Genomic DNA, 72,089 nt, shown 5'->3' with positions numbered 1-72,089 from the left:
TACATTAGTTTTTACGCTGAATTTCATCAGACTATCATTAATAACAAAATAGAACTGGCTGTTAACTTTGTATGCTTCCTAATTTCCAGGGCAAAGCGCATTTAACAATGTTCCAGCCGTGACCGAAGAAAATCCCTTTGGAACTCCAAATATGGCACCTGACATTAAAAGAACTGATTTGATAGGAAGAAAACAAAGGAGACGATTTTTGAAGAACCACGATGCAAGTGACCGCGAACAAGTAAAGAGAATGCAAAGAATATTCGAAGATGGAATGAGTGAGTTGAACTAGAAATATTAGATTTCTATACTGGTAGGGTTATATTTGTATAGAAAAATTTTGTTGCTTTTACGAATAATATATCTTATACAGTTTTTTATTTTATTTGAAATAAACTATCTTACGTTTAATAAAAAGTTAATCTTTTAGTGCCCTTTTTTAAAATTTAGATTATATGTTTACAGAATCAGATGAAGACTTTGAATAGCTTGAAGGTTTCTGAAACATCTATCTATACAATATACTGCAATAAAAAAATTAATATAAATCAACTTCAGTTGTTTTAATTTTATTACATCAATTAAAGATTAATGAAATTGTAAAACATATAGTACTTGTAAAAAGTTGTGATTAAATCAAAATTTAGTTGAATTTACACTAAACTATAAACTATGGTAGTTGTGTTAACCTAAGTTTCATGTTTGAAGTAGTTTAATGAAACAAAACAACAGATTTAATTTGATATTAGGTAATAAAAAAAAATTGTAGTATTGCTGAATCGTTCAAGCTACATGTTTGGTGTGCAGTGTGAGTTTTTATTACACCAACTATACAAGTCAATCATATGTTAACGTAAAAAAAGTATTTGATTTTTATAAATAGCAAAAATTTGTCTTAAAGCTACTCTTACCGTATTTTTTTATTTAGGTTTAATGTTTGGAAAGAATAAATTAGTTAAGAAAAGCAAGTTTACTTTAAACTTGTTCTTTAAAAACAAGTATAGTTTCAGTCATAAACTGTTTTAGATTTAACTGGAAATTTTAAGCAAAAGTCCGGATTTACCGTAAGTCACAGGCTACTCTCATAATAATGTTTTTTTCGGCACGAAATGTAAAGAAAAAGTCTTTTACGGATTGCATTTATATAAAATTAGTTGTTGTAGTCAATACTGTTTACTATTTTGAAATACTACTTTAAATAAATCTTACTTAGTCAGTATCAACTAATAGGATTGAGTCTAGGAGAAAGTTTACGTTGCGTTTTAAATGTACATATTTAGTTATTAAAGTCACAAAGAAAAATTTAAAACAAAAGCTATATTTAAACTTATTTGTAAGCAATTCGAATTATTTTTTATTTCCTAGAGTTTAACTGTATCTTTACAATTTTTTTAGCATTTGTTGCATAAAAACTTTTAAGTAGACTAAATACCTATTAAAATCTGTCATATAAATATTGTTATCATGTATTTGATACAACGGTCGGTTATTTTAACAAAGTATGATTTCTGAAAGTTTACTTTCCTATATATTAAACTAAAAGGCTATTAAAATCTTTAAGTTACTTTGCTGAGTAATCATTACTAATATATTTCAGTAAATACAATGATAACTTTATTTTATTTAGTTTATATTCAAAATATAACAATTTTTTAAGCTTATATCTAATACAGGTAGAATTAAATTCATGGTCAAAAATTGACTTTTAAGTAATTTTATTTGTCCTCGACTTATTCCAAATTGCGTTAATCAATTTTTTTAAGAAATAGGTTACTTATGAAATTTGGTAAAAAAATTACAAAAAAATAATATAACTTCAGTATACTTAGTACATTTATGATTTTGATTTTATTTCTCGTTTAGGACTTTTGTTTTTTCATTATAATTTAATACAAATAATAAAACAACATTCGCAGTATAAGTAAGAGAACTGGTTATAATAAATTTGATGCAATTTTTAGAACTAGAAGTTTTTGCAGTTTTTTTAAAGCAAGTGTTCACAAAACAATAAAACTTTGAAAACTATTAATAACATTAAAATTGAAAAATATGCAGGTTTATGTTTAGTTAAAATATCGATTTTAATATTACTCAAGCGATTAAATCAAAAGTTATTGTTTGAATTCTAAGAAAAGATACTAATAAATGTAACATTGATAAAGTTTTAATACTTTTTCTATTACCTACTGTATAAAAATGTTAACATTTTATTTTTTTTAAGAAACATTTTTACACTGTTGTAAATCTTGTTAAAATAGAGTTTTCTAGATTTAGAGATTCTAATACAATATCCTTCTTGGATTGGTTACTCTGTCAAATTTGTTTATATCTCAATGTCAATCAGTAGTATAAAAATCTTTACCTAACTAACGATAAATTTAGATATGTACTACAACCAAATACTTAGACATTTAATTTATTATATAATGATTTAATTTAATAAATAAAAAAAGTATTAAAGGATTTTTTAATCTTTCTTTTTGTTAGTGACAAATTATAAATCGTATCATTGTAAAATATACGCTTTAGAAAACCCTTTTTTGTCCATGAAAAAAAAAACTGTTTATGTTTTATAATTTTTTTTGGGGATTTACCTATAATGCAACATTTTCTTTGAAAAAAATTATTTAAGAAGAAAAGTGTTTATTATTTATATTTGAAATAATTTTTATTTTACTTTTGAGGTTTCTTTTATTTTTTAATTTAAGGTAGAAAAACATCAAAACTCTTTCTCTCCTCTGCAATGATAAATTTTTTCTGAAGGTTAAGTGAGTGAATTTGAGCTTATCATGCATTATTCTTCCTGCCCTATCTGTGAATTTGTAAAAAAAATCACCTTTTAATTGAAAATAAAAAGTAATATATCTATAAAATAAAATACAGAACGTTTTTATAACTAACCAAAGTAAAAAAAAAAACTAATCGTAACCCATAACAAAAAAAAACATTTTGACATGTTGTTTGGCAAACAACTTTAGGTTAAAATCTCAACATTAAAACCACATAGTGTTAAAAAATCCTGAAGCTCAAATTCCCAAGCAAAAGCTGCCAACAATGTGAATAAAAAATGAATAAAGACAATTTAATTATGATATCACTGCCACCAAAGTCAGTCCACAATTAGCTGTTGAAACTTTAAGTTGCAAATACCATTAAGCTGTAAAACTTATAAATCACAAAGCTTGATCATCATTTAAAGGCTTGACAAATGATTTCTCTCATAACAAAGTTTTATCAAAAAAAGTACATCTCAACATCTCAACAACACCTCAACAGAAACTATTCTTTATATAAAAAAATAAGGTAAATATCATAAAATTTTCAAACTTAAGTTTATACGAAATTCAAAATAGAAGCATTATATATACAATTAATCTATTTTATACACAAATGCTCAATAGTATGAATGACAATAAAACAATATACTCAGGCATATGATTAAAAGCACTCCAGTTTTACTTCTTGTAGCAAGTTAACAGAAAAATTGTACAACAGCATTTAAATTCATATTTTTTTTTAGTTTTTCAAACTTTTTGGGACACTAGACCAACACTTTGGACTCAAATACCTAAAGGAGTTTAAGCCAAGTCTTGTTCTAGGTCTTTAAGTTATGAAGTTTATTTTTTTGGAAAACCTTGTATTGTATTGTGTGAGTGAAGAGAACTACGAAGAGTAATATGTTTATGCTCAACACCAAATACAGTCATACTATTCTGCATTAATTTATAAATTTGCAATTTAAACACATCATTTAATTTCAGCAGACAAGTTTTCACAAACAAGACGGGTGTGTTGGGGTCAAAGCACGCACACAAAAACATACCTCACTATTCTTTTTTACATACAAAAAATGTGTTTTAAATAACATTGTGTAGCACTACCCCAACCAGTTTTGAAGATGCGGAAAAAACAAACTATAATACACCATTTTAAGTGTAATCGCATCCAAACAGTACCTTACTTTTGACAACACAAAACTACTTCTAGACAGTGAGGGCTGCCACAAGGTCAGAAAAGTCAGGAAAAACTAAAAAAAAGACAAAGGTCAGGAAAAAATAGGGGTTTTTGAAAAAACGTCAGGAAATTTGACAAAATTTGAGAAAAGATCAGATTTTGTCAGTTCAAAAATAGAAGGTTAAAATAAAAGGTCATTGAAAGGTTAAATTTTTATTTTTTTGATTTAGTATAATCTTTTATGGCTTGATTGTTTTTTCCATTTTTTTTATTGATTTCTTTTAGTGGCATTTATTGTTTATTTTGACTGTTAGTTTTTTTTCTGTTGTGCCACTATAAAACTAGTTATTGTCTGGAACTTTTTACATCAGTAATGTTTTTGTTGGTTAATAATGAATATAATGGTTGTTAATGACATGCTATCAATTGTGTTGCAGGGTAGCCAACAAATCTGGAATCCTGGAAAAACAAAAGTTTCAGAAATTTTGAAAAAACGTGGAAGAACCTAGAATTTCAAACAAAAATCATTAAAAAGCCTAAAAATAAACTGTAATTTTTATCAACTTTAAAAAATTAACTAGTAAAAGTTTTTATAGGACATAAAAATTCTGAAAAAATTAAAATTATAAACAAAAATCACTGAAAAACCTAGATTTTAAACAATTTTTATAGGTTAAGTAGTGAAAGTTTGATACAACACAAAAAATTTATCAAAAAGATAAACAAATTATTCCTCCATCAAAATTCTTTTTTAATAATAAACAGATTTAAAGGAGCCTTACAGTATTTTTTCAATGTTGTTATACTGATTAACACAGTTTTTACCTTAAATTTAATTTCAAACTAAAAGTAGATCTAATAACAAGTACTTTTAAAAACATGGAAAAAATCAGAAAACCTGAAAGAAATTTCCTATAAACATCTGGCTACCATAGTAATAGTAATAATGTATTTTTCAAGGACTTAAAATTTATCAAAAAGCACGTTTTTCAACTTAAGAGTAATTTACTACTAAAAATGGTTGAAAAAGGATGTACTTTTTAAAACCTTGTAAAATTTTGATAACCTCAAAAAAATTGTCAAAAATCAGTGGCCACCCCGTGTGTTGTATTATGAGTATTCTCCTGTAAATTATATGAAATTTAATAAATAATTTTTATGTGGTACTCCCTTCCCTTATATCATTTTTGCTGATACACAAGTGATCTACGTACTTAATTTGAGAAAAAACAATCTCTTTAAAAAAAAGTTTTAAGTCAATTTTGTCAACAAACAAATTAAAATAAATTTTTATGCTGATTATTAATTTTCTTCTCTTGATAGAGTTTATTATGCAATGGCTATTGTTAAACATCTTTATAAAAATTATTTTGATCCCACTGCTCATATAGTTTGCTTACTGTGTGACTAAATTTTTTTAAAACGTTGTATTTCATGACAAGCTTTATATTCTTGACTTTTTACAATTGTCATGTTGCTGAAAGTTAAAAAAAACAGAAAACTTGTTTCTGTAGAGTCTTGTTATTTTTGTAAATTTTAAAAAAGTTCATTTAATTTCCATATTGCTTAAAGTCACTTGCTTGTGTATTTTAAATGTAGTGTTTTGATTTTAAAGTACTCGGTTGCATTAATTAATTAGCTAATTTTTTTAACAATAAGTTATAAGTTTTAATGGTGTTGTAAACAGGCAATATAACTACTTAACTTTAAGTTTATGTTTAACTAGTGTAAAAGTTATTTTTTTTTTTGTTTATGCTTTAAACCGTTAATTTTAGAGTCTACTAATAACTATAGTGTCTACAAAGCTAAATTAAAATTTTAAATTAAAAAATACATTTCCACCGAACATAATATAGTTATTTCAATTTAAATAAACATTTAGTTAAACAAAAGGTAAAACAAGTTTAAAACGTTGTTGCATTTAAATTAAGTTTAGATTACAACTCAGATAAATTCATTATATTGATATATATATGTATATATATATACATATACTAATTGCAGTTTATTTGTGATGAACATACTATCTAACACATGCTATTTATTTGTTTGATAACTTAAGCAATATAAAATAAGTCAACCTAATATAATTTTTGATAACATGTGTACTTAGTTGCATACATAGTTCACCATATATGGTAATTTTTAATAAGCAGTTATGCATGATTGTAAGTACAAGATTCTTACCAAGTGTTTGAGCCTTGATTCAAGTAACAACTAATTTTAATTCTTTTATGTAACAGAAGTATCAACCTTACAGTCCAGAGAAGTATTAACCTGAACAATTAAGATTTATATATGTTGGGCAGCATGTTAACTTACTATTTGTTTTTGTTGTTTAATATTTAGTCGAATAATACTTTTTTCATAAATAGGTTTAATTCAAGTTCAAATACTTAAAAACTTTCTAAAATTATCAAGTTCTATAAATACTGTTTACTAAAATTCATCTAATAATATTCATCTATAATTCATCTTTGGGTTTTGTTTACAATCCAAAGAAGTTTCGAATTTAATGAGTATAGTTCTACAATGCATTGAGTGTATATTTTCTTTACAATAGAACGATTAAGATTAATTTTTTGGCCTAGTGTTTAAAAAATAACATTTAACAATTTACTAATCAATTTTTAGTTATACTCTGAATCCTTTATGATATTCACATAGCAGGTGTTACACATTCACAACTGAAATACTTTTGTCCAATTATTCTAAAAGTTTTATTAGCAGGTTTCTTTTATTAAAGTAAGTACTTTTTTGCTTTCTCTCCCTTTAATTACTTAGTAAAATAACACTTTTTAAAATATAATTTTGATATACAGAAAAAAAAACCTTTTGTTTACTTATTTAGATAAAAATTACAAATTAATAGTTGTTTAAATAAATTTACTTATAAATGGATAAGCTTGGAGATAGCAATGTGATAAATAAAAGTTAGTTTTTTTATATTATTGGTATAACATTTTCAGAGAGTTGCCATATATACTTAGTTTTATCACGTAACATAATTTTTTTACAGGCTACAAATGTTTGTTTTTTGTTTATTTTAAAAGACACTATCATTGATTCTTTGATGAATTTAAAAGCCTAATATATAAGTTATTAGATATATTTTGTACAAAAAACATCTTAATCAATTTTTGTTTAATTTAGTTTTCTCAAAGTTTACTTGTTCATGTAATAGAAATATAACTTTTCATAACCATTTTTCTTGAAAAACAAAAAAAAAGCATCAATCTCCTAGATTTTAGTCTTGAAATTTTTGAATATTAAAAAATTTAAATAAAAAGTTATATTTAAACTAAATAGATTAATAACAATAATTTTATCATTAAAACAGACATCTAGTGCATAGTGGTGTCCAACATTGTTTTATACAAAAATAACACTAGGTCTTATATGAAAGCTATAAGTACAAACTGCAAGCCATTTTTTATATAATTCAAAAAAATATATAACTTTTGAGATACTATATTTTTGATACAAGCATATGGACTGCAAATTACTGTGGTTAGTTTTCTCAAAAAATTAAAAAAATCTATCGATTTATCTTCTCCTTCATTTTATGAGGTAGAGACCTCAAACTTTCAGGATATGTTTCTTATATAGTTTGAAAACATTTAGCGTTGCAATTTTTAAAATATTAAAAAATAAAAATTTTAGACAAATAAACAAAATAAAAATGGTGTTTTTTTTTTGAATTTTTTTTTTATTCAAAAATTATAAAAGTCCTGCATAATTTTTTTTTATCTAGTAATGGACTTTCTGTAAAATTTGAAAAAAAAGTGGTTGAAGGAGAAGATAGATTTTTAATGAAATAGTCTTTTTTAATTTTTTAGTTTGCTCCTTTCATATGGAACCTATTGAGGTCACCAACTTGGATTGCTTATATCTGAAAACTTGAATTGAATTATTTTAAGCGGTTGAAAATGTCTGATAGCTCAGATAAAACTCTACAATATAAGATCAACCAGTAAAAATCAAGGTGGACCCCCCTATGCCCTAAACTTCATGTATGAAACTGCAAAGTTGAAATTGTTCTTTTACAATCATTTGAATGAAAATCATATAGTTTGCTAAAATCTTGTAGGATAACATAGATGTTTGAAAAAAAAAAATATGTTTCCCACTGTTTAAGTTTGCTCCTTCTCTAAGTTACCACCTCAACTTTGATTAGCTTAATCTTAAAAATTACTATAAGTTCATAAACAGAACACAAGCACTTTTTGAATTTTTTGAACAGTTAGACATTTTTTTAAAGACTTTGACTTAAACTAAGCTGGTTTCTTAATTTTAGGGTTAAAATTAATAGAAAATAATGGAAGTTTATAGCCAAAAATAGAGTTTCTAATTTCTTTTGATTATTACAATTAAAGAAAACAAAACTTGAGAAAAAAAACAAAACACTAAACTACACAATTTCTCTGGATTCTAGTTTTTATGCCAAGAGGTGGACCTACTTTTAATAAAAAATCAGTTGTTTATGATTACACTTATATATAAAATTGAGGCCAATTGTGGAGAAAAAAGTACAAGAAGTTTGGAAACAATCATTTGGATCTTTATATTATTGATAAGGTAGATCACTGAATTTTGTTTAGAAAAAAAGTTAGTAGACATATTTGAGTTGAGTTTTGAAACTTACACTAGATATAGATATTTTATAAAAATTTTGAAAGTTTGAGAGTTTTAAAAGATCCGACAAGACACTAATTTTAAGGGCATATGGGGCTTAGTCACCTTTTTACTATTTAGACTTGTTTTGAGTTTTAATTAAGCTACAAGTTGCTTTTTACTGATTTTTAGATTTTTGAGATCAATATGGTTAATGTCATATGTTCCCTATGGAAGGCGCAAGGCAAATACTTGGAAATCAAAAAGAAATCTATATCCTCCTACGTTTTTAAGATAACTAACTTAAACTTTCTCCTTGCAATATTTAGAAAATTCTGTCAAAAAAAAAATTGAAAATAATTATAAATGAAAAATTCTATGACAAAAAACCTAAAAATAACTTTTTTCTTATAAAATTTTTATTTTTCTAAAACTCTTCGGACAGAATTATCTAAATATAACAAGGAACATTTCCTAAAAGTTTGAGGTATTTATCCCAAAAAACGTTGGAGAAGATAGATTTTTAGTGAAGTAGTCTTTTTTTTTGCAGTTATAGTTTGCAACTCCCATTAGGAACCTATTGTTGCTTCTGACTTTGACCTGCTATATCTCCAAAATTATTTTGAATTTTAGAAACTGTAAAAAGCATCTTGTAGCTTAGTTAAAACTGAACAAAATTGAAAAAATTGTGAGAAATGATTTATTCCATATACACTTAATATAAGATTTGTATCTAATAGATTACTAGTTTTTATTAAAATACAGAATTCAAGGAAAATCAATGTTTAGTAAATTGTGGTCAGTAAAATGTTATTAGGAACATTTTACATAAACTATTATATGTCAAATGGTAGTTCAAAATTTTATGTGTTATTATTACTGACTTATGGTTTATACGTAAGCTTTTATTCTGAAGTCAATGTTAATTTTTATAAAAGGTTATTTTTAACCTCTTATGCTTGTTTAAAAGATAGAAAATACAAACTGATCGGACATACTTCATGGTTGATTTACAATGTATAATAAATTTTTAATTAATCCACAGTAGATTTTATTAAATTATGCACTGTTCATAAAAGAGAGAAAATATGTTATGATTCTCGAAATAACTATCTAAAAAGTTAAAAAAACAGTTATGCTTCATTCACAGTATATAAAAAAGCTTGATTTAGATAAACAAGTATATTTGTTTTATTCAATAAAAAGTCAATTTCTATTATTAATATAAGTAATTTACACAAGTGATAATGGTATTAATAATAAAAAATTCTAGTAACCCGCACAATTACACACAATTAATTTAAATATGAAACAGATAGCACAAGCGAACAAAAATCTGATGTTTTAGATGAAGATTTTGTGCAGCAAGCATTGCATTCAGATCAATTTTCTAGCTCTAATAAAGAAGGCAAGTTATTTTGTATGGTTTTGATAACAAAAAAATATATTTATCATTCTGAAAAATTGTACAAATTTACCATACTCAAAATTAGTAGTTATTTATTAACTTTTAAAATGGTAGTCTGTTTATGACTTTAATTTTGATAATATACTGCATATATGTAAGCTACAATGCAGTTTTACAATGCAGTTTTACAATTTTTATACATTTGTTTGATTAAGGTAACAGTAATATTGCTATGTAAATAATATTTTTTATTAAGGAAAATTTTGTAAATATTTTTAAATAGATAGGTCGGTAGTGTTTTATTTTTGAAAAAAAAATTCTTAAAAAATGTTGTTTTTAATATGTCAACAATAAACTTGGTTGATCTATCTTAAGTTAAAATATTAATGGTCATGGATTATAAATAATTGAAACCAGAGGAAAAAGTTGGTTTGATGATTCAAAAACTTTTAAAACAAGCTATTTTCAATATAATAACAAATAAATATTATATATTTTTAATTTGTTATAGTAATTAAGATAGGGACAAAAATAAAACTCCAATAATGATTGAGATTCCATTTAAACATTTTGAGAAGCTTAAACATTATCATGTTATTACTTTGAACAAGATATTTTGTAATGTTTGAACAATATTTTTTCAAATAGTCATATTTTGACAAGCACAAATAAAATTTTACTCAGTATCAGTTTGCTATTCAGTATCAAAAAAAAATTGTTTTGTTACGTTTTCAGGTGCTGCAAAAAGTGTAAGCGAAAATAAGTTTGAATGCTCGATATGTAATAATAAATTTCATTCTGAAAGACATTTACGCAGTCATATGAATACCCACAATAAATCACATCAGTGTGAAGTTTGCCTGAAGTGTTTTACGCGTAGTTCAGCACTTAATACTCACATGAGAACGCACACAGGAGAAAAACCCTTCGTGTGTTCTACCTGTGGTAAAAGGTTTGCTAATAAGTATACTTTAAAAATTCATCAGGCAACTCACAGTGATGAGAGAAAATTTAAGTGCATGATATGCCCAGATGACAGATACTTCAAAACTAGAAGTCAATTGAATAGTCACATGGTACTACATTATGAGCCAAAACATTCATGCACTGTTTGTGATAAGAAGTTTCACAGCAAATCAAACTTGAAAGAACACATGAAGTTACATTTCGAACAAACTTATTCGTGTGCAGAATGTGGTATGAAGTTTCATACAAAAGATTGTTTAAAAGAACATGAAAATAGTAATAAATGTTAGTTTATTTTTATTTAGCTTAATTTATACTTGCCAAACCGTCATATCTTTGAGCTATTATATTTAAAATTAATTTGAGTTTTTCCAAGAGGTGAAAAGTAACAAGTAGTTTAATTTTTTGTGTAAAAATTAAGGCTAAATTTAAAAAAAGGTTAACCCTCTTTTTTTTTAATGATCTTTAGAAGTTTTTAATTTTTGTTAACAGCATTACCAGCTTTGTCACTGGTTGATAGTATGAAGTCTTTTGTTATATATATACAAAATGGTGCTTATAAAAAATGCTACTTCTTGTATGGGTAGAAGTAGGTGTTTAAACAACAACCTGTTAAAATTTTTGTTGATTTGGAAAATCCAGCAACATAGCTAATTTTGACTGTGGAAAAGAACCCAAAGTAAAAATTTAAAACATTATAAATTGCTACATTACAGTTTTTAGCTGGAATTATTTTACATGTAGCAACTGTCACAAAAGTATGTAGAGCAGAATTTAAGACAATTTGAAGAAAGTTTCATGGAAACACACTTATGAATTAAAAAACTAAAAGCAACACTTCCTGAAATTTTCAGGTACTTATCTCAAAAAACGTAGGAGAGTATAGATTTTTAGTGAAATAATCTATTTTTGCTGTTTTAGTTTGCACTTCCCATAAGAAACCTATTTTTGCCTCCGACTTTGACGGCCTATATCTCAAAAGTTATTGAATTTTTAAAATTTGTTAAAAGCATCTTGTACCTTAGTAAAAAATATATAAAATAAGAACAAATTGTAAAATAAGTGTTTTACCCCCTCCTATGCCCTAAAAGGTAAAATATTAAGATAATTTTTGAGATAAAGCCGGTTTATGTTGAAGAGTACAATAAGTTCTTTATTGGACTCTCAAACAAAAAGGAAAACAAAAAACATTTTAACTAATAATCTGTCTCCTTATTCATTTTTGAGAAAGTTCCTCAACTTTCAGAAAAGTTCTTGCAATATTTAGAAAATTATGTTTCATCAAAAAAAAATTACAGTACTTAAACAAGAGAATGTTTTTTTTTATATAATTTTTGTTTTTAACATTTTATTTTTCTTTAATCTATTTATTTAAAATAACTTTTTCGTTTGCCTTGCTTTATTTTACATTGATAATGAGTTTATTTCATTTTTCCAGATCGATGTAATATTAAATTTCAACTTTAATTTATATTTTTTAAACAATAAATTTTAATTTTAAAGTTAAGCAATAAAATTACACTATGGATTATAAATTGTTAAAACAATAAGGTAATATATAACATGATTTTAAAAGCATTGCAAACTAGGTTCATTCTTAATAATAATCAAAGTTTATGGTTTTCTAAACGACCACAAATGATTGACATTTAAGAAGGAAAATTTGAAAAACTTATATATTATCATGTTGTTACTTTGAACAAGATATTTTGTAATGTTTGATAAACTTTTTTTTTTTAATAATCATATTTTGACAAGCACAAACAAAATTTTACTCAGTATCACTTTAATATTCAGTATCAAAAGAAAACTTTGTTTTGTTTTATTTGCAGGTGTGGCTAACAGTGAAAGCGAAAAAAAGTTTGAATGCTCTGTATGTAAGGATAAATTTCATTCTAAAAGACACTTACGCAGTCATATGAATACCCACAATAAATCACATCAGTGTGAAGTTTGCCTGAAATGTTTTCCGTATATCTCAGCACTTAACACTCACATGAGAACGCACACGGGAGAAAAACCCTTCGTGTGTTCTACTTGTGGTAAAAAGTTTGCGACTAAGTGTACTTTACAAAACCATCAGACAACTCACAGTGATAGGAGAAAGTTCAAGTGCGAAAAATGCCCGGACGACAGATACTTCAAAACTAAAAGTCAATTATGTAATCATATGCTACTTCATTATGAACCAAAACATTCGTGTTTGCATTGTGACAAGAAGTTTCATACTTCAGGAAGTTTGACAGAACACATGAAGTTTCATTTCAATCCAGCTTACCCGTGTGCAAAATGTGGTTTGAAGTTTCATACAAAAGGTCGCTTAAAAGAACATGAAAGCAGTAATAAATGTTAGTTTATTTATGTTTCACTTAATTTCGTGCGTATACTTGTCAAATAAGCTTAGTTTTTAGCAGGTCTGCTGAGTTTAATGCTCTATCTAAATATATATAATAGTAAAAAACAGAAAAACTTATTTATGTTTTTTACAAACGATGTATGATAATTGTGATATTTTTACTTTACTAAACTAGTTTTATAAAGTACGAAATTTTGGTAAAGGAGGTCTAACATTTTTATACTAAAATTAACATTGTCTTTCATTTCAAGTCGTTTTAAGTACAAAACATGTGATGTTTTTTTATGGGTAGCTGTCAAATTTTCACGAGCGTACAAAATTGCACAAGTGCACAAAATTACACGAAGACACTTTTGCATAAAGACACTTTTGCACGAGCAAACAATTATACACGGAGACATTTTTGCACAGTTGAATTATTATTTTTTTTTACTATAACTATTAACCCTTACCCTCGGTCAGTAACTTATTTTCTTTCTTTTATTATTTTTAAACTATTTTAAAGTTTTTTTTTTCTGTCTTTTTTTTCTCTGTATTTTTTACTCTTGTGCAAAATTGACCCTTGGTGGAAAATCGTTTAGTGCAATTTTGTTTCTCCGTGTAATTTTTTGCCTTTAGCTTTGTTCACTTGTGCAATTTTGTCTTCGCGAAATTTGGACCCGATCCCGTTTTTTATAGAAAAAAAAAACAACTAACTTTTGAGTTATCGCAAGTTTAAAGAAAAAAAAAATCATACAACTATATGGAATAAAAAGTTTTATAAGCTGTTTTTCTCAGAATTAAAAATAATTCCCTAAAAATTTGTCGCATCTTTTATTTTTAAAGCAATGTAATTTTAATATTTAAAAGTTGTAGGAAGTTGGTTATTAAAATTGGAGTTATAAAAAGTAAATGACTAAAATTAACAGAAAATAATTATTTTGTTTATTTTCTTCGAAAAAAAAGTATTTTACAAAAACTAAAAATCTGCTTATACAAGTTATTAGTAGTCTATTTTTGCCCTTTAAATTTGCGCCTGCCATAAATAACCTATTCAACGGTTTAACTTTGATTAATTACACTCAAAAATTACTTTAAGTTTTAACAAGCTGTAAAATGTAGCAAGTAGCTTTAATAAATATGTAAACATTAAGTCTAGAATAAAAAAAGAATGTTCAACACCTCTCTAAGACCTAAAGAAGATTTTAAATGCTTTTAAACTTCCTAACAACAATACAAGCTTTGTCACTGGTTTGTAGTGTACAGTCTTTTGTTATACATGGTTCTTATAAAAAATGCTACCTTTTGGTTCCAGCTAAAAAAGTTTTATATCAGATAATTGTTATATAAACACCTTGTGAAAAAGTTTTGTTTATTTCAAAAACCCAGCATTTTAGATAATTATGACTTTCTGAAAGAACCCTAATTTAAAATGTATAAAATTAAAAATTGCAGCATTAAAGTTTTAAGCTGGATTTTTTTTTTGTGACAACAATCACAAAAATATTTTGGGCAGAATTTAAGACATTTTGAAGAAAGTTTTATGGGGGCACACTTCTTAATAATAAAAAAAATTTAAGGGCATAGTGGTTGGGGTTAAATCACTTTTTTACAATTTGGTATTATTATACTTATTTTCGACTAAGCTAGAAGTTACTTTTACATATTTGAATAACTTTAAATAGTTTTTGAGAAATAGCCAGTGAAAATCTGAGAGTACAGTAGGTTCCATATGGGAGGCCCAAACCAAAAATACAAAAAAAAAGACAGTTTTACTAAAAATCTAATTCCTTCTACGCTTTTTGAGATGATTTCCCACAACATTCAGAAAATTCTCTTTGCCACATTTAAAAATTTCCGTTTCAACAAAAAAAACTAATTAAAATTTAGACAATAATAAACAAAAAACTATTTACTTATTTGTTTTTATATTATAAAACTTTTGTCTTTCATTTTTTTGATTTAAAACAACAATTATTATTTTTTGTTTGCTGTTGCTTTAGTTTCCATTGTTAATAAAATTGTTTAATTTTTCTAGGTTGATGTAATATTAAACTTTATTATAGATTTTTTTAAACAATGAACTTTTATATTAAGACTAAGCAAGTGTTTACTGCTACGAATCATTAAAACAATGAGACAAACCTAAATGACTTTAAAACACTAAAACCTAAGTGAATTTGTTGTAACTAAACCAAAGTATGTTTTTCTAAACGACCATATTTCGATTAACACAAGAAAAAACTTCAAACGATTTATAAAAAAAAAACCATTTTATTTGCAGGTGGCAACAGTAGAATCGAAAATAATTTCGAATGCCGCGTATGTGAGAGGAAATTTTCCAGTAAAAAAACTTTGAGTCATCATATGAACATTCACGATAAATCTCATCAGTGTGAGGTTTGCTTGAAATGTTTTAACAGTAAATCTGGTCTCACTGTTCACATGAGAACGCACACGGGAGAAAAACCCTACGTGTGTTCTACTTGTGATAAAAGATTTGCTCGTAAAAGTGATTTACAAAGCCATCAGGCAACTCACAGTGATGAGAAAAAGTTCAAGTGCGAGATATGCAAGGATAGCAGATACTTCAAGACTAAAGGTCAATTGTATAGCCACCTGCGTTATCATTATGAACCAAAGTATTCTTGTCTTAAGTGTGGGAAAAAGTTCTACACTTCTGTAATTTTGAACCAACATGTAATAAGAAATACGTGTGAGTCGTAGTTTTAATAAATAAGTTTTCACTTTAATTACTTGTAAACTAAGTAAATTAATATATACAAAGATGGAGCTTTTTTAATTTTTTCATGACTTTAAGTTATGATTTAAGACAAATTTAACTCGTCAAGAAATAAAGTTGAATTTCTATGCTTTGGAAACTTTGTAGTGAAAACTTAAAATATTTATTCCAATGTTTTATTCTCTGACGTTTTTAGATTTTTTTTTACAAAACGTTTAAGTTTTTGATGGCAGTATAGCTCTAATAATTTTTTGGTTGGGTAGTTTTATGATTCTTTTGAAGATATTAAAGTTTTCAATTTATACAAAAAAAAGAAATGTGGACTTCTTAATAAAATTGGGTTATATATTAGTTTATGTCGTGTAAATTTAAAAACACTTTTATTAGCTTTTTATATTATTGAATAAAAGTAGTTGAACTAATAATTTATTCAACCTATTTCATTCAAATAAATTAAGATTTCTCATTCTGAGTTGGTGTACTTTGCCGCAATAATAGCTGAAAATAATTAAAAAATATGCTATTTACAGATGCTTCTCTGTATAAATTATGTAATTAAATTTGTACTCTGTTATTTTTAAGTTTGAAACTAGATTACATACTAACTGCAAAAAAAAAAAAATATTTATGTTGACTTACTTTAAAAATTGTACGTACCGTATGTTTTATAACTATCATTTTAATTTAGAAAATAGTCATAGTTTTTATAACTTTTAGAAGGTAAAATTTACGTAAGTCCAAAAAAACTTTGGTATATATTCCAAAGTTTGATATACACATAGTGTTATAAAAAGTAATGTAATCTCACCTTACAGGTATTGAAAAAAATGAAGCTAAATCTAACGCAAATGATGTAGTCTTTGTCCGAAATTCTGAAGAAAATTACTTAGTAAATGAAATCGACTCAAATATTTTAGGTAATTGTTTTGAGAATATATACTACAAAACCTAATTGTTTTGTTTTTCTGATAAGTTTCAAAGTAATTCTATATACAGAAGTTGCAAAAGTCCTTTCGGAACACATCAATCCAAACTCAGACCAATATAAATTGTTTAATATTAAAAGTAAAGATACTTATATAAATTCCAATATTGCAATTTCTAACACGGCTGACAACAGCTCAATAGAATCTACTACAAAAAGTAAATATTTATTTTTATTTTTTTGGTCATGCAGTAATAAGTGTTTGTTTAAACAGAACTTATTTTTTTGAACATAAACTAAACTATGTACTTTTTCAAAATAACAACAATTTAGTCAAAAATTGTATTTAAAACCTGAATAACTATTAAAATTATTTATTAAAAATTAACAATTACAGTATGCTAGATTACTATCTGTTTACAGTAAAATAGACGATAAAAACAATTTAATTAGTCTTAATTTTAACTAAATTTATATGTAGTTAAAACAAAAATAAGACTTGCTATGTGGTTACTAACTACTCAGGCTAACTCAGAGTACTTTTAAGTTTTACAACTATTCAGACTTAATTTAATAAGAATGTTATGTAAATTTTATTCTTGCACTTGTGAATTTTAAGGGCATAGGAAGTCCAAAAATTTTTTGTTACAAAAAATTAACATTGACTTTTATATGAAAGCTTTAAGTACAAACTACAAGCTAGTTTTTTTAAAAATAAAAACAATTATTTAGTTTTTGATATATTGCAATTTTTGTACAAAGTTTCCGATACAAATGTATGGACTAAAAATTTTTAGAGTCAATTTTCTCGGAAATTTAAAAAGTCACTAAAAATCTATCTTCTTCTTTAATTTTGAGCTAGAGACATCAAAATTTTATGATTTTTTTTGAAGTTTTAAAGACTTTGAATGTTGCGATTTTAAAAATATTAAAAAAACAAATCTAAAAAAAAACAAAAATATAGGTAGTCATTTCAAAATAAATTCATTTTTCGAAATAAAAATAAATCATGCATTTAACCTTTTCAAATTTTAGTAATAGGCTTTCTGTGAAAATTAGAAGAAGATTGGTTTAAAATGAAGAAGAAGATAGATTTTTGATAAAATAGTCTTTTTTCGCGATTTTGGTTTGCTCCTGCCATTATGAACCTATTGAGGTCACCGAATTAGATAGCTAATATCTCAAAAACTACTTTGAATTTTTTTAAGCATTTAGAATGTCTGATAGCTCAGATAAAACTCTATAAAATAAGATAAACTTGTAAAAATCAAGGTGGACCCCCCTATGCCCAAATATAATATAATGCAAAAGTTATGACAACAGGCTAGGGAAATTACAATTACAATTTAAACGCATAACTAACTTTTTATTTTGCCATTGGAATATTTAAATTTTTAAACTGAAAAATTGTTTTATAAGTAGATGAGTTTTCGTCTCTGTCGTAAACTAAACGTCATACACAGGGTTGCCACTTTACCTGGAAACCTGGAAAAACCTGGAATTTGACAATTTAGGCTAAAATGGCATGGAAAAACCTGGAATTAGAGAAATTTTAACATTTTTAGTTGTAAAATTTTGTTTTGAGACAAAAAATCTATAATAAAATTAAGATTTTTTGTCATCTTCAAAAATTTTTTTTATCAAAAAACACATTTAAAGTAAATTTACAGTATCTTTTTAATATTTTAATACTATTTAACACAGTTTCTTAAATAGGAATTAACTTAAAACTAAAAACAGACCCGAAAATGTGTACTTTTAAAAACCTGGAAAAATTTGAAAACCTGGAAATAATTTGAAAAAACGAGTGGCAACCCTGCTTACAATAACTTAAGGAAATGATTTTTTTTTAGAAACTGTATGTTTTGCCCAATACATCGTTTAGTATTTTGATTAAAATGATGTTGTTTAGCATAGTCATATTTCTTTTAAAAAATATATATAAAACTACAAGTTTTTCTTTTAGTTTTCTGTTATATTCATTTTTAGTATATAACTTTTTAGTACTATATATGTTGTACAAAAATCTAAGACAATATTCATTCAAAAACATCTTTATTAAAGCAAACAACAAATAAAATCGATTTCGGCTAACACTTTTCAACTATTTTTGTTAGCAACTAATTTTAAGATTTAATTTTTGACTAAATAAATAGTTAGAGGTTACATCAGAAAAAATCAAGTAACACTAATTAGCATAATTCAGCAAAAATTAATTAGACATTCACAGTTCATAAAAACATATATAAAAAAGTTGATCAGTAATTTAAATAAGATAAGCAACCATAAAAATAAAAAAACAAATAATCGACAAAATTCAAAAAAATAAAAAATCTTTAAAATTTTCCTTTAATTTAATCTATAAAAACTTATAAAGATCAGATTTATAAACGTATTGTTGCTTACACAAATTAGGTTTGCATGTTTTTATAAATAAAGACTCTAAAACACTTAGGTGATAATCATTACGAGCTTTACTTATAATTGAAAAGCTACTATCACTATAGTTCTTTGCACACTCTGAATTGTTTAATAAGTGTTCGGCAATCGCTGATGATCTATTAGATAAATTTTTTAAACCAGTGTCCATCCATCTTCTGAGGGAATTAAAAACGTGTTGGTCCCTTCTTATATGGAATCTCTGGGACGTTCTGCCAATGTACACACTGTCACAGTGGCATTTGTACATATAAATTACTTTGCTTTTTTCGTGATCGGCAGTACAGTCATTATAAATACCATTTAGGGGCTTTCCTGTAGCATGACTGATTCTTAGTTGTACAGAATTAAAAGTAATAAATGTTATAATAATAATAATAATAATAATCATAATAATAATAATAATTAATTCCTTCAGAAGATGGATGGACACTGGTTTAAAAAAACCATCTAATAGATCATCAGCGATTGCCGAACACTTATTAAACAATTCAGATTGTGCAAAGAACTATAGTGATAGTAACTTCTCAATTATAAGTAAAGCTCGTTATGATTATCACCTAAGTGTTTTAGAGTCTTTATTTATAAAAACATGCAAACCTAATTTGTGTAAGCAACAATACGTTTATAAATCTAATTTTTATAAGTTGTTATAGATTAAATCAAAGGAAAACTTTAAACAATTTTTCATTTTTGAATTTTGTCGATTGTTTGTTTTTTTTTATTTATTTTATTTTTATTGTTGCTTATCTTAGTTAAATTACTGATCAACTTTTTTATATATGTTTTTATGAACTGTGAATGTCTAATAATTTTTGCTTAATTATGCTAATTAGTGTTAGTTGATTTTTTCTGATGTAACCTCTAACTATTTATTTACTCAAAATTTAAATCTTAAAATTAGTTGCTAACAAAAATAGTTGAAAAGTGTTAGCCGAAATCGATTTTATTTGTTGTTTGCTTTAATAAAGATGTTTTTGAATGAATATTGTCTACAATGTATGTAGTACTAAAAAGTTTTATACTAAAAATGAATATAACAGAACAGCATTTATTATCAAACTATTTTTAGAATAAATTAAATTGTTATAAATCTGATAATTTTTTACACTATTGAAAAACAAACATAAATTAAATTAAAAAACATAATAAACTTTCTAAAACTAAAAAATTCAATAAAAACCTTTTATTTTGGAACGAAATAGTTCAGTTATTCATTTCCTTGCAATATATTAAAAAAAATCAAGCATAACAAAGTTTTTAAAAGTTATAAAATAAAAAAATTTAATGAATAAAATACTTTTTTTTTTAGTTTTCAAAAAAAATACTTGAAACTGTTTCTAGGTTGGCCTCTAAACCTGGATTCTTGAAAAAAATCTGAAATATGACAGTTTTGGCTATAAAAAAATCCAGAAAAATCTAGATTTTAGGAAGTTTTGAAGAAAAATCTGAAATTTTGAAAAAGCATCAGCAAAAAAATTTAAATTTATATAATTTTTAGGAGTTTGGTAATGAAATTTTGATTTGACACAAAAACTTTGTCGTATGAATAAAAAGAAATTGCCATCATCAAAAAATTTTTTCATTAAAAACTACACTTAAACTAGCTTTACAATATATTTTCACTGTTGTTATACTATTTAACACAGTTTTTTTCTTGAAACTTAATTTTAAACTAAAATAGACCCAAAAACCTAAAAAAGAAATTCGGAAAACCTGGAAAAAATTTCTGATAAACCAGTGGCCACACTGTCTTTCTAAAACAGTTTATAAATCTACAAACATTAAACTGATAAATTTTTTAAAAGATAACAAAAAATTTGATTTAACAGATAGATTTTTATTGAATAGTTTATTTTTTATTCAGTTTTTGCATTCCTGAAGCTACATTTGAAACTGAAAAATTTTGCTGTCAAAAGCCATTGAAGTTTTAAAGAAGCTAACTCTTTAAAATAACAGTTAGCTTAGTTTCGTCTTAAAAAAGAAAGTTATTCACCTTTCTATTATGTTAAATCAATTAATTTTAAAAAAAGAGTGATTGTAATGTATCATTAAGATAATTAGTTGTTCTAAAAAGTTTTTTAAAGATACATTTAGACAATTTTTCTTAAGTATTGTATCAAATCTTATTTGTCATTGAAATTTATGACTAAAAATATATATCAAGCCATGGCGTAATCAATTTAGCTTAACTTGTTTGCTGCAAATTAGCAAAATGCATTGAAACCTTACACTACACATAATATGTTTGTTACATTTTTTGAAATTGATAAGTGAAAAATTAAAAAGAATTATTTTTAAGTGCAGTTTTACCCAGAAACTTGATCCAACATACAAACAAATGCGAAACATTATAAACAAAATTTGACAAGAATAAAAATTCTGAACTCTGATTCTTTAATACTTTAACTTTTATCCTTAATTTAATACTTATTTATATGATAGTTTAAAACAATTATAATGTATTATTCATATTACATATATTAGTGAGTTTGTTCTTATGGCAGAAATGACTGGAATTCATAAAATCTAAGCCTTTAGTGTACTATTGTTAAATAAAGTTTAGTGTAGAATTACTCTCTTATTTATACCATTAACTATTAACATTGTTATTCTTAAATTTAAAACTTAATCGAACTTAACATTAATGTTTTAATAAGTTTACTTTGATTTACGTTTGAATTAAGTTTAATAGTAACCAACAATTGTTTAAACATGTTAAACGTTTACAAATTTAATTAATATGTAGAAGTTTAAAAAAAGGTAAGTTGCTCAGTCAACGCGCTAGAGTTTGTATTTTGGTTTCAGATAATATTGAAGCACAGAAAAAGAAAGGAACAGTATTCAAATTTCATACATGTTAGGCGTTTCAAATATATTTAACAATATTATCTAAGAAAGACATAAGCTAAAATAAAATAGCTAGCCTATTTAGTTTATTAGTTTACTTTTTTATTATTTCTAATAATATTTGGTTTTATTATGTTTTAAATTTGTTAAATTTTCTAAACCGCTTTAGTTTAATTAATATTGTTTTGTGTTCTTAAAAAATAATCAAACTTAATATAGATGGTTTAAATTATATCTAATTAGAATTAACTTTAAATTAAAACAACTTATTTTTTTGTATAAAATGTGCTAGAAATTCACTCAATAAGTATTAAACTTTAGTTAACTAGATGTATCTACCTATTTTTTAAACATATTTTTCATAGATAATTCATTAATTAATACACAATTAGTTAAACTTTGAATAGATATAATTACAACAAAAAATTTACTAAATTTAATAAGTTTTTGTTTTTTCTGCTTAAATGTTTACCACAACTAAATAAACTTTACTTGTGATCATCGTGTAAGCTAGAAACATATTTTACGTAATAAACTGAGTAAGCTTTTGTTTTGATTATATCTATATAGTCTTTTGTTATATCTTATGTGCGTAGCGCTCTAGTAATTTATTTTCTAACTGTCTAAATAAACTTTGAGTATGTTTATTTGAAAAAAGGAAAGTGATTGTTATGTTTTTTGTTAATTTTTTAGATACTAATTAAATTAACAACGTAACTACTAATAGAAAATATTTGAAAAATATAACATATATTGACACTAAATTTAAGAATGTTGTACTTTAATTATTTATTTCTACTTTTATGAAAAACAGTTATAAAGTAATTAAAGTTAAAAAACTAAGTCTCGTTTTTTAAGTTAATAAGATAGCTTTAGTATATATATATATTCCTGTAAATAACTTATAATATGCAAAGTAGTTCCACTAAAACAACGAGTATTATTTCTTAAATTCTTATTATGTTGTAGATATTAGTCAAGTTAACAATGTAACCATCAATAAAGTTTCTAAGAAAAATGATACTGGTCAAAATATTGAGACTGATTTGCAAGGTACGTTATTATTTATTTATAAAATGTTCAGTAAAATTAAGCTTAATAGAACTTTGATACAAATTATTGAATTTACCAAACATCGAAAATTTATTCTATTTTCAAATATATCTTTATACTTAAGTTTTAACCTTTTAAAAAGCCTTATACAGCTAAACTATACTTAAAAAAAAATATTTTTTTTTGTTTTGTAATAAACATTGCCTAGTACCCATTAAATTTAAGCAATGTTTTTACTGTAGTATAAAAAATTTGATGTATTTTTATACTCTGTTATTAATATCATCTTGCAGTTAGTAATGATGCTTTAATTTATAAATCAATATAAAATATCTATCCCAATTTTATTAACTTTTATTTGTTTTTTAGTTCTAAACAATCTTGTATGAAATTTACTTTGATTTAAGTTTGATATAAACATATTGAAACCCAACTGTTTTTTAAACAAGTTATATGTAATACGAAATTTAATTAAAATGTAAAAAATAATAAAATAAGTAAGATGCCTAGTCACATGCTAAAATTTATATTTTATTTTCAGAGAATATAGTAGCACAGAAAAGAAAGAAAAAAGTATTTAAATTTCATACATGTAAGGCATTTTAAACATATTCAGTATTATCTAAAATTATTAGGCGTAAATTTTTTTTAGCTTTAATTTTTGGATTATTTATGATAAAATTTTGTTTTATTGAATTTAAATATTACGTGTAGGTATAGTTATATATGTTGTACTAAGTTTTTTTTCAAAATTTAACGAGTTTAATATTGATAGTTTATGTCTTTTGGAATTAATTTTAAAATAAAATAATCTTATATTTTTTAAAAATATAGTAAAAAATCACTCGATAAAACTTAACTTTTATTAACTAAATCTTACTTGTATAAGACGTTGAGTATTGATTGGTGCTATATTTATTTTTAAATGTAAATACATATTCTTAAAAGATTTTTTTACATTAATCAATCCATCTATGCGTGCAAAATTTGAAAATCTTGGAAAACTTTTAATTAAAATAAAAAATCAATTTTTTAAGTTTCTATTTTGTGTTATGTTTTGGTAATAGTTATTCTAACAATTACACTGTAACATTGAATAACAATAATGTTAACTAAAATATAGTATAATTTATTGGTATACGTTATTGTTATAAATTTTATCACGTTATACATGACTTATTCTTGTTATAAAGTTGTGGTGAAAAATTATTCAACAAGTATTATACATTTACCAACTAAGAAAACTGGTAAAGTAAGTTAAATTTTAACTTACTTTAACTTCATCCAAATATTGATTCTATTTATACTATTCTTAAACTTAATTAAATGCATACTTAATTGACTAATATAAATACAAACTTACGTTACATAAATAAATGCATTGTTAAGTACAAGAATTGGACAAACTCAAACCTATAAATTTTTTAGTTAATCACCGTTCTTTATATATAAGTTGATAAATGTTTCAGACAATACAGATCTGCAGAAAAAGGAGTGAAAAACTATTGGAATGTCCGACATGTAAGAAGATGTTTGCTACACAGAAAGGTTTAGGCATGCATATGAAAATCCACAATAAAACTCAATAGTGTGAAGTTTGCCTGAATTTTTTGGAAGCAAACCTTACTGTTCACTGTGCACACTGGAGAAACTGTTGTGTGTATTCTTCTTGTGATAAAAAGTTTACTTATAAGAAATCTTTTAAAAAAGCATCAGGTGACTCACAGTGATGGGAGAAAGTGGAAAGTACATGACTACTGTTTTAAATTTTTTTAGGTTATTAAGTTAGTGTTTTGTAATATAACTAACTGGAAATATTTAATAAACACGCTTTTAGAACAATTTTGTTTTAGAACTACTAAGAGTAAAAATAGTTGATTGTTTTTCAAAGATAAAGCAGCTTTGTCAACCATTACTGATTATGTTATTACACCCTATTTTAAAAACTTTTGGTAGTTTTACTTATAATTTTATAAAAGTTTGTGTTGCCATCTCCTTTCATTTTTATAATGTTTTGATTTGTCGCTTTTAGGTTAAATCAAGATTAAATGTTATAATTTATACTAAATAATTTTAACTTTTATTTTTTTTTTTTATTTTACAGTTTGAAAACTTGTTTTTTTTTTCAAAAAACTACAGAATAGATATAGTTATTACAAAATTTAACATAAAGAAATTTTTTAGTAGTCCAAGACAAAAGCTATTATTTTTCTATTTTTAATTAATTAAATTTTTGAAAAATAGAGTTCAGCTCTTTAAAATTATCTAAAGTTTTATTTTCTATTTGGTTTTTTTTACCAAATTATTAATTTAAAAATCCACTTTTTCTGAATAAAAATTTACATATTCAATCATACGTGATTTTATTTAAGAATAAAATTATATCATTAACAAACTCTTTTTATTGTAAATATTTACTTTAAATTACTTTCTAAATCTAATCACTAATGTCAAGTACTATAACATTAAATCTGGTGTTATTTATTTTATTCTAACTTTAATTTACGTTTTTTATCTGATAGACGTTTCTTGGTAATTTGATACCTAGTAGTAATGTACTTAGTTTGAACAAGCGTATTTGTTTATAAATTATTTTATAATATTTAATGTGGAAACTGCTCACTTCCAACCCGCGATCAGTTCCCATTCGCGTACAATTACAACCCCTCCAAATATTAAAACCGGTTACCGACAAAGGGTTAGGGGTAAGTGTGATAATAAAAAATAATTAATAAGTAAAACAGTAAACTTTTTTTTTTTTAATGGTGGGAATTGTGCGGTTGGTAATTGAACACGGGTGGGAGTTTTAAGTATACCAATTAATAAGTATCCTACATAAATGTTTTTGTAGCCAAAATTATTTACCATATAACAAATGTGCACACTTAAAATGAGTTTAATAATTAAAATTAACATACGTAGATATATTTACATGTTTATGTAAATTTTGATTAATGTAAACTTAAATATTTTCCTTGTTTCACTTTACAAGTGGAAAGCTAATAAACAAAATCGATCTAATATATTACCTCCCCGGTTTTAGTAAGTTAACACCATAGGTTCCGAATTAATTTTTTATTAATTTTTGAGTTATACTCCAATAAATAAAGTTTGCTTTGTTTGTCATAAATTGACATAGTTTAGTTTGCTTTGAAATCTGAATTAAATGATTTAAAATTAAGTGATAGTATTGTTATATCAACGAGGTACTTTCGTTAGGATCTGTAATAACAAAGTAGTAGCTAGTAATTTTAGAATATCAAAAAATAAAACTTTTTAACAACATTAATTCTTATTTATTCTAAATTTTTCAAAACTTAGATACATTTATAATTAAACAATTAAATCAAATATACTTCATAACTTTGTTTTTTATACAATAAAAGCAGTTTTAAAACGTTAGAAAAAACTCTTATAGTTTGAAAAATATTTGTTTATACACTAGGAATGCACCATAGTAGAAACATTTTTTCAAGCAGTTTCTATTCAATAGTTATTCAATGAAATTTATATTATCGAAGAGTAAAAATTTATTTTAAGGATTATGAGAATTTGTTACTAGTGATTTTAGTCAACGTTTAATAAAAGTATGTATTGTTAAATAAATATAAAGTTTAAATTTAATTTTTTATTTTATTAATGTGTTCAACTACGTTGCTAAAAACCTTAGAATCTTGGAATAACCTGAAATTTTACAGTTTAGGTGAAACAACCCGAAACTTGAACGTTTTTGACAAAAACTTAGAATTTCAAACAATGAACACAAAAGAATCTAAGGTTTATAAAAAAAATCATGTCTAACAACAAATTTTGGTTTTGCTTAACTTTATGTGCGCACACTTCGCCCTGCTTATTTACTTATACTATTGAATGTAATTTTAACTGGCAACTTTGGTATCTCTTCAACTTTTTGTAATTGTGTCATTTTAACAATGCGATTTTCAAACATTTTTCTATTCTTTTAGTACTATGGTTTATGCATGTTGCATATCGCTGTGAACTTGGTATAAAAATAAACTCGTTTATTAGGCTTCATTTAACTCTAACGATAGTGTCTGTTTATACTTGTTAAATGTAAAAGGCCGCTTTTCAAACTTAGTCAGAGATTATAATTTTTCCACAAAATTTCGTACATAATGATTTAACTGCACTACTAAAAGACCAATCTATTTAAAAAATATTTGTTTCTTATTGTACAAAAGTATTTAGGGACTTAAATTAATCTTATCTGTCTTGTGTTGTGTATTTTTTTAATATATAAGCTATGTAGAGGTTTGTTTATATGGATGCAAAGTTTTTTTTCTAATTAAAAATATTAAGACGAGGTTATATATGCGAAGAAGTATTAACTATTAAAAAACTTTATTAAAAAAAACACGTTATAAATAAACGTAAAGACTGCGTTTTACAATGACGCTGTAAATAAGTTTTTATTTGTGTAAAATTTAGTTATAGAAATAAATATTTGACAAAATTATTTGTTGTATAAAATAAACAAAGTCTTCATAAAACTTTAAAATTAGAAGCTATATGTTCCTAACATTAATTTGAATAAAAAAGATATTATGACAACAGTATAGGTATTCTCAATAAATAAAGTTTAATGCATTTCACCTAATTAGAAGGAATTAAACATCCTTAAACATATTTTTACATAAGAACACATAAACTTAGTTATCGATATTCGTTGAAAAAAACAAAAAGGTATCATTAATAAAAGTCAATGCAAAATGTGTCTGTTTTCAAATTAAGTATTTATGATTTTACAGTACAGAAAAAAAAACACAAACTATTTAGATTGTTCTTTATTTACAAACGTAACCTTAGGTAAAGAGACACAATAACAACTAAAATAAGTTAATTAGGCTACTTTGATAAAACTAATTTAGAACAAAACACGCTTAATAACTTATAACTTTTAATAAACTACATTTCATATAATCCTGTTTCATATAAAACTATCTTAAACTTTTTTTCAGAACTTAGATCAAAATACCAAATAGATTTTACTGTTTACGTGTAATGGCATTGTAAATAAAAGCAACCGGAGCAATAAAAAACCTATTGAATTGTCAATAAAACGTGCTTGTATTAAAGAATAAATTAAACATTCAAAGATCTCGAGGCACTTTACGCGGACAGCAAACCTTATAAGTATAGAGCTTTGAAATTTTTATGGGCTATCAAGTTTGAAAAGAAAAGTTTCCTCTTAGTTTTTTCATCTTGGTTTATAAATTCAGCTTTTTTCCACAAAAACTTCCACCTGGCATTTGTTAATGGATCGCATAACTCTGCGCACTTTTTCAATAATACAAAATTCGCAGTAAAACATTTGTGAGAAAGGTTAACTCCTACAGACTGCTGCAGCGTTTCCCACAACACGACAACGGAGATCCTGTTCAACTCGATTGTAGTTTGGCACGAGTTCATATCTTCAACAGCTTCGTTGTTTTGCTCAGAACTGAACATTGATTCATCGTGGCTGTGTACTTGTGTAGTTTTTGCAACAACTGAAGACTTGCTTAATATTTCATCGGTTTCAATCGAATCAGCACGGTTTAAAGACGAAACAGGTAAGTCCTTAGCTCCAAAGACCACGCTGCAATTCTGAGTTTCTCCATCAGAAGTATAGTTGTTTGCAACTTCTTCGGTTTTCATTGGTTTTGAAAATGTATAATTTGATGTACTTGCTTTTTTATCGTCAAAATTATAATGATTCGATAAATTCTGATGGCCATCGCTATCATGACTAGATCCTTCTTTATATGAAGATGAACAGCTAGACTCATCATAATCTACATCACAAGTTTGCTTATCTTTATTCTGATTTTGGTAACTATTAAGACTTTCTACTTCGGAAAATGAAAACAAAGAGCTTGAACCTTCATTATCACAATCATAAGATTTTTCATTGCAACTTTGAGTTTTATCACTACTATGATCTTCTTCTAAAGATAAAGAGCTTGATAAAGAGATTTTTTCATTATAACCATTTTGCTCATCATCACTCTGGTATTCATTATTTTCAATAGTTTCTTTTTCCTCATCATCATTATCATACCTTTCACATTCTTTTACAGTTTTTTCAGTAGAAGTAGCTTGATCTGGTGAGTTTTTTAGTAAGATTTCTGGACAACCTGGAAACCTGCCAGTAAATTCACCTTTTGTGAAATAAAGTAGCTCATAAACGTTAGCAGCAGATGTTACATCGAATTTAAAATTAATGTTTTGGCTTTTCACATCAAATTTTTGATTTCTTTCCCTGTCTTTCCTCGCATTTTTTTCACCTCTCTTATGCAGGCTTTTGTCATACCACTCGGTAAGTTTACCATACTTCCTAAATGCGGGTTCAACGTGACCCTTGACTATCGTGCCAGATTTGTATCTGAAGTTTTCCCAGTCGATGTCTCGTTCGAAATATATGAGTTCCTTCATGCTTCTGTACTTCTTCAGCTCCGGGTAAGGCGTGTAGTAGTAAACATCTACTTTTTCTTTGGTAATTCCTTTTAATCTATTAATAGCAAATTAGGTAGTTAAGCTGTACTATTAGTATAAAACAAAATATGCTGTAAATTTCTTTCACATTTTCGTAACAATATCACAACTTTTTAAACAAAAATTAGTCTAACAAAAACAAATCAGGTATTTGTTATCACATAAGAAAAAAATCCGTCTCTGCTACAATACACTGGCACCAGGGGCGTAGCGTGGGGAGGGACACTGGCGCATGCGTGCCACCCAAAAAAGAAAAGAAGTAAAAAAAAAGAATGTTATATCTTTATCCTTTGTTGTTTATTTTTTCTGCTTAGTTTGCCTTTTTTCAACTATGTTTATTTAGTATTCGAAAAATTTAAACAAAATTTTGAATTCAATTAGTGAAAAGTTAGGGAAATTACTAGTATACTTTTAACTATTTTACAAAGTTGTAATAAATTGTAATAACAGTAATAAAATTGGATTATTTTAACATCCGTGTAACTTTACTTAACTTATGTGCATTGAGGTGTTGTTATTACTGTTGTATTGTATATTAAAGAAATTGATATTTTTTTCGTAAATAAAACAGATACTTTCGTTTTATTGAATATATTCATTTTTAAAGAAATAAAGTTTACTGTAATTAGTAAAAGCTATTTTTATTTAGTAAGTTTTCATTTGTGTAAAGAAAAAATATACCACGCTACGCCACTGACTGGCACTACAACTTACTTATAAATTACAACAAACTCATATGATGTTGTCTGTTCTAAAAATTTTCTTTCAACAATTTATTCTTAATAAAGCTTAACAAAATCAAACTGATTTTATTATTATCTGCTGATTTTTGATTGGTTACAGTACTTTTAACAAAACTTAAGGTAAATAATTTAAGCTAATTTTAAGCATTAAAAAATGTATTAAAACAATGTTGAGCTATTAGTAATTGTTAGCTTTTTTGTTTCGTCTTAAAACTTAACTTATTGACTTTTTTTTACCTTTAATTTTCTAACTTCAATTTTTTAATTTTTTTAGATTTAGTCGATGACAAACATTTATTACAAGTTGTTGTAGTTTAATATGATTCAATTGCCTTCATTTTAATTTGATTCTAGCTAAATGACTAAGTTTTAATATTTCTTAGTATGTAGACAAAAAGGTATGGGTCTTTATATGATATATGCATAACCCCTAAGTCACCGAGCCGAAAGTCATTTATTAATGTGAAGCTAAAAGTAGATTGTCGTTATATTGGTTAATTTTAAATTTTCTTTATTTCAAACATAAGTTCGTCATAAGTTCAGAACAACTTATATACTAGCCAAGCTATTAAAATTTGTTTCCCTGCTAAAACAATTTTATCTAAAGTTCTTAGCCGAGTTTAAAAGTAATTCTATAGATATAAACTTATGTAAGTGATAGGAAATGAAAAATACCAAAAAAATAACAAAACTGCTTTGAAAAATAATGAAGAATACTAGTTAACCATTAATTTTGAATCTGTTTGAAATAAATATAAAAATGGCTTCAGTTGAGATTTTAAATAAGTTACTATATGAATTATTCATATGAAGTTATTTATATTTTTGGTTTTAATTTTCGTCAATATATTTTTTTGAGATAAAAAAGTGAAAGTTAAATAATAAAACATTAATTATGTCTATCTAAAAGTTTTCAAAAAATGATTAAGAACTAAATCTAATTTAGTTACAAATAGTTTAAAAGAACAACTAAAATAACGATAAATATAAGGAATTGACTTAAATAGAGAAGTAAAAGATAAAGTTAAGACTATAGTTTTAAATCCTTGTGTATGCACTAACATTTTTTTAACTAAACAACTTTAATTTATTCTAGTATTTTATACTACCTTACAGTAGTTTAAATGAAAATAAAACGAATTCATTAGCTCTTTTGATTCAACGATAAGCTAAAATTCAAAACTAAGAACACAAAAGCAAACCTAAAAGATATTTGACGAGTCCAACCTTTAGGAAAATGTGATTTGTACAAGTAAATAGGATTCTTCCTTTTGCTTTTCTCCTCTGACTGTAAAATAATCACAAAAACTAAATCACAGCAACTTAGGTGTTTGTTACTAAAAGAAGAGCAACGATTGCGAAGAAACTTTGCTTTTATATTTTGTTAGAAAGTTTAACACCAAGTTTTTCAAGCTAGTCAAAGCTTTGAGTTCAACTAAAACATTTATATAATGTTTCAATAATATGTCTGTAAAACGCTTAAAGTTATAAGCTAACTATATATACATTTTAAATAATACTAATAGCTTTTGCAAATGCTCTCAGTAAAATAAATTCAACTTTTTAAGTAAATTACCTTGTAAAAGAATAAAAACAAAGTTATCTTACAGGCTTTTTGAGTTGAAACATTATTTTCCAACTTTTAATTTCAACACTTTTAGAGACTTATTTATCTGATAACTTTACTATAAATATGTTTTAACTTAATATTATCAGATTTAACCCTTTTTCTGTTACTAATGATAATTTACTACATTTATTTATACTAGGAAGTCTTTATTTGTAGCAACTGTCGTAAATGTGTTCGAATAATAACATTTCCAACAAGTTTTCGAGTAGCGGTAGCTGCAACATAAACACGGAGTTCAAATTTTTTTACAACACTTTAATTTGATGCAAAATTTGTGTCGAAATTAACGAAATACTTGAGTCAAAACTAATTAAATAAAACCAAAATAAATTTAAATCTGAATTTTTTTTTTTTTTTTTGTAAAACACTTTAACTTAAAGTGAGTTTGCTTGACCAACTTGAGTAACTGGTAATCATAAATATTTTACTTAATCTGAAATAAAATTTAAAACACTTGTGTTTTTTTTTACATAGCGAACTTAATTTAGCAGCGTTTCTAAAAACAGGTTTAAACATTTAAGAATTCAATGAAATGAATATAAAATATATTATAAAATCAGTTATCAAATTTACAAATTGATCATTACAAGTCAAACATATAATGTGTAAGATAATAGAGTTGAATTTTGTTTTTATTTTCAACTGTTATATTTATTTCATCAGGGTTTACAATCGTACTTAATTTAAAACTTGTTTTTTACACATTTTGATATTTTTACTGCAAATTTTATAATATCAGTTAAAAAATATATACCTTATGATCATAAAGTTCAGTTCTCAAATGATTTTGATGATCTTTAAGAGTTTTTCCTTGTAAGTTAAAAATGCCTTATCGTTTCTGACAAAAGTAAGAAATTACAAATAGCTTTAAAAAAGTTAACTATAAAAACCTTACCTCAATAGTTGTCTCATTTAAACTTTTGCTTGAACCTCTAGCTTCCATAATTACAAATTTATTCATCACTTGTAGAAATTAAGGTGTATTGAGGAAACAAACTAACTGGAAAACAAAGCGTACTAATATTATCAAACTGAAAAAATAGCACTTTTAGATAAAAATACGAAAACTTGGATTAGTAAGTATATAATAAGTCGTTACTATAATCATTAAAACGTTAAGAAGCTATTTCTATTTTTCAAATACTGAAAATATAAATAAATAAGACGTATATACTTAGTCTAAACATTAATAACTATATTTAAATAAAACAAGAGATTAGAAGTTAGCACTGTTTATAATTAAAAACCTAAAAATTTGTTTTGTCAAATAAAAGATAAATTTCGCAGTTATGGACAACTAAACCCCAAAACAGGAACTGAGTTAATATAATAATTTGTTTACAAACTTTCAACAGTTAACCCTCATTTAATTAGGTTTACCAGCAAAAAAAAATTAAACCATAGAAGTTTACCAAAACGTAAACATGTTTAACCATGAAGATTATACATACATGCACATAGTATAGAATTTTGTACACTAAGTCTAGTGGAATGGGCTTTTATAAAACATTTGAAAAAAATTAAAAAATAGATTGTTTGTTTTACTTTTATGTTCTTAAGTTGATCAAGTTTTATTCCAAACGAAAACAACAATAAATAGATAAATACATTTAAAAAACTTCTTTATAGAAGAACAAAATAAAGGCGCTCAAAAATTTAGGTCTAAGGACCTGGAGTACGGAAGAATTTTATGCAAAAACTAAACTATATTCTTAATAAACAAAATTCACTAAAAATTAATGAATCACAATGAAATTTGATGCTTTGAAAAAGTATTTTCTAATACGTCTAGGTTAGAATATGTGTTATCCTCTTGTTAAGGCAGAACTTTTTACTTAAGAAAATACACTGCACAACTGTGGTAGTGCACTGTCTACATATGTGTACTTAACTGTGATAAAACTCCGTTAGAATTTAGTAAAATTTTAAACTAAAGAAAGTATTTTTAAAGTTACTACACCAGTAAAAAACTTGCATGTTTTACTTTGAACAAACAGGATATGAAACAACATGAACTCTACTTTATTGAATGGTATTTAAACGGATGATAGTTTACTTTGATTAGTAGTCATAGGAAAAATTAGTTGGAAGGGAGTTGATTTAAGTATAAACTAATTAAATTAAAATAATTGAAACTGTTATGGGAAGTCAACAAAATCGGCGAAAGTCTGCAGAACAAGTCCGGACTTTCGTTTGCCGTGAGACAAGCTCAAATTTAACAAAAGGGTTGATCATGCCAATTCGATCATCAGACCACAAGTTTCGGTAGACTGAGACCGGTTTCGTCCTTATTAGGACTCATCAGTCAGTCACAACCGAAAAACTTTTTTTCGGAGTTTTTCGGTTGTGACTGACTGATGAGTCCTAATAAGGACGAAACCGGTCTCAGTCTACCGAAACTTGTGGTCTGATGATCGAATTGGCATGATCAACCCTTTTGTTATGGGAAGTAAGATATTTAATTAGATCGGATAAGAAAAAAAACTGTTTTGTTTGTAATGAGTTGCTTACAAATTTATTTAACAAAAAAATTACCAGTTTGGGATTAATTTGGGTGTGTACTGATCCAAATTGTAATGTATAGTGTCTAAAAATCAAGCAATGTATCTGTTACTTGTGTTTTCCTTTTCATTATAAGGTGTTTTAAAGTTAACAGATTAAAATGTAGTAATTACAATACTAAACACGTAGGACTATGTGTAGATTAATTCTAGGCCCCTTACAAAAACTTTATACATTTTAACCCATAAAATATGCAAGATATGTCTACAAAAGTTGCTATCAAATAATATACATTATATTTTTGTTTAGTTTAGATTTTACTAAGTAGTATCTTTGTATTTCACAATATTATGAATAGTTAATAAACATACACAATTTTTTTGTTATACTAAGTACTAAATTTATACAACTATTTCTAAACATTTTTTTTTAAATATATACACCTTCTGACATGTTCAAAAAAAATTTACAATTAATATCTAAACCATAACAGTACATGCTAAAAACTGTATTTTTTTAATGACAATTAGTAACATAAACTTAATTTTTATAGCAATAAACTAGGAAATTGTTTTTTAATTAGTTTTAATAACGTGAATAGTTGTCCAAAAGTATATCCATTTGTATACAAATACAATGAGTAATAAGTTTCAAATTCAGTAATTTTTTATTTTTAAATATAATTTGAAAAAGTAACTAATTTTTGATTTAGTATGATATTTAATTTTACTACAGATTATTACTTATTAGAAATAAATAAATACTAGACCTATCAACAGAAAGTTAAGTGATTAAAAACCAACTAATATTAAAAATTAATTGAAACATGTAAAACTATTTTAAAAAGTTTAAATTTTTAAAATTTGCACAGACTAGCGGATTTTATCTTTTTCGTTCAAAAGATTACTAAAATGATCGAAAACAGTGTTTAAATCTAATGAAATTACAACACAACAAGTTTAATGACATTGTTTTAATTAGTTTAACATAAAAAGGTTATTCTATTAAAGTTAAATGAAATGACTTTTGAAGTTAATAGAATGAAAATTTTTAATTGCGACTAAAATAAAAACAGTGTATAAAAATAACCTAGAATATTTATTATAATATTAATATACGCATATTTGACTACTTAACTTTCATAAAAACTAAAAATTTTACTTAAACTGATAATAATTATTATATCCAGTTGCTGTATTACGTACTAAAATTAAAAAAATTAAGAAATTCTTAAAGTAATATTTTGTAATAAAACTTTAGTTATTGAAACAGATTATTAAAAAATATAAAACATTATTTTAAGAAATGATATTTTAAAAAATATAAGTAATTCGTTTATTTTTATTACAAATTAAGTTGTTTTAAATTGTTCTAATCGGGATTTAGTGAAAGAATTTAAATTCTTATTTAAATCTTTTAACTTTGTTACAACTAAGTTTGTAATTATTGAAATTTGTAAGTGTAAAAGAAAACTCCTAAAAGATTAAAGAGTAGTTAAAAAAAGTAATGCTTAAAAACGGATAAGTTAGGGAAACTTATTTTTTGCAAGGGGTGTATATAATTTTTTTTTTTCTTATTTCACATTCTATAAAAAAATTATAGAAGTTTTAAAATGGCTTGATTTTTTTTTTTAATAAAACGTAAATTTAATGAAAAACTAATTAAACAAATTTTCCAATACTTTTTTGTCTACTGTTATAAACACGTGCAAGTTTATTTAATTGTTAGAACATTTTGTTTGTACTGCTCTGTTAATTTTTATCATAAACAAACTTAATTTAGAAAGTAACTAAAAAAATTGTAAATAATTTTATACTAGCTTTTAATCTGCTTTTAAACTTATCTAAGCAGTTTTTTACTGTTTAATTTTATTTTATCGTTATAGTTTTTGTGGAAAAAAAAAATAGCATTAAAAAGAAAGCTTTTTTATGCAGTATAGCTAAGCAAATAAATAAATAAGCTTATATATTAAAAGATTAAAGTTATTTTTTGTAACACACGTTTAGCTATTTTTTTTTTATGATGGATTTAAAAAAAAAATAATTTAAAAGTTTCATTGTACACTTGAAAGCATAACTTGTATGTAACCTGTATTTAACAACTAGTTAATGTTTTTTTCTATAAATTCATTACTAGTGTGAAAAATAATTAAGTTTTTATTAACTTGTATAATATTTCAAACTACAGTAACAGTGAAATATGAAAAACATATTCTATACAACTTTCAAACATTTTTATTGAAATTTTATTGTAGGTAATGTTCAGAAAAAGTCAGTTAAGCGTGTTTCTTATTTTATAAGTATGTTGTGTTTTTAAGTTCAGTAATTACTTCAATGAGAAGTTAAGAACTTTAAATACTTTAAAATTTTTAATTAAAACAACAGTAAAAGTTCAAAATATAGTTACAGTTGTTTGAAATTTTCATTTATCGCTTTTGATAGTTTTGTAGTTTTTTTTGTTCGAAAAATTAAACACCTTTGTTTTTTTAAGTATATTATACGACACATGTTTTAAATTGTTTTAAAATAGCTTAAACTTCCTAAAATATAACAACTTAGTAAACTTAAAACAACTTTCTTTAAAAATTTCATTTTTTAAAGACTTGTAGGATGTTTGTATATGAACTAATTAACTTACAAATATTTAGTAACGAACCATTAAAACCGAAGAATATTTATGCAAGAATTTCTAAATACGAGATAATTATGTAACTCTAATAAAAAATTCTGACTTAACTGGTTATGTGTTGTGTCAAAGTCAAGTCAGTTCGAATAAAGGTTTTGGTAGTACTTATAATGGTGCAAATGTCATTTATTTTCCTTAATAATTTGGTATGACGCATAAGACAAATACTGCTTTATAAGAAGTTCAGAACTCTTAACTTTACTAAAAACAAATCTTACAATTATTAGAAAGCTAATAAGATTGCCAAAAAAAAACTTAAAAGTATTTAAATGCCTAATTGTAGGCATATTTTCTGATTATAGAACTCTATTTTAAGTAGATAATTTAAAAAGTTAAATGAGTAAATTTGTTTTAAAAACTTCAACTACTGTTTAAATAACAGTTATCTAGATTAAAAAAACTAGCTGTAATCTAAAAAATAACATGTTTTTAGAATCATAAAAACATCTTCAAACATGGAAAAGCTGAATGCTTCAAGTGTTTAAGCAGAAAATAAGAACTAACAAGAATGTCAGACTAGAAACTGATGAGATTTAAAAAAAAAATCCTTGTAAATTATAAAAGTTCAATTTTTCAGATATTATTTAATAAATTTAAAATAAACTATAAGTATTTTTATTTTCATGTTTTTTTCTCTTTTTTTTTTCAAAGATTTTGTAGATACTTGACAAACTTTACAAAAGTACAAAGTGCTATTATCATTAGCTTTTGTAAATGAAAAATATACTTTTTCTGATAAGTATTTTAATAATGAAATTTAATTATGTTGTAATAAACAGTAAAAAATTATTTTAGTTAAAGATTGATCTAAATTTTTTAACGTCTGTTTATACTTTTTTATGATTTCGTTTTAAACAGTTTTACAAGTTTTAAAATCTCTTGATTTTTATTTAATTGTCAAAGATCGTAAAAAAAAAGCTTTATAATACGTTTAATTTTATGTAAATTTAACATGATTTTTTTTTTAGTTTAGTGTTTTTATAAACTATAATTTACTTGTTTTTGACAAAGTTTTATTTTGTTTAAAAGTTTAGTTTAGTAACAACATTACAAAAATAATTAACTTGTCGATAAGATATATCAATAAACTAAGTTTTTCAGTCTAGACTGTTTGTTAGTATCAATATAGTTTAGAAGAAGTGTAGAAAATGTCTACATAACTCATAAAAAAACATATTGTAGATGTTTTGTAACAATATTTTTTAAGCTAAAATTTGTTTTGATTAGACTTAAGATTATCAATCAAATTATGTAAAAGAACTTTTTTTACAATCAATAACGTTCTAAAACAAACTCGTACTAACTAAAAAACCTTTGTATAACTTTAAGCAACTAAATCTGCTTATTATGATCGACATAAACAATAACTTACAAAAAGTGATGTCGAAAAAATATATACTGTGATGTTGTGTTTTGTTATTTAATTTTAACTTACAAACAATAAGTTGTTTAAATAATTGTGTTGCTAAAGTGTATCTTCTTTTACTGATTTTGGAAGTTTGTTAAAGAAATAAAATATTTTATACCCTTACGTAAATCAGAATAGTTTTATACTTTAATTTTAGTTATAATTTAATTCTAATTTAGTACTTATGCAATGTGGCTGACATATCTCTATCTTTTTTAAAACTCAAACTGTTTCGAAAACAAGACTTAATAGCTATGCCAAATTTATCTACTTGTTTTATTTTCAAGTGTCATTAAAAAGTATAAAAATTTAGTTTTTGAGTTTTAAAACTGTCAAGTTTTATATTGTTTTTTTATGTTGTTAACTATTTTTTACTAAATAAAACATTTAATATCATTTTAAGCAGTACCTAAGCTTTTAAACTTTATATTGCAAAAATAAATTTGAGCAGCTCGTTTGTTAATTTTATAGAAAATAAGAAAAAAAAAATCTTATTACATATTAAATTTTTTATATTCTTACTTTAATATTAATGAATATAAAACAGAACAGTTTAAAGTAGTTTTGTTTTTAAATAAAAACTTTTTAGAAATTTAGTGAACTGTTTCTTTTAAACAATTAGATTACTAAAAACTTTGTCACCTGACAGTAAAACTTTTATAAAAAGCCTAAGTGGCTGCATTTTAACAATGTAAACAAAGTACTTAAACGTCTAATAAAAACAATTTTATTGTAAAAAGTTGGAAAAATGAATAAATAGATAATTTACAACAAATTAGAACTACTTGAATCAGAAGTGTCGGAACTTAAACTTCCTGCACATTTATATGTTCAGATTGACATAAGCAATGTCCGTTAAAAAGACAACTTAAAGTTTAGGAAAAATTACCCAGCAATATTGCATCTGAAGTTGTCGTGTTTAAATCTCACGTTAAGTTTCTCTTTTACAAAAAAGAATTATTCATTAAATTGGTAGAACATGTTCCGAAAAATGTTTTTGACTTAGACACTGTAAAAAAGAAAAAAATGAAGTTGTCTCAGGTTGATAATCTAACCATATCTGAGCAGAACTAATTAATTAAAGTTCTAACAACGTTACTTTTTTTGAGTATGTTTTATTAAGTAGGATGCTGAACTTAACCGTTTAGTTATTGTTCTAACAACAAACATGCAATTTCAAATCATGTTAAGTTTTTCTGGTAAAAACTAGGAATTTATTAATATTTTCTAGTTAAATAAATAAAAAGATTACTTTCGATCGAAGCTCTTTGTATTATTTTTATTGTTATAACTTTCAAACTTTTACAACTCTATTTTTATTTTAAGTGTAAAGTAGCTGCACTTCTAGTTGCAAATATTTTAATGTCATAAGTCTGAGTATAATTTCTTTAATTTGATTGTCATATTTCGTATTATAGGTTTTATTTTTGTAATGATATATTTTCTACTGGTTTTAGTGCTCTATCAAAAGGTTCTACTTTTAGTAAAAAAAAGTGCCCTATCAAGAAAGGTTACACAGTTTAAGTTTATACGACTGAATTCTAAGTTATTTCTAAAGAATGTTCTGAGTCTACAAGTACATTAAAATATTTTTGTTAAATATTTGTCGATAAGAAATAGTTGCTTTTTTGAAACGACCATACAAGGAGATATGACTCGATGCATGACTTTAAATCCTTCTTTTGACAATTTTAGTTTAGTTCTACAAGACAGCGCAAAACAATAATACCTTAACCTCAATGTAATTTGAAAGTGTTGGTTTTTATGATAACTAAGCTTGTTTAGAATAGTGATGTACCGGACCCGGACTTTTTTTTCAAATTAGAATCCGGCCGGAACCGGATCCGGACTTTTTTTACAAATTAGAATCCGGCCGGAACCGGACCCGGACTTTTTTCTCAAATTAGAATCCGGCCGGAACCGGATCCGGACTTTTTTTCAAATTAGAATCCGGCCGGATCCGGATAACAGACAAAAATGGCAATATCCGGCCGGACCCGGACAGTGAGTCCGGTACATCACTAGAATAAACTAGCCTGAGTCAGAATGAGGTTTTTAAAAAGTGAAAAAAAAGAACTTTAATCTAATAATAAGTAAAACAGCTAGCCACAAGGTTTACAAATTTATCTGTTATTTACAATTAAAAATCTGAAATCAAGTTCTTGAACAAAATACACTAAAAAATTACAAAATATTGAAAACTGGATCAGCTCAAACTCATTCAAAATCTAAAAGAAAACTAGCCTGAGTTTTTATAAAAAACTAAACTAGCCTGAGGCAGTCCAAGATTTTCTAAAATTCCCAAAAATTTTCAAGCTAGCAGGGTTGCCACTGTTTAAGTCAATAAAACTAGCTAGAGTGAGTATAAACAAGCCTTTTTAAAAACTGAAAAAATTACTTTAATCTAATAATCAGTTCAACAGCTCTAGTAAAGGTTGACAATTTGGTAGTAAAGTTGTGGACTGATTGTGGTACACTTAACTTATTAGTACTACCCATCATAATTAAATCCTACCTTATTTAATTAATATCTAACAAATACCAAATTCTAACTGAGACTACTTTCTATAATCAGACACGACAGTTTTGAGTGATGAATCTTTTATATAAAACACAACAATAAATACTAGCATATAAAAAAATTATTAATTACTTGTTTAATTTATTAAAACTGGTAGCTATTTAAATCTCTATCAAAAGACTTAAAGCAATAAACTAAAAATTAAATAAAACTTTTAGTAAACAAGAAACTGGAATATTTTTAATAAACTATTAAACCTGGCTTAAATATTTAAACAATTAAACACCTGTTGAAATATTCACTTTTAAAACAAAACACTACTTACAATAAGCATTCATAAAACCGTTCAAGATATTTTGTTGCTTCAATCTACACACCAAACTAACTAAACTAACTGTTTACATATAAACTGCCTGTCATGTTCTGATGTTTTGTTGCATCAGTATTTAATTTGAAACATTTCGTCATATGATTCTCCTTGGCTCGTACATTCAACCGTATTAACTCTAAATATTCTCTGAGCTCAACTTTAAACAATAAATAATGCAAGTATTCATTCCAAAGTTTTCAACTTTACAACATATGTAAAGAGTTGCATTTCATGAAATGTTTATTTCATAGTTTAAATGTAAAAAAAATCAAATTAGTCACGTGTACAAAATGAGCCAATCACGGTAGGTGTTAAATTTTAACTGACGAAAATGACTCTTATTAATTTACACAGGGTTTGATTTTGAAAAAATACTTTTCAGTATGCTCTTTTTTACTAACTAGATCCGGGTCCGGCCGGATTTCTGATATGATCCGGCCGGACCCGGACTTTTTTTACAAATTAGAATCCGGCCGGAACCGGACTTTTTTTTCAAATTAGAATCCGGCCGGAACCGGACTTTTTTTTCAAATTAGAATCCGGCCGGATCCGGATATCAGACAAAAATGGCAATATCCGGCCGGACCCGGATAGTGAGTCCGGTACATCACTAGTTTAGAAGTCTTTATAAAAAAGTTGTTCGTAGCATATAACTAGCTTGAATTTAACTGTACCACGAACCTAAAAGTTTGCATTGGATAAGAATGTTCCTTGAAGTGTTTTCATAACTTCAAAAAAAACGGCGGAAAACAGTGAAACCTGAACTTCAACCTTATTTGAAAGTGTACAAGGTTTGATCGTACCAATTAGTTCATTAGACCACAAGTTTTCGGTAGACTGAGACCAGTCACGTCCTTATTATCAAGTCTGAGTCCTAATCAGGTCGGAACCGGTCTCAGTCTATTAACTTGAGCTCGTCTCACGGCATATGAAAGTCCGTGCTTCGGTTCTATAGACTTATGTCAATGTGTTTGTTAATTTGAAAGTCTTATGATAAATTAGCTTGTTTAGAAGTCTTTATAAAAAAAGTTTTTAGTAGCATACAACTATTTTGAAATTAACTGTACTTAAAATTTCCATTTAAATTATACATCGGATAAAAATTTTCCTTGGAAGTGTTTTCATAATTTGTAAATAATTAAATTAGTAAAATCTTCCAGCAACGTATGTCAATGAGCAAAAAAGTCCAAGACACGTATAATTTATTATTTCAGGATTCCCTCAGTAAAACTGGCTGTTTTGCTTATCGTATCAAGTTTGACAACTGTTAGAGATTTTAACATTTTTAAGAAACATTAAAAGACAGTCATGATTGTAAAGGTGTTAAATTTGTTTGAATAATTTTTATCATTATAGTTCAACAAGGTATGTGAACTCATTTTGTTTAATCATTGAACGGCAAAAGATTCCTTTAATTAATAACTTATTTCATATTATCCAACAAATTTTTCTAAGTTAGAAAGGAATAGTTTATAAACTGTTTTACTTAAACCGGATATATTAGTATTTTTTATATGAATGCATGTGCAGAATAACTTGCTTTAAAACTAAATATGTATTGTTCATTGAAAACTCAATTTAAAGATTAGGTATTCTAAATAAGATGGCATGCTTTGCTAATAAGTACATCTTATTCAGTTTCTTCAAGATATATTTTAAAAAGGGAAATATTTTTAGTTGGCTGGTTGTAGTATTTCAAGTTTATATATTATACGAAAATTACTCAAATGTCATGTTCATTTGGACAAAATATTGTTTGTGAGCTTTTATTCTACTATGTATTTCAAATCCCCAGGACACATCACCGGAGGCTTTTTTTTATTTAAAATGTTAAAACATCTAACGTAAGTTTCAAAAGTTGGCTTGGCTGGACAGATTTACATGCTTGCGGGCTGGATTCTTAATAAAAAATTTCACCCAGTCATTTTCACTCGCGGACCATGCGTTGCTCAGCTATACTTAAAAATATTTTTTTAATATTCTACAAACTAACATATGTTTTAGTGTGATATACATGTCAAACAAAATAAGAACATTGAAATATATAAAACTAAACTTAGGTGCATATGATACGTAGTACTAACACATTTTTATATAGCTCAAAATATAAAAGAAAAAATATAAATGAATAAAAAACCTAACTACCAGCGTGTTTTATAAACTGGTTCTTAAAGTAAATAGCATACTAAAATTTAATAAATAAAACAAAATTTTACTAATAGATTTCAGCTAAAATTAAAAACGAAGTACAAGGATGATAATCATAAATAAAAGCTCTAAAATAACCATATTTGTACAAGGAGTTAAAATCTACTAAAACTTCATTTATAAAAGTAATTAACACACTATTATACTAAAACTTTAAAATTTTCCTAAAAAATATAAAACATCTTAAATCGAAATTTTCCTATAACACAAGTTAAAAAAAACACTTCCATAGATTATAACTGAAAAAAATAAACTAATTAACAAGATTCCCACTAAAACATTCCGCCGAGTTCTTCGGCGTCGGACGAATCGTCGCAAGACATTATGACGTCACCTTCGTCGCTGCTGACGTCATCGTTCTGTTGCGGTTGGTTCAACACGAAGTCCAACATGTAGTGGTTGTAGTCCATCCTGAAATGTTTTTTAATACAAACAATTCGGTAAAAACAGTACTTTGTTATAAATGCTGAGTTGACACGCCATAAAAACTGGATTGAATCCAGCAACCCATATAAAAGCAAAAATGTGCACTTTTAATAAAAATTATTTGGTATAACAATTAGGGTTATACAAAAAATAAAAGTTCATTAGAAATTGATAGGGAAAAATATAAGCACATTAGTTTACATTAGTTTGGGTATATGGGTTGAGTATAAAATCTTTATTTATATAATTGAGGATACACGTTTTATAGAACAGCTAAAAAGTCACAATATTTATTGTAAATGATGGTAGGGTTGCCACTATTTGAAGCAAAAGAATCTGTGTCCTATCAACCCTAATTTATGATCTTTTTGTTATTATAAGTTTATAAAGTAACAAAAAATTAACAAAACAGCATAAAGCAGAAAAGTTTACATATATTTACAATAAAACAGGTACTAATAAAGTATAACTATTAATATTAAGTTTTTCTTCACAATTAAAAAAAAAGTCATTGAAAGCCGATTGAAAGTTAGTAAACGTTTATAAGCACAGAAATATCTAAAACAAAACAAATTACACACTTTTTTTGGTAAATGTAAGTGATAAAAAAACAGCATAGAAAACATCTGATAACATAGCTGATAACTTGAAATACAACATAGTTATCAAATATTTTAAAATCAAAATCAAATGTTTTCATCTATATTTATATATATATTAATCTTAACTTATATAAACATTGAAACTGAGTAAATGATACGAAAATTAGTTGTTTTTTTTTATAATATAAATATATATTAATCTATATTTTTATCTATCAAATATTTTAAAAATAGTTATCAACAAACAACAAACAAACTTTTTTGTTATGTTCTGCTGCTTCTTCGTCAGAACCTCCATGAGTTTGGTCACGCACGCGACGTTGGTCTTTTTCAAATGGTTGGCGTGGTTGTACACCAGCTGCCGGCACCAGATCAGGTAGAAGTGCGTGTGGACCGACGACTCCATCCTTCCCGCGCAATACTCCACCATCCTGCTGACGTAGGCTTGCGGCAGCTGCTTCGACACTAGCGGGACTGGTAAGATGAAAACAGGTTTAATTTTAGTTGGATTTTATGTTGCGTTATAGGAAAACTCGTAAAAAGAACCAAGACAAAGCAACTGTTTTCTAAACTTAGAAAACTGTACAGTTTTTGAAAAAAAAAACTTTACACCAAAACTAACTAATTTAGTTTAATCATCAAAATACAAAAAAAAAATTGATTTTTATTAGTTCTAAATAAACTTTGTTTTTTAATATAAAGTGTACAAAAATACTGAACATTTAAAAAAAAAACACTTAAATATAATGTTTTAGTATATTGAAATTATAAAGTATATCAAGGTTTAATCATTTCAGTTATTACTAATATAACTATTTTACAATAAATCATTTAAGTATTTTAAATAATCTTCTTTTATAAACAAGAAAAACAGATTCAAATTTAAATTAAAATATTTAAATGAACCTTATAAATTCTATTCACACTAATTTAATTTAAGAAAACATATCAAGTGGTTAAATTAACATTAAAAATGAAATTTTTTTTAAACTCCCAAATGTTAAAAAGAAAACAACTTATTTTACAACAAAATATTTTTTTTGCAACATTAGTTCTTTACATTTTAAAACAGCAAATAAATAGGAAAAACATTTATGTACATCAATTAAACATTATATTCTTTATTTTACATTAACTACTTTATATATTGTCCATACTAACATAGTTTAGAATTATTGAAAACTTTAACAAAAAAAGATCAGATAAAAAATATATACCAAAATGTTATTTTTTTTCAACGCTCAAATAAAAGAAAAAAAACTATTTATGCATACTTAGATAAAAACTAATGTTAAATTCTAGGCTTTTGAACTTTTATGTATAAAATTTAAAGTGAGTGTAAGGCACTTTTTACATGTTGATCTTATAGATCTTTAGCTCGCAGTAGCTTTCTACCGTTTCTTAAAATTAAAACTAGTTTTTGAGATATAAGGGAACAAAGTCATACCGTTCTATATGATCCTTACAAAAGGGCCAAGTTAAAAGACGAAAAGAGAATGTTTCATTAAAACTTCTTCTTTTTTCTTCAGTTTTTAAGCAATCTTTATTAAAACTTATGAATATAATCTTAATTTAGTATGTAATAGACAGTTCTACATTTTTTTATTTTTGAGTAATATTTTTTATTAAAATAAAATTTTTGAGTAAGTTGACTATGAAAACTATAAAAACTGGCTTATAGTTTATACTTTAAACTTTCATATTAAAGCCAATGTTAATTTTTGTAAAAAATTGCACTTTCCCCTTTCGCCCTGAATATAAATTTAATAAAAACTTTATTAATAAATAGGTTATAACTTAAGGCTTACATCAATTAAAAAAAAAAAACTTCACAAACTTTGTTCTTGAGGAATTTTAGTAGTGACTTCATCGGTTAATTTTTCTCTGTTTAGTCTGAAGCACATCATTAAAGCTTGCACATAATCTTCATTCTGTTAATAAAATTAGATAGGAATTTGATGAAAACTTGTATTTATATGTTATCCTATTTATTTACTTATATATTTTTTATTTTGTTGATTAACTGCTATTCGTCAGAAATTTAGGTTTATAAAAAAAAAGTTAAATATACAAGTGAATGCTTAAGAAAAAGTTAAAAGCTATTCATATATTATTCCAGTATGATATATCTTTTTAAAGGATGCATAAAAACTTTGCATTTTAACCAAGTTCATACAAAATAATTTTATTTCGAAACAACCCGGTCCAACCAAACACTGATTACAAAATCACACCAACCTCCAAAGTTTTCCTGATGTTCTCGGGAGTGACCTCGGTGTCCAGTTGGAAGGGATCGAACGACGCCAAACTTTCCTGGGAATAAATTAGCAGTCCTTCGGAGGACACCGCTGCGAATTTGTCGCCTGCGAAAGAAAACTATTTTAAATTACCAAGTTTGGAGATAATAACATTAAAACATAGCAGTAATGTGAGTCATGCAGACAAAAGCTGCGGCTCCACTTTTCAATTAGACGAGAAACCTTATTGAAAAATTCAAATATATTTTTAATCATAAATCTGATGTTTCAAACAACCGGTGGGGGCGAATCTGATGCAGTTCACGGTGATTTCCTGGTTGTAGACCCTCTTCGACAAATCTTTCGTCTTCACGCCTGGCAGCTTCAGCCCGTCCGTCATGTCTATGAGCGCCTTGGGTCCGAACTCCGTCATCTGTCGCCTCGACAACCACTCCTGCGGGTTGTTAGGGAGATTATTTTTATTACTATTATTATGTGATGAGTTTTCTAAGTAAACTACAGAAATTATTAATTTACATGCTGATAGATGCTACAGTTTTATTATTGAGGCAAGTAATGTTGCTACAGGAGTAAGAAAACAAATATTTTATTTTTGTTATGAAAATATTTACGAAGTAAGTATGATACTTAATAATTCTCTCAACTTTTACAACATATAACATTTGTTTCATTTTTACTTGATTCAATTTGGGTTTTGTAGTTTTAAATGATTTCAATTGACAACTATTTTTGTGTAGTTTGAAAATTTTATAAAAAGTTTATTAAATTTTTTAACTTGTATTATTATCAATTAGTTTGAATTTCTGAAACTATTTAATATCATTCAAACCTACACTTTTCTAAATTCATTATCTTTAAGGCATTCTATTAAAGAGTGAACCTCTTACTTTATTAAAAAGTATATTTTTAAAGAAAAGCATTTAATTGCAATTTACAAAAACAACTTTCTAAATAAAAAATTAATTAACAATAAGCTAAGAACTATTGTATAACATATAAAAACTATTAATATCAATTTAGTACCTCTGAGCCGTCAAAAGACTTGTTCTTGGAAATTTCAAATTTTTTCATCAGTTTCTGTGCGCTTACGCAGTACAACCCGATATACTTGCTCCTTCCACCTATAGTATTTAAATTTTTAACAAAATATTTATTTAGTATTTCTGTTATTTTAGTATTGCACACTTGTTTCTTGGGCGTATAGTTTAATTAAAGTTTTAATTTAGTTTACCAGGTTTAATTTTATAAAAATCGTTATAGTGAAGCACACATACATGTATATGAATAAATCTACTCATAACAGGCAAGTTATATCTTTAATACTACAAACTTAACACTAAACTAAAATAATATACCAATGCTTTGTTTTTGTTTTTAATGCAAAAAAAACATTGTCTAGAATGCAAAAAATATATTAGAAAACTTTAATATCAAAGCTAAAAACTTTTTTATTAAAAAAAAACATGAAAAATACATAAATTAAACTGTAATTTATATACTAATTCAAAGTTTAACAAAGTGTAACAAAATAAATGTTTTACTGATAAAAAAAACGTTAGATAATTCAAACTGCACAATTTAAAATTACTAATAAAAGTTTTAGTCTTTCCAAACATATTTTACTAAAGCTACAAAAAATGTATTAAAAAAAAGCTAAGTTTTATCTATTGAATAAGTCATTGTTTATATATATATATATATATAAATATATTAATAAAAAAATACAAAATCAATAAGTATTTCTAGGACGCCTATTTGTACAACCTTAAAAACTTTTTAATTCTAAACTAATAAAATAATTAGGTAAACGAGTAAATATAACAACCGACCTGCGAGTATGAATTTTCCGTCGACCGAGTAGCAAATGGAGTCGTAGGCCTTGGTCTTGCTCAAGTTATCGGCAGTCACCATGTCTGTTGCCCCCCTGCCAGACCTTATGTCCTTTCTGCGAAAAATATATCAAGTACTTAGAATCAAACGTAGAAAATTATAATATATAGTTATGTCTTTTTTATAGTAATTGCCGGTAATTTGTTTTTCACTATAAACTACAGCTTTAAATTCAAAAATGTAACTATTTTCTACTTACCTGCAGTCAATAGCTGCCATCTGGTCAAGGGTTTCTGAATTCCAAAAAGTAAGGTCCGCGTTGCTAGTGGATACCGCAATCTGGGATCCATCTGGACTGAAGGCAACCGCCAGTACTGAAAATAATTATTGCTTATTTTCACTTGAAAATATTATACTTTCTTTAGTACTTGTTTAAATTTATATAATTAAACATTTTAATTTAAGTTGAGACGATCACATCTAGCACTGAAATTGTATACTTTTTTCTTTAAAAAAATCGTTTTATACTTTAAGATACTAATTGAGTTTCTATGATTTTTTAAATGTCACGTTTTGTATGTAAAAAAATAAGTTCTTTTCGTTAAAAAGAAAAAAAGTCAACACTAAGGAGGTTAAAATAAGAAAAATAAAATTACTATTTTGATGATTGAACTTGATATTTCCATTAAAATACTTATTTATACAACTTATAAAACCAAGTTAAAGTGATAAATATATTTTCATAAAATTCAAAAATCATTAAAACAATGAGTATCAATTGGCAACAATGGGTAACAAAAACTTCCTGACTACACACAAGCGTACGACTAATTTGCAACAAACCCTGATGGTTGAACTCGAGGTTTTCAGATCGGGTGTTTCCCGAAAGTTTCCACACCTGGGCGGTCTCGTCCCAGCTTCCAGAGACCAGAATGTCCGGGTTTGTCGGGCAGAACATCAGCGATACCACCGGTCCGTCGTGTCCTGACGAATAATACAACAACAGTTTTACTTGAAATTTTTCAACAAAAATTGTATGCGTTTAGTACATCTTTTCAAGCCACTCATGTCTTAAACAAATACAAAATGTTAAATTTAATAAATATATGTTCGATATAGGAGGTATTTATAGTTTGTTACAAAGTTGCTTCTTTAGTTTAAGTACTATAAATGGAAGGGTTTTGGCTTCGCATGCGATTTCTTATGAGATTAAAAAAAACTATGGTTAATGCAGAAATAATTTTAGGTTTTTAGAACACCATACAAAAAAGTGGATATTTAATAACGCAATTCTATAAGCACTTGATCATATTAAAAAAGAAGTATTATTAAAGGAATAAATTAATTTAATAAATGTATATAACAAAAAGTTAAGTATAAACAAGTAAAATATGCACAAGTTAATACAAAATACATTTGTTAAATGTCAGACATGAGTATTCTATGTAAACCGAAACTGTAAAATGTAAAAGAAGTAAATTGAAAACTTTGGTAACTGGTCTTACTGACTCATTGCAATATTGGATAATCAAACCAAACAATGCAAGAAATAGTTGTAACTTGAGACACCTTCAAAATCCACCCACATTCGAGAACCGCTTACCGAACGAGGGTAAGGGGGTAACGGTGATGGTGAAAAACATATAAATAAAAAATGCATAAAATAAACTAACAAATAAAAAAATATTTTTTTAAATCGAGTGGATTTTGAACGCTGGTGGATTTCGATAGCATACCTTATAACTCAAACAGCTATCGTAATTTGAGCATTTATTACACTCAAACATATGAAATTTACTGATCATATTTGAACAGCTTGAATTAACGTCACAAACGAACCGGGCAGGGTGGCGATGAGGTTGCCGGTTTTGAGCGTCCACACGAATATCTCGAAGGTGTCAAGGGTTCCGCAGCACACCAGCTCGTCGGTGCACGCCATGCAGTTGAGCTGCTTCAGCGAGTTGGACGTCGTCTGCGAGTCCGACGGCGAGTACATCACCCGGAACGTCTGGTACCTGTTACAATTAGGCGTCTTGTTTACAATGGTGACATGCATATAGAATTGTTACACTCAAGTTGGTAACCCTTCTTCTAGAACTGATGTTTAACTTTTTGTTTGTGATACAACAGGGTTACCACTCGTTTTTTCAAAAAATTTTCTAGGTTTTCCAAATTTCTTCCAGGTTTTTAAAAGTACACATTTTTGGGTCTATTTATGGTTTAGAGTTAAGTTAAAGGTAAGAAATTGTGTTAAATAGTACATAAACATTGAAAAGATACTGTAAAGCTACTTTAAACATGTTTTTTAATAAAAAAAAGCCAAGTATATTTACAACTCACCTCTTGGTGTCGAACGCCCTGACGGTTCCGTCGTAGCTGCAGCTGAGGACGACCGACCCGCTCTTGGCGAACAGGACCGACGACACGGGTCCCTCGTGGTCCGCCTTCGTCAGCTTGCTGAACCCCGACGCGGCGTCCCATAGTTTCACCTGGATTTTTTTTGTTGAATAGTTAAAATAAAAAAGATTGCTCAATTTACTGAAATGTGAAGAGCTGATTCAAATTTAAATGTTTTATTTACAACCAGGTTTCAGTGATAAAAAATTGCGACTTTTTTGAAAAAAAAAAGTAAACTGCACAAAACAATTTTAATTTATTTGTTACAAACCTTTAAATTTAAATGCATTCCGATGATGACATTAATTTTAATTTGAGTTCAAAAACCTAGGAACAATTAAAAAATGGCTACACTTGCCGGTTTTTTTATTTCAATGCTCAACAACGATCAAAAAAAAACAATCTAATCGAAAGAATTTATCACTCAACTGACTTTGGAATCTTCGCCGCCGGTGGCGATCAGGCTTCCGTCGGGCGAGTAGGCGACCGAGTTCATGCGGTCGAAGTGGGCCTGCTGCCTCAGCTTGTAGTTCTCGCTCGTCCACTCCCACACCACCAGCTGGCCGTGGCTGCTTGCGACCGCCAGCCAGTCGCCCACGTGGTTGAACACCGAAGTGGTCAGCGCGTGCTCCGACATGCTGTTGAATGTTGAAAAGGGTAAATAGAGAAAATGTATTTTCAAGTTAAAAAGAAGGTTACTATACACATCAGGAGCCGACATGCCGCTTATATAAATCAGGAGCCGACATGAATTAGTATAAAACATTTTAAAATAATCTTTTGACCGCTCAAAAATAACTAAACAAAGTAACTGTCGGTTATAGGTTGTAGAGAAAATATGTTTTTCAGTTAAAAAGAAGTTACTATGTACATGTTTAAGTTGGAAACTTTCTACAAAGCTGACAAAACTAAACAAAATACTGTTTTTACTTTTACTCTAACTCACATACAAACTCTGTTTTAAATATCACAGTTGTGAACATAAAAAAGTTTTTAACTTAACATTCTTTTAAAACTAAAACATTATAACTTTTAGCTGCACACGACAATTAAAACAAACTTTAATCTGTGGATGAGGGCCAACTGGGGCATTTCGTACAAATAAAAGTCCCCTCCCTCGAAACCGACCACCATGACTCTTGTCTTCTTGTTGAAGTTGCACGTCGTGATGTTCTGCATATCTCCACCCACGTTAAAAAAATTCCTGTAAATAAATAAGTATTTTAATAAGTTATATTTCAAAGGCATTGCTTGTATTATACAATTGTTTGTTATTCTACTTTGAGTAACAAAACTGTGAAAGCTTTTTAAAGTTGCGAGAAAATTTAATCAAAGTTTATTTTTCTATTCAAAGGACTACTTTAAATCAAAAATATGTAATACATGTTTACTTCGCTAACCAACCTTTTTGCCTTCGTGTACTTGATTTTGTTCTTTTTCGCCTTCTTCACCCTCGAGTTCATTCTGTTCATGGACTTTTTCACTCTGATCATCTCTCCGCTGCACGGCGCCACCTGGTCGTCTTCCTCAGACGACGATGACGTTTCCTCAGTAACGTCATCGACTTTCTTCGTGCCCGGGTCGACTCTGATGAAAATGTCAATAATTTAAGTGGTGATAGTTGTGTTTAAAATAAACGCATTATGTTCAAATGTTGCCCAGCTGATCTTGTGCGGTTACCGATCGAGCGTTTAGATTTCTAATGAAAACATTTTACTTGTGAAGAAATAAATAATTTTACTCGCAGTAATTTTTGAACAAACTTTTTGTATCTGATTTCAACGACTTCGTGCAATTCGTGGTCGCAAGTGTAGTAACAGTAAGTTCCGTCCCTGCTGATCGAATAGTAGTTCAACGAATCCTTCTCAAAAAAGCATCCTGAAATGTTTTTAAAAATTAGTGTTTTAAGAAAAATAATGTTAAGAATTAATTCTGTTGTGGGTTCATCTCTGTTGAAATTTTAGAAAATTGTAGAGGAACATTAATGTACCCTATAAAAGTCAAAAAAAAATAAATCATTCATAAATAATATAAAAATAAATGCTTCAACTCGAAAACAAAATCTCAATAACGAATTAACATGCAACTTTACAAAAACTCAGAAAAAATTCTACAATTTGTTGTTATACCTACGACGTGGTCACTGTGACCGGCGTTGGTCCAAATTGTGAACTGGTCGGACTTGAAGGCCGGGTAAACCCTGGTGTTACCGTCCTCCGCACCAACCATAAAAAACCTGTGAAAATATTAAGTTTGTGTGTTTTAATTAGTGAGACTAAGCATGGAGATTTTGGTGAAAATTAAGTACTACAAACTGAAGTGGAAGATTTCTACTTTTGAAACACGAAAATTGAACACATTAGGTAATCAATAATTCTATAGTTTTTGGTATATTCAATTACTCTTATATGTAAGTATGCTTTAACGTTTAGGGAAAACAAACTTAATATTAACTGAAAACATTTTTAAGATGTTGTTAAAAATCATGATTCAACTTTACAAAAAACAAGTTACAGATATAAAAGTACCACAAAAAACAATATGTTAGGAAAAAGGTATGTTTAAAATACTTTATCGAAAACATTGGTGAAATTCAACAGAGCCTAAGCCGGGATTTTTGTATGCCGTTAGACAAGCTCAGGTTTTAACTAACGTTTGATTGATCATATCAATTCGATCATCAGACCACAAGCCTTTATCAGACTGAGACCGGTTTTTTTTCTTATTAAGACTCATCATTCAGCCACAGCCGAAAAACTTGCACTCAAGCAACTTCATGTGAAAGCATGATAAACCGTTTGTAGATTACTGGCTGCAAGTTTTTCGGTTGTGGTTGACTGAAGAGTCCTAATAACAGAGTTGCAAACTGTTTTTGGCAATCTTTCTCCAGGTTTCCAAATTTCCTCCAAAGTTTTATAAGTGCACATTTTTGGGAATTTTTTAAGTTAAAAATTAAGTTCAAGGTAAAAAACTGTGTTAAATAGTACAACATGATCAAAAGGATCATCTGTAAAGCTACTTTAAATGTATGTGTTCATTAATAAAAAACTTTTTTATAATGACAAAAAATTATCTATATGATAGATTTTAGTGTCAAATCAAAACTTTAATCGTTTAAATTTAAAAATTGTTTTAAATTCCAGTTTTTTTTAATTTCTCAAATTCCAGGTTTTTTAAATTGTCAAACGTTAGCTTTTTCCACGATTTCAGGTTTTTTGGCAACCCTGTAATAATGAAGAAACCGGTCTCAGTCTACCGAAGGCTTGTGGTCTGATAATCGAATTGGTATGATTAAACCTTATGATACCTTCAAGAACTTCGATTCTTCAAAACAAAAAGTATTCGATTTTAAGAGCCACAATTTTAATAAATATTTCTAAGATGTTGTTAAACATCATTTTTTAACTTTACAAGAAAAACTCAAATCACAAAAAATCAGAAAAAACAGTTTGCTAAAAAAAAAATTGCATGTTTAAAACACCAAAGGAATTTTAAAACACAATACATTGGATTTTGAGAACTACTTTAACCAATTCAAACCTGCTGTCGGTGGTCCAATCCACGCACGTTGTCGGCGCATCGGCCCCGTAAAACTTTCTGATCTGGTGAAAGGGGTTGCTGAAATTGCGAAGGTTCGGCGCACGGAACAGAACAACCTGTTTATGATGTGCTTGTAACTTTTGCAATGAACTAAGTATGCGTCTATTTTTGAAAGATATGATATGACAAAAAAGTTATAAAATGTATAATGTCAATGCATGGTAGTTACAATTATTTGAAGTTAAAAGAATAATAGTGCTATTCAAGTTGCAAAATTAGAAGTAATTTTAATATATATACATATATAAATTATACAATTTATTAGAAAAATAAGATTTCAAAAATACTGGTACACGCGTTTCATAAGACCTTCAAGTGTGGCTCAGTAGAAGGTGTTTAAGTTTAAATAACAACCTTATTTTATCTATATAATATTGCATCCCTGTTTACTAAAGTGCTTGTTATTTTAAATTGAACCAGCTGAAGATTTAAGAAAATATTTTTTTGTCTTTATGAAACGTATGTTCTGGAATTTTTTAAATCGCATTTTCCTAATAAATTATTTAAAAGTCCTCCAAATGGCCTCAGTAGAAAGTGATTAAGTTTAAATAATCACCTTATTTTCTATATACGTATATATAGAACTAAGTTATTTAACTTGATAAATCAAATCTTTCACACTGAGCCACCTTAAGGGCTTTTTTAATAAAAAGGTTTATTTGCAGATGTAAAACTTAAAGTTTATTTTGAACTAGTTTCGAAGCTGATGAGTGCATAAGTATGAAACTCGAGTCCTTTAAGTTTTCAAATAAACCTTTATATATTTATATATATATATAATTATATTACTTTATATACTATAATCTAAAAATAAATTAATTTGATGAACTAGTTAACATTTTAAGTTAGTAAAAAATTAAGGGTACGTATAGATAGTGCGTGAACTGTTGTTTGAAATAGTATTATTGTGGTTAATAGATGTAAAAATTTAAAAAATAACAATTGAATGGGTAATTAACTTAAATGGTTCTTTTGAACATTTAATACTGGAATAGCTTTGTGGTTTTATTGTTAAAATCACTTGTTTTTAAGTTATAAAAGTAAACATGTGTTATAGTACATATCAAAATTTTATGCATAAAAATATATTGCTTACATTACTAACACATACATACATTACAGAAAAAAAAACACATTAATAAACTAAAACTAACCCCGTTTTTTCTTGTCATAAGAAATTTAGTACCGTCGGGTGAATATTTTATATCTTTTACTTCATTTCCGAAGTGCTTCTGGTGAATAACACACTTGTTGGCAACACTGATCACAAACGCGTGTCCATCTAGTTACATATAATTACGATAACATCAGTAATGACAAGCGTAAGTGAAATAGATATAATATATTTATACAAACAATATCTAAATATTAAAATTAAGGTTTATTCTCTCTAAGTTTTTAGTACTTTATAATTATGTAAAAAACCTTCATCATAGGCAATCATCACGTAGTTGCACGGTGAAATTGCAAGTCTCGCAATATTTTTGTTCATTGCAAGTGGCCATGTTTCCGATTTTGACCTGAAATTTATAAAACTTGAGATAAACATAACCAAGGTTTGTATTTATATATTAGTTTAACTAGGTTCTTATTTCTTTTTTTTTTTAAGAAGCATAAGGCATAAACTATTTACATTAAGTATAGCTCATTTTTAGTACTTATAAATATATAATATTCATTTGAACTTTGATTGATAAAATACTTACAATTACTAATGATGGCTTAACTGTAGCATTCTAAATGAAGCTAAAAAAATCGTAAGAAATCAAACTAAATATTTTCTAATTAAATAGACAGATACAACTATTTCAACTCTAACAAAACTCCAACATAATTTAAAATCAAGTTTCATTGACACTTACTTGGTGATGTCGTATAGTGATATTCTGTTGCCGACAGGGCTGACAACAGTTGTGCCATCATTCATGAACAGAACATTGCCTTTGTCATACACTGCTCCAAGTAAATTTGAAAACTGAAATTATTGTACTTGTCAACTTATTTATTGATGTGTAAATTGTCTATAAAAAGCATTATGAAAAAGGAATTACTTTTATAAATTAACATTCTTGTATATCTGAAAAGCAACTTATATTTTATTTGCAACATAAAATAATAATACATAGTCATAGGTATATTCTAAAGCGGGAGTCAGCAGCCTTTGATAAGCAACAAAAGTTGCTTGCAAGCCACATTGTAACCAAAGAAATCTTCTTTAGGCCATAATTATTTAAAAAAGTTGTAACAATCAATAAAATATATTATTTTACACTAAAAACAAGATAACATATGAAAGAAAGTATATCATTTTATAATGATTAAATCAAGTATACAATTGAGGGCTTTTACCACAAAAACATTTTTTTAATTACTCTGAAAAAGTTTGATTATAGTCAAAATGTACATTGGTGCTTCAAATTTTTTGATCTCTGTTTTAAAGCTATGTTAAATGCTTTAAAAATTCTAAATCACTAAATAGATGTTGAAAATATACAAGGGGCGTTTGGATTTAAAATTTTAAAAGCAATATATTTATAACAGTGGTGAATTCACTTTTAAGTTAATAGAAATTATCAAACAGAATACAAAAAAAATAAGCTTAAACATTTTTTTTTAATGTTTATTTTGTCTTTTTCTAAAGTAAAATACTAGTTATAACAAAAATTAAAAAGTCTTGAAACAATAATATATACCATAACAATTAAAATAGAAAAGTAAACATGTTACAAATTAATAGTCTAAATTTTTTAGTTAGTCTAGTGTGCATAGAACTTAATTTCAAGTTATATAAATTGAAAGCCTTTGAAAAATTAAAAACAACTGATTTATCATACTAAAAGAAATTAAGCTTTGATTAACTTTTGTAAAATAGTTTTCAATAAAATATAAAAATTTTAAACACTTCCAAAAAAAGTTATATAAGGAAAAATATTAAGTTTAAGGGCACAGGATTTAACATTAGTTCTTATAGAAAAGCTACAACAATAAGTCAGTTTTTATAGAATATAACAATTTTAATCAGTGTTTGAGATATAGATTTTTTGTTCTACTACAATTTGTTCATTTCTAATTTTTAGAAATTTAAAAATTTACTTCTCCATCATTTTTAGAGCAAGAGACCACAGTTTTTCAGAAAGCGTTTTTTATAGTTTAAAAGACCTAGAATGTTGCAACTTAAAAAATAAAATAGAGTAGATAGTTAAGGTGTTTTTTTTTTTTAATATTTAGTTAAAACAAATTCTGCATTTAATCGATTTATGTATTAGTAATGGATTTTCTGTAAAATTTGAAGAAGATAAGTTAAAAATATAAAGGAGAAGGTAGACTTATAGTTAAGTTTTTTTTTTTGCACCTTCCATAAGGAACTTATACAGCACAAGTAGGTGTCAAATATGCAAAAAGGGATATATTTGCATAGAGAACACTTTTTTAAGGCGCCAATTCCAACTTTTACAGTGGTTAAAAATTGACTTGTTATTTTTAATCGATTTTATTTTTACTTTCACTGTTACCCTTCTTTTACCCTTGGTCGGTAACATTTTTTTCTTTTTGTTTTTTTTTAATTTATCTTTAATTTTTTTTTTTACTCTTGTGCAAAAGTGACCTTTTGTGCAAAAATGTCCCTTTGTGAAAAGTGCCCTTTCCTGCATATTTCACCCAATCCCATTCATCACACCAAATTAGATTGCTTATATCTCAAAAACTACTTTGGATTTTTTTTAGACAGTTAAAATGTCTGATAGCTAATGTAAAAAATCTATTAAACAAGACCAACTTGTAAAAACCTAGGTGAATCACCACCCTTTTGCCCCTAGTTCAAAATTAAATTACATTCGTATAATTTTTTCAAGTATTATAAGACAGTAATATATACCCAAGTAGTCCTACTCAAGTTTTATCTTTCATAAGCAGAAACAGAAAAAAAACAAAATCTGATACAACTAGAAGATACAGAAAATTTTAGGGCTGATTTTTTCAGAGATCTTTCAATTTTAAAGCAATTTACTTCAAACTTTTAAGATTTTTTTGTAACACAAACAGCTTGTAGCAAGCAAATGTATCAAAGAAAGAAAAAAACATTTATCACCAAAACTTATATACTCTTTTTTTTATTGAAAATAACCTGGATAAATATAAAAAGTCTGGTTTCTACAGATTGAAATTTATGTATGATTAAACTGAGAATTTTATAAAACTATTGCTGAAAAACTGAAGCTGCGGATTGTTAAAACATGGTCTATGTTTTCCTTTTTAGTTTGCATCTCTTAATTATAACCTATTAAACTCTCATGTTTGATTACTTTTGTTTCAAAATGTAAAATAAAAAAAATTAATAAAAAACAGATGGTACCTTGTTTTTTTTTGTAAAAAATTAGACAAAAAGAAATTTATCTCCACTTCCCTTATCTCTAAGAAATGAAAAACTATTTTTTTTTTAACTAATAACAAATTTTATTTCAAAGCTATTGAACTTACAATTTTAAAACTATTTTTTTACTGTAATCTTTACTTGTTTATAACAAAAAGTACACTTAAAATTAAAATATGTGGTTTTTAAGTCAATAATTACAAAACAACTTACAGTATATGGTTTCATTTCAGAATATTTGCTTCTTTACTAATAGTTGATAAGTTTTATTTTTTCTAATATATATTTATGAAATTCTCTGGAAATTGGTTTATTTAATTAGTAAAAAAATGTGTTATAAAGATTTTTTAATTAAAAAACTCTAAAAATTGTACTAAATTCAATCAATTAAAAATTACATGAAAGTAATTTGTATAGTTAATCTACAACTATAAACATGGTTGTCTATATTCAAAACTAGATATATTCTTATTGTGAAGTTAAAACAAAAATTTAAGTATAATTAAAAAACATTATGCAAAAACTTCATGAAAAACTACTGTTAATAACAGTCACAGATTAATATTTGTAATATTTATTTTGAACAAATGAAACTTAAAAACATTCAAAATTTTAATGATGATTAAAAACCATTTAAAATACATACAGACATTAAAGTTTCAAAAATTAATAAAGCTGGAAACTCATAAATACAGTGCTTAATTTTTTGAATTTGTTTACTAGAAGGCAAGAACTTTCTAGAACACAAGTGTTATTGTTTTTATTTAAAAATATTTAAATTTTATTTTACTTAATATAGTTACTGTTTTAAAAAAATGTTTCTATCAGCAATCTTTTTACTTACAGGACATTTTCTTTACATTTTGCTATTAAGTCAAAGGTTTAGCTCTTTTAAGGTTTGCTAAATCTTAAAAGGCCTAAACCTTTGACTTAAGCTACTTTTAATAGCAGTTTGTTATATAATAATTTTTTTCTTTATCAATCTTTTTTTTTTTTATTAAGTTTGTTCTTAAGTCATTTTGAAGACATTTTATATAGTCAGGGTTGCCACTCTTTGGGTCAAAAAACCTTCCCTGAGTAACCTTAAACTTCCCTGAGTTTTCCTGAGTTTTTTTCAAATCCCTAAAAATTTTACTATTTATTAAAAAATTACAATGTTAATTCTAAGAATATTGAAGAAATAGCCGCAAGGCTTAAAAATTTTTAAATAAGCATTTAAAAATAAATTAAATTAACTGTTTTGAACAAAATTTTGAAACTGGATTAACTAAATCTCATTTTAGATATAAAAAAAAACTCCCTGAGATTTTAAAAATAATCTTTAAATTTCCCTGAAAATTTTAGATAAAATCAAAACTGCCCTGAGTTTCCCTAAGTTTATAAAAAAGAATCAAAATTCCATGAGTTTCCCTGAGATTTTTTATAACTTGAAAATTCCCTGAGTTTCCCTGAATTCCCTCAGTGTGTGGCAACCCTGTATAGTTTACAAAACTTATAATAACAAAGAGAAAAGCATTTGTTATTTACACTATTAAACTAAGTGCAGCAGCAATAAATAAACATAATAAGACAACACATCATAGGTTTTCTTAATGCTTTCAAATAGCTTTATTTTACATGAAGTTATTTGATAACTAAAAATTAGCTGTTAAAACTACTGCAATTTGTTGTATTGGGTCAAAATGAAAGAAGAATAAAACTATATTGAAATTAATAAAATAATATTTATAAAGATTTAATACTGTTCTAATAAAAAATTAAATTTGAAAATAATAACTAAATTGTTAATAAAATTTGTAGTTAAAAGTTTTTGAATCAAAGTAATAAAAATAAATAAACAAATTTGCTATTAAGTTCTAATCCTTAAAATAATGTTACAATTTAGCTGAAACCTTTTTACCAAAATTTTAGTTCAATAAATATTTAAAATCTCTGTCAGAATTACTTTATAAACTAGGCTTGTCAAGTTTCAATTTATCATTAGTAGGCTGACTGTAAAACTAAGAAAACTACTACTTTAAAATAAAAATGCTCAGAAAAAAAAAAATAAATAATGCACAAATTACTTTAAATTATTGAAGTTTTGAACTCTAGTTGATATGTTTTCGAACTTTCAAGTATATTTTAATACACAAAAACAATTATTATAAACAATTCTACTAAAAAATCAATCTACCAGTGTTTAGAGTTTTCAAGCTTTGTCAAGGGGAATCAGATTTTTTTAAATTGAAACTGTCCAGATAAATTAAGAAAGATCAAATGGAGTGGAAACCTTTACAGTACCAGATTAAATTTCATAAAACAAACCACTGTTTTGAGCTATGTGAAAAAATTATTTAATCTCAAGTTAATTTAATTTTAACACAAGTTAATAAAATTGTTTAAACCAACTTAGGCTGGAAGGAAGATTTTATAATTAGTTTCAAAAAGTAGCAGCCCTATTCATAGTTCTATTTTTATAATTTAAATTATAAGTTACATAAATTTTTTGAACTAAATGCATTTAATTATTATATTAATACTCAGTGCATACAATACTTACTTGTAAGTTTTTAAGTCTTTTATTTTATTAATTTTATGAATTTTCACAGGAGCTTAATAATATAAATGTATATATATTTTTTTATACCAGGTCCAAAATTCAAGTTTTTACTATAATTTAAATTAAAAGTTGAGTGATCATTAAACTTTTTTCAATTTACTATTTACTTTAAGATTTTAAACCAGATTTTGTTTAATTAGTAGTATATTTTAAAGTTTCTTCCAGGTTTTTTAAAAACAAATTTTTGGTCAATTTTCAGTATAAAAATGAGCTTAAATTAAAAACTGTCTTAAATAGTATAAATAATTGAAAAGATAATTTAAAGCTACTTGTATTGCTTCTTATGATAGATTTTACATATATAATTGAATTTTTTTTACTTTACTTGTAAAAATTCTTCAAAATTCCAGTTTTTTAGTGATTCTGTTCAAAATTCCAGGTTTTATAATTTTTTTTTTTAAATTTCAAATTAAAGATCTCTTAAATTTTTTTCTTATATATTGTTAATTCCAGGTTTTTAAAGATTTAAAAAAAAAATTCAGGGTTGCCAATCTTTGAGTCACAAAATCTTTACTAATAAACCAGAAACTTTCCTGAATTTTTTTAAAGTCCTTTAAACTTATTTTGCTTATGGTAAAAATTACTTATACCTCATTCTCATTTTTCTTTTTCAATAATAAAAAGAAGGTTATGAGTGTATGCATCTGTATTAAATGCTTACTAAACCTACGAAAAATTTCACTGTCAGGATTCATGGTAGTGAATAGGATGTTATTATTTTAACAAGAGTTTCCTGTGTAGTTTTCTATAGTAAATTTCAGAGCCCAATAAATTTCAGCAGCTATATTTTAGCCCCACCATAGTATGAAGTGATTGCATTATATTTGCACTAGAGTTTTTCAATGTAAGATGTTTTTTTGATACACTGTGAGACTTCAATGCTCTGATACCCATGTTTGATAATGCAGTTGCTGTATTATCACTACACCACTTACATTAAAATTTTTCTTTATCAACATCCTCTAGTAACCAATCCTTAAAATCTTCATGGTGCAGCCAACTTAAAAAAAAAAAAGTTTTAAACTGTTTCTTACTCATATTTTGAAAGTTTTCAAATTAAATCTACAAAAAAAGACTGTAAATATACTAAAATATTCACATTAAAGCTAATTTTGTAATTAATTACAAATATAAATTCAACCTCTAATGTAAAAGTAAGACAACACTAATCTTAACTTATTTTTGATTTTTTTACTGAAAATAAGTAGTTGTAAACAAATAACTTTATTCAATTATAAGGACGTATAGTACAACATAGTTTTATTAAACTACATAAGTAACTTAAAATTAGAAGATTATTAGAACTTTTCAATGTGTAGTTAACCACAACTTACATATCTCTAAACTGTTTGTTTTTGTTTAAATTTAAGCATGATAAATATAAATTTAAGACTTAAAAAACTACAATGTTAATTCTAAGAATATTGAAGAACTAGCCGCAAGGCTAAAAACTTTCTAAACAATTACTTGAAAATAAACAAAATTGAAGTTTTTGAACAAAATATTGAAACTGGATTAAGGCCATAGGGGGGTCCAACATTTTTTTCAGAAAAATTAACTTTGGCTTTTATATGAAGTACAAACTACAAGCCAGTTTTAATAGAATTCAAAAATATCATTTAACTTTTGAGATATTTAATTTTTTGGGGTCAATTTTTTCAGAAATTTTAAAATTCACTAAAAATCTATCTCCTCCTTCATTTTTCAAGCAATCTTCTTCAAATTTTTAGGAAAACTTCCTTATAATAAAAGGAAAAAACGTTACTTTAGAATTTTAGTAATTTGAAAAAATAAAAATTTTATTACAAAAATTTTAAAAAAAAGTGTTTTTTTTACAAAAAATTTTTTTAATTCCAAAGTAACGTTTTTTTTGTTATTGTATAAAGATTAGACTGAAAATTTGAAGAAGATTGCTTGAAAAATGTAGGATGAGATAGATTTTAAATGAAATAGTCTTTTTTTGCTGTTTTAGTTTTCCTTTCCCATAGGGAACCTATTATGCGGCTTGACTTTGACTGGTCATTGCTCAAAAAATAATTTGAATTTTTTTAAACGATAAAAAGCATCTTGAAGCTTAGCAAAAACTCTACAAAATAAGATCAACTTGTAAAAAACATGGTTTACCCCCCCCCCCCCCCCCATGGCCTTAACTTAATCTCATTCTCGACCAAGAAAAAATTTTCCCTGAAATTTTTAAAAAAATCAAAATTGCCATAAGTTACCTTGAGTTAAAAAAATATCCAAATTCCCTGAGGTTTTCTATAATTTAAAAATTCTCTGAGTTTCCCTAAGTGTGTGGCAACCCAGTTTTTAAGCAACCCTGTATAGGTGTATAGAGGTAATACTTAGATAACCTAAAAACTTTTCCTTATTTTACTAAGGCTCAGGTTATGATGTTGCTAACTTTTATTTTAATTGTTTATAAATTAAAATACTCTTGTTTCAATTAGTGATGTACCGGACCCACAATTTCGGGTCCGGCCGGACCCGGATCCGGACTTTTATTTCAAATTAGAATCCGGCCGGAACCGGATCCGGACTTTTTTTTCAAATTAGAATCCGGCCGGAACCGGACCCGGACTTTTTTTTCAAACTAGAGTCCGGCCGGAACCGGATCCGGACTTTTTTTTCAAATTAGAATCCGGCCGGATCCGGATATCAGACAAAAATGGTAATATCCGGCCGGACCCGGATAGTGAATCCGGTACATCACTAGAATAAACTAGCCTGAGTCAGAATGAGGTTTTTAAAAACTGAAAAAAAATAACTTTAATCTAATAATAAGTAGAACAGCTAGCCACAAGGTTTACAAATTTAGGTGTTATTTACAATTAAAAATCTGAAATCAAGTTCTTGAACAAAATACACTAGAAAATTACAAAATGTTGAAAACTGGATCAGCTCAAACTCATTCAAAATCTAAAAGAAAACTAGCCTGAGTTTTTATATAAAACTAAACTAGCCTGAGGCAGTCCAAGATTTTCTAAAATTCCCAAAAATTTTCAAACTTGCAGGGTTTCCACTGTTTAAGTCAATAAAACTAGCTAGAGTGAGTATAAACAAGCCGGAGTTAGAATGAGGTTTTTAAAAACAGAAAAAAATACTTTAATCTAATAATCAGTAGAACAGCTAGCAAAGGTTGACAATTTGGTAGTAAAGTTGTGGACTGATTGTGGTACACTTAACTTATTAGTACTACCCATCATAATTAAATCCTACCTTGTTTAATTAATATCTGACAAATACTAAATTCTAACTGAGACTACTTTCTATAATCAGGCACGACAGTTTTGAGTGATGAATCTTTTATATAAAATACAACAAGAAATACTATACAAAGATATCAATTACTTTGGTAACACTTTAAAAACTGGAAGCTATTTAAATCTATATCAAAAGACTTAAAACAAAAAACTAAAAATTATATAAAACTTTTAGTAAACAAGAAACTGTTAAATAATAAACTTGGATTAAATATTTAAACAATTAAACACCTGTTGAAATATTCACTTTTAAAACAAAACACTACTTACAATAAGCATTCACAAAACCGTTCAAGATATTTTGTTGCTTCAAGCTACACACCAAACTAACTAACTACTTACATATAAACTGCCTGTCATGTTCTGATGTTTTGTTGCATCAGTATTTAGTTTGAAACATTTCGTCATTAGATTTGTATTGGCTTGTACATTCAACCGTTTTAACTCTGAATATTCTCTGAGCTCAACTTTAAACAATAAATAATGCAAGTATTCATTCAAAAGTTTTCAATTTTACAACATATGTAAAGAGTTTCTTTTCATTAAATGTTTATTTCATAGTTTAAATGTAAACAAATGTAAATTAGTCACGTGTACAAAATGAGCCAATCACGGTAGGTGTTTAATTTTAACTGACGAAAATAATTCTTATTAATTTACTCAGGGTTTGTTTTTGAAAAAATACTTTTCAGTATGCTCTTTTTTACTAATTAGATCCGGGTCCGGCCGGATCTCTGTTAGGATCCGGCCGGACCCGGATCCGGACTTTTTTTTTCAAATTAGAATCCGGCCGGAACCGGACCCGGACTTTTTTTTCAAACTAGAGTCCGGCCAGAACCGGATCCGGACTTTTTTTTCAAATTAGAATCCGGCCGGATCCGGATATCAGACAAAAATGGCAATATCCGGCCGGACCCGGACCCGGATAGTGAGTCCGGTACATCACTAGTTTCAATTAAGAAATAATTGGGTTTCTGTCTTGAACTATAATACTTTTTTTTAGTAAGTGTTATATTTAATTCAAATACTTTACAATTTGACACAAACAACTGTTACTTTTAATTCTATTCGCAAAAAAGTTTCAGTTAAATGCATTAGAATGATGACTCCCTAACTTTTTAAAAATTGTGCATAGAAGATCTTTTAGAAAATTTGATCAAAGTACACAACAGTCTTGCAACCAAAAATTTTAAAAAGGGACGCTTTCATTGAAAAATGGTGGCTAGAAAGCCTGTATATCTCAAAGGATATTAATTAATATTGATAATTGAAATGTTTATAAATTATAATAACTGTCATCAAATTCATGCTTCAAGTTTTCATTTAAGAGCTATTGTTTTTATAATTTGATCCTTTTTATGCTCTATCAACTATTTATTTAATTTTTATCTTGTGGCTTAAGTCAGTGTTTCTTGTTTTGGCAAAAGGACAAGTTTCCTGATAAAATTTAAAAAAAAATAGTACACATATTTCAAATAAATCTAATCTGATAGAGTTCCCATTCATTCTTAGAGCATACTTTTTATCTGAAGTTTGTTTCATTATTATTTGTTGATAGAAGTTAAATTTCCAGACATAGAAGATTAAAGTTTAATAGTTCACTTGTAAAAAGCCAGAATAGACTATTTACTTAAGTTATATTTTCTTAATTTTTTAACCAACTATAATAAAAAAAATTTTTAACTAATAATAAAATACAAATAGTTTATGATAAAGTATCCTTTTTTATCTAGGGGCAGTTAGAGCTTGGTTCTGAGTATTATTCAAAACAAAAACCTTTTTTTTTTGCAAAGTTTGATTACAAATACTTTTTTTAATTATGTATTCTCTTGACTAGTGAAGATTTTTTTATTCTTTTCCTAATTTCACTATTCCAATTTATCTTATCCATACAATAAGATGTCACAATTATATGTCAGTTGTTAATTTTAAGTTTATCAATACTTTGAATTTCATAGGTTTGAAAAATATTTGTAATCTAATTTTGTAAAAAAAGGTTCTTGTTTTAATAATATTCAGAACCAAGCTCTAACTGCCCCTAGATAAAAAAAGATATTTTATCATAAACTATTTGTATTTTATTATTAGTCAAAAAAATTTTTCATCATAGGTTGGTTAAAAATTAAGAAAATATAACTAAAGTAAATAGTCTATTCTGGGCTCTAATAAATAAAGAGTATGCTCTAGGAATGTTTGGACCTCTATTAAATTTAATTTATTTGAAATTTGTGTACCATATTTTTTAATTTTATTCAGAAACCTGTCCTGTAGACAAATCAATTTCTACCTTTAAATAAAAAAAGATCAAATTAAAACTAAGAATTTTTTTTCTAGAAGTCTTCATTAGTTGGTATACAAATCTTAACAAGTGTATGTGTGCAGCATTATTGTCAAAAAAAATCCGATTTTCATACTGTCTTTTGTAAAAAATTGTATCTTTTTTATTTTCTTATTTCTATTTATATTTTTAATATTTTTTGAATATAGAACATTCCAAACTATAAAAAGAATTTTCTTGATAAATTTAGACATTTTAATTAAAAATATGAAACATTTTTATTAATTATTTAGACTTCTAAAAAATTTTAAAACAAAAAGTGTTTGTCTATTTAGTTGTGATGGAATTTTTTACAAAAGCTAATATTTAATTTTTGTGAAAAAGAAAGAAAAATGAGAAGACTCACTGCTATGAAAGAAAGAAAGAAAGAAAAATGTGAACTCTCACAACTAAGGTCAATGGATTGGTGTGGAGAAAGACCTTTTGGTCATCGAGCTGCACATCATTTACTTGTAACTAATTCTTTGAGCTAACTTTAAAAAAATGATGAAAAAATAAAAACAAAAACTTAAAAAGTAACTGTATATACAATTTTTTTTTAAGTTTAAAAATGGTAAGCACCCTTTTTTAACCCATTACTGCCAATATTGACCATGGAAACCATAGTCTACCATGGGCTCCACACCGTCTCCTCCCCTAGATTTCTATTTTTATGATCATGTACATTCACATTTTTCTTGTTGCCCTTCTACAAGAGCAACCACAAAAAATGCAACAGATATCTCAAAATTGAATAAATGGGGAGAGTTAGTAATGTCAGTATACATAAAATATTTAGTAATGTCATATAACTGAAAAAGCACCATGTATTTTAAAATAGTGTCTTTAAATTTCTAGTATATGTGTTTGTAAGTAAATAAAAATAGAGCAAAAAAAAAATTGTTTAACTGTTTTATAGATTTGTAAACAATTCTGTTTCAAACAATAAAATCTAGCACTAATGATTGATAGAATTTGTTTAAACTACTTAAAATAAAATCACTCCTAACAATAAACTGCTAAATTTAAAAACAAAATAATAAAACTTAACAAATATTCTATGGTCAATGTATTGGTGTGTAAAACAAATTAATTTTATGGACTTTATTATTATAAATCACAGGTCTAACATGATTTCTATTTAAAATATAAATGTTTATTTAGATATCTTAATATGACAATGTTTATACATTTTTTTGATAATTTACTTATTCATTATTATTTATTAAAAAAAATGTATCTAGAAATAAAACAATAGTGTGTAAACCCATTTGTATAACAAAAATAAAAAAAGTTGTAGGTTGTGCTTATTTGTATTTTGTCAACAACCATTATTACTGCCAAAGTAAAAATTAATTTAACAAAATATTTATACAAGCATTAAGTATTTTTTTATTTTTATCTGAGTTAAACATGCTTTTGAACAATTTGACTTTTAAACTTATTGGCTTACATTGTTTTACTGTTTTTCTTTAGGAATTTCAAATAAGCAGTGGTGTGGTGAGTAAGATGGCTTTTAGATCTAAAATAAAATTGTTAAATTATAACTTATAATTTATAAGTAAAACATTTTTAAGTTTTATATTTTTTTTATAAAACAGTAGTGCATCATATTTTCACAACGAGTATATTTTTAGAATATTTTACTTTTTACTAAGGGATGCAACTAAAAATCAGAAATATATAGACTTAATATATTGTTCACCAAAACTAAGGAATATTGAATACTTTATGAGTTCTTTATTTATAACTTTTAACTCAAAATTACACGCTTGCGTGATTTAGTTGAAGCGCTAGTAAATTGCTGTTTTTTTATAATAACTTGTTACAAAACTGTTTTAATTTAAAAACTTAAAAGTTTTTTAAGATTTAGAGTTCAACCGGTAAAGTTACTTGAGTAAATCGTAATACGAAATTTAAGTCGACTTTTTATAAGTTTTCTAAGTTTCGTTCAATTGTAGCATCAGTTATAAGAAGGACTTACTAACAGTTAAATTTGTTGATAATAAATATATAACGTAAACTATCATTACAAACTTTATTCGATTGATAATTTACACATTTACATAAGACTTTTATAGACATGATAGGAGAGAGATTAGGTTTTCTAAATTAAGATAGCACTTTTCTAATTCGTTCAGGAATAAAAAATTTTCTAAGTAACTTTTACATAAAAACCTTTATATTAAAATATTTTGGACAAAATAAGTAGTATGATGATAAATAAGTAAATAAATAAAGTTCTAAATAAGAATACACTTGATTTTTAAAATAAATTTTAATCTTTTGGTTTAAACTTTTATGATATTCTATAATTATCTTTATACCAATCTCTGCTCTAAACATTTTGGTCTTTTTTAATTTAACAACAGAAAAATATTAAAAACAGTGACCGTTATGTTTTTTCATATATAAGTAAGTGATAATAAAAAAGTATAAGCTCAATTTATAGAACACAAAAAATATTTCAGTGTAATTAATTGACTAGTTTTTTATTTTAGAATAGTAATTTAATTTTAAAGTTTACCTTTGGTAGAGTTTTAGTCTAAAATAAGAAGTATTATATTAAAAAAGTAAATTTTTTATAAGTAGTTTCTAAAATGATTAATATAGAATTTAGCAAATGAGTAGAAACAAAATTGTAAAAATAAATATATGCATTAGTTGTTAATGACAGAAATAACTGCTTTATATATTTAAAATTGTTTAATTTTTACAATTGTATTTTTTTATGTTTATGCAGATTTTAGTATATTTAAAAATATTAAATTTGATTTTTTTAAAGTTAAATGTTTTTGCCAAACTACAATCTACACCTGAATTTTCCAAAGTAGATAAACCACTTTTTTACATGCTGTTATTAATTCAACTTATTAACAAAGCTGATAGCAGGGTTGCCATTTTACCTGGAAATCTAAAAATACCTGTAAAAACCTAGAATTTGACAATTTAGGTAAAAAAACCTGGAATTTGATAAACTTTGAAAAACACCTGGAAAAACCTGGAACTTTAACAATTTTCATATTTTCAGTAGTAAAGTTTTGATTTGACTGAAAAGTCTATAATATAATTCAAAAATAATTGTCATCATTAAATTTTTTTATTAAAAAACATATTTAAAGTAGCTTTACAGTATATTTTCAATGTTTTTATTCTTTTAATACAATTTCTTACCTTAATTTTAACTCTTAACTAAAAATAGACCCAAAAGTTTTTACCTTTAAAAACCTGGAAAAAACCTGGACTAAATTAAAAATAAAAATGAGTGGCAACCCTGTAATACTTACTTTTAATAAACTTAAAATTTCAGATTATTTTTTTAGATACAACCGGTTTAAGTCAGAGAGTACAATAGCTCTATAATAAAAGGAGAAAACTAAAACATCAAACAATTCTATTTTACTAGATAACTTATAATCTCCTTCATTTTTAAAGTAGTTGTTTTTAAACTTTTAAGCCTAATCTTAAAAAAAAAAGTTTTATAGGGAATTTTTAAAAATTTAAGTAAAAATATATATTTCCATAAAAAATAAGATTTTTTTATTACTTTTGTCGAATTTTTTTTACAGTTTTATAAAAATCCATTTTGCAAATTGTTTTATATTATAAAAGTAACATCTACTAAAGATTTTGAATGCCTGACTTATACAATAATTTTGTTTATTTGTTGTTTTATTTTTACCTTTCAACAATTATTCTTTTGTTTTCTCAGACTATGAATTACCAAATACCATATATCAAAAGTTTATATGAACTTTTCAATTTGGTAAAAGAAAACTTGTAGCTGTAAATTAAAACTGTATGAGGTAGTTCAGCAAAATCATTCTAAAGTAGATGTTAAAAGCAAAGTTTTATCTTCAGGTATAGCAAATACTCAGTTGTTTTTAAACTTGATGGTAAAAACCTAGTTTTAGTAAAAACATCTTTATACCCATAAAATTATAGACGAAATTGTTTTTTTATTTTTGAAAATGTTTTTAACTTTTTTTTAGTTATATTCATGGTTGGTATACGCTCAGGGTACCTTTTAATTCTAAAAAATCTCCGAGAAACTTAGAGTTTTTTGATTTTTTCTTAAATATACAGAGTGACTCAAAGTAATTTAATTTCTTTTTAAATCTCAAGGTAGTTTTATTTTTTTTTTAAATCACAGGACAGTTTTTTTAAGACTTTAAATAAAGTTTAATTTAAATACAAGGTTATTTTATTTCTAATTTGTTAAAGAAGTAAATTTATTGATTTTTAAAAGTTTTTAATGATTATAATAATCTCAAGGTGAATCCGGGCAGTTTAGGGTCACTCAGGGAATTTTTTTTTTGACTTAAAGAGTGGCAACCCTGTTTATCATCAGACAGGTTACTTTTATTTAATTTATAAAATATAAAAATTGTTTATTTTTTTACCCTGTATAGTTATTTTTTTTCTTAAACAAGGTAATTGCTACTTTGTATAGGTTTTATAACTGGGAAAATGAAAAAAAAAACCAGGCAAGTAAATTGGACTGTTTCTAAACTTAAAACCTGCCAGTTATCAAAAACTAACACAGGCTGTAAAGCTGAAATTATATTAACTCCAG

General features: G+C 26.1%; 1 protein-coding gene across 1 annotated transcript; it reads right to left on the bottom strand.

Moving 5' to 3' along the window:
• Positions 1-44,034: 44,034 nt before the first annotated feature.
• On the bottom strand, positions 44,035-59,629 carry LOC145835481 (periodic tryptophan protein 2 homolog). Its single transcript, XM_082943093.1, has 21 exons — positions 59,545-59,629; positions 56,825-56,937; positions 56,388-56,482; positions 56,117-56,244; positions 54,903-55,018; positions 53,492-53,598; positions 53,126-53,240; positions 52,767-52,949; positions 52,423-52,566; positions 51,796-52,000; positions 51,306-51,454; positions 50,805-50,980; positions 49,809-49,949; positions 49,225-49,339; positions 48,965-49,080; positions 48,159-48,256; positions 47,412-47,568; positions 47,116-47,240; positions 46,715-46,808; positions 45,135-45,351; positions 44,035-44,260 (listed from the first exon to the last, which is right to left on the bottom strand). The coding sequence occupies exons 1-21, from the start codon at positions 59,557-59,559 to the stop codon at positions 44,122-44,124; spliced, it is 2,748 nt and encodes a 915-aa protein (XP_082799219.1). The 5' UTR covers positions 59,560-59,629; the 3' UTR covers positions 44,035-44,121.
• Positions 59,630-72,089: the final 12,460 nt, after the last annotated feature.

Source organism: Thalia democratica, chromosome 5 (genome assembly GCF_965202585.1).
Source record: "Thalia democratica chromosome 5, ktThaDemo2.hap1.1, whole genome shotgun sequence".
Classification (NCBI taxonomy): domain Eukaryota; kingdom Metazoa; phylum Chordata; class Thaliacea; order Salpida; family Salpidae; genus Thalia; species Thalia democratica.
This window is presented reverse-complemented; position numbering and strand designations above follow the sequence as displayed.

What these genes read in the sequence shown, in the direction of transcription:
- LOC145835481 (XM_082943093.1), bottom strand. An exon ending in AGGGCGTTCGACACCAAGAG is followed by an intron (nt 50,981 to 51,305) that starts GTGAGTTGTAAA and finishes TAATTGTAACAG; the next exon opens with GTACCAGACGTTCCGGGTGA. An exon ending in CCTCATCGCCACCCTGCCCG is followed by an intron (nt 49,950 to 50,804) that starts GTTCGTTTGTGA and finishes ATTATTCGTCAG; the next exon opens with GACACGACGGACCGGTGGTA.